Source organism: Dipodomys merriami, unplaced genomic scaffold, assembly GCF_024711535.1.
Source record: "Dipodomys merriami isolate MVZ:Mamm:240054 unplaced genomic scaffold, mDipMer1.0.p SCAF_85, whole genome shotgun sequence".
NCBI classification, from domain to species: domain Eukaryota; kingdom Metazoa; phylum Chordata; class Mammalia; order Rodentia; family Heteromyidae; genus Dipodomys; species Dipodomys merriami.
Window position 1 is genome coordinate 3,029,593 of NW_027206457.1, and position 71,472 is coordinate 3,101,064.

Sequence of the window (71,472 nt, forward strand, 5' to 3'; positions counted from 1 at the left end):
GGGGGAAGGCTGGGGAGTGGGGAGGAAGCTCAGGATGAGGAACCAGCGTTGTGAAATTGGTGTCTCTCACCAGGCTGATGAGCACCAGAGGCAGATCCTGGCAGGGCTGGCTGCCTCTTTGCTGCTGCCCATGACTGGATATGTTCTCAATGAAAGGCAAGCTCCTCATTTTTTTTTTTGACAGTCTTTGGTCCAGGCTCTTAGAAAGGCTGAGAAGGTACCATGTGTGGGTGAAGAAAAAATAGAACATCTGTAACTCTTCTGTGCAGCATCTTTACAAGAAAATTAAATTAAAAAAAAAGGAAAGTAGCAGAACTGGATTGCTTCTCTGAGGAAGTTGGGATGCTCCTCCCCTTCTCAGCTCATGTGCTCTACCACGTCCTGACCCAGGTAAGAGGAAAGAGCACCAGGCAGCCCCACACCTGGCTCCACAGAATCGGCTAGACATGGTGGTATCCTGTTCTGCTGTTCTCAGGAAGCCACAACACCCAGTCACTTCAGCCCTGAAGTCCCTCTGCAGGACTGAGCAGGCTGAAATAATGACAACTCTTTTTCTTTGGGCTTCAACTTTGGTTGTCTTTGGTGGGTGTCACCTAAGCAGGTGAAGGTGGCACCATCTAGCCATCCTCTTCCTCAGTAGATGCCAACATCCACTTGTTAATCAGGTGCCCCCTATTCCCCAGTGAGAATGGAAAGAGGGGCTCCCCTAGGATAATCCCTGGTGGCATGAGGCACTCCAACACTTCCAGAGACTTCTTCCTCATTATCTCTAATGTCAGCTTAGAGGATCGAGGTTCAAATCCAGCCTGTGCAGAAAGGTCTGGAAGACTCCATTCCCAAGTAACTGGCTCATGGGGCTTGTGATCAAATGGACTCGGAGCTAGAAACTTCCCTTCACAACCCAGAGGTCAAATCTAGGTATCAGGATAAAACGATGGGACAGGTCAGTGAAAATAACCAATCCATCTGTCCCTAAGTCCAAAGCTCATGCTCAGGTATGTGCCCAAGGGAAGTGGCAGAAGACCAGGCCTCTGGAGGCTGCCTTCCCTCCTGGGGCAGAATCCCAGTTCAACCTTTCAGAAGTGGTGTAACCTCAGGAAATGTATTAACCTTTCTGTGCTTGGCCTATGAAACAACTCAATTGTTTATTCAGGTGTAAAGCCCAGCATCATCATGATGGAGCATGATGGAGCACCAGTCTTGGTATGTGCGTGGAGTGGAGGGGACTGGGTGGGGGCAGGTAGAAGCTGGGAGGGCCTCCGTGGTGCTTGGCATGGAGTTTGTGCCATGTGCAGTGGAAACCTTGGCAGACACAGCATATCAATCTGGTCAGCTCCAATGTTGACTGTCCATTCTCACACCAATACCAAAATGAGCTGGTCTGGGTGGGTGGTAGAAGCTGTGGTTTGGGCTAGTGGTGGAAGGTAAAGGAGAGACAGACCAGATCCCGGTTGCCAGGGCCTATGGCTCTCAACCAGGGAGTAGTGGCTGGTGGTAGATGTAGAGGGAGAGGTGGGTGTTAGCATTTACCAAGAAAAAGGGTGACTTGGAGAGGACCCTGGAGGGCAGAGAAGGGCAGGCTTGAGGTCTTCATTGAAACACCCATTCAGAAATGTCTGTGTGTGTAACACAGAAGCTTGGGGACAGCTGGAGCTGCAGATCTCAACCTGGAAGCCATTGGGAAACAGTGAACCAGAGAGTAAGAACAGGGAGAGACAGAACGCTGGCCACAGCCTGGAGACCAGCATTTCTAGGATAATGGGAGCACAGGGCAGGGAGCATGAGGATGGGGACAGCCACCATGACAGATAAGAAGCCACAGGACTTCCAGCGTCACTGGCTTACAGAAACCACACCACTGCCTACGCATTAGCCTCTGCCTTCCACCAGGGCACCGATGGCCATGTGGCCACCAATTATGGTGTCACTAGTTTCATGGAAGAGGTCAAGGGTATATCATAACCACTTACCACTTCTGCTGACATTTCATTGACTGAAATGAAGCACTATCCAAGCCCTGGTCCAGACTGTAGGGAAATCTAATCCCTCCAGCCCATTGAACACAAAGGCTCCAGAAGGAAGGAGAGAGCCACGGCTGAGTAGTAAAGTCTGAGGGCTTTCCAGGCATCCATGGCTCATGCCTATAATCCTGGCAACTCAGGAGCTGAGATCTGAAGATCATGGTTTGAAGCCAGCCCAGGCAGAAAAAGCCATGCAATTCTTATCTCCATCACACTACACAATAAAAGCTGGAAGTGGCACAGTGGCTCAAGTGGTCAAGTGTTAGCTTTGAGCAAAATAAGCTCTGGCATAGCATCTAGGGCCTGAGTTCAAGCCCCAGGATATGTGGCACCAAAAAGAAAACAAAAGAGTGAGGGCTTGCCGAGAATCAGTGGCTCATGGTACTCAGGAGGCTGAGATCTGAGGACTGTGGTTCAAAGCTAGCCTTGGCAGAAAAGCCCATGAGATTTATCTCAAACTAACCAGCAAAGTGCCAGCAGTAGAAACATGACTCAAGAAGCAGAGCGCTGGTCTTGAGGGGAAAAGCCAAATGAGTGAAAGTCTCTGGAGTTCAAGCTCTCGTACTGCCCTCCTGCAAGATGGAGGGCTCCATTCATCAGTAGGTGGATTTCTATGGCCTCCACTGAGAACAGCCTGGGTGAAGTGCCATCCCTATCCCAGAAGGGGTAGACGAGCATCAAGACAAAGAGTGAGAGTGTCAATATAAAGGAGGAGGGAAGTAGATGGAAAGGAAGGAGAGTACACACATGTCAAGCCAGACACATGAATGTGCTAGTGTATCAGTCAGCTTTTGGTTACTATGATCGAATACCCTGAGTGGACTATTTTATAAATAAGAAAGGAGGATTATTACGACTTACAGTGTTGGAAGCTGAAAAATCCCAACAATGTGACACAGATTCTTGTGAATGTCCCACTGGCTGCACCTCATCATGGTGTGTGTGTGTGTGTGTGTGTGTGTGTGTGTGTGTGTGTGTGTGTGTGTGTGTGTGTGTGTGTGTGTGTGTGTGTGTGTGTGTGTGTGTGTGTGCCCTCCTTCTCCTGATGAATCTACTAGGTTTGATCATGAAGTCTCTGTTGTAGTGTCCTAATCTAATTTAATTACTTCTAAAACACCAGAATGGGATTGAGTCTATCTTCTCTTTTAACTGCAGGAACTGAGGGAACACCATATTCAAACTATGTAGACAGATGACAGAAGTGGCCACCAATTCCCCATCCATGATGCCCTCTGACCTCCTCTCTGGTGGGAACCACACCTCTGTGGTGCTGGCTGCTGGTACTGGGGGAGCCCTTTGGGGTAGAGCACAGGGACTATGGGACCTCTCTGTTGTACTGTCTGTTCATTTTTACTGAGAAACTAAAAATGCTCCTAAACAGCATAACACCCCAGAGCTCTCAGCTGAGTTCTGCAAGATGGACAAAGAAGTACTGCTTAGACAGATCGAGGCCCCAGTCTACTGTGCCTGGGCAAAGCCCCACTCACCCCAACATTTCTACCCGCTTCTTCACTTCCACCCAGTCCTGGGCAGGAGCACCGAGGTGGCCCACAGTCATGGTGACGAGGACAGAAATGAATATTTTATCTTCTTTTCTTTCTTGCTAAAACCTCTAATATTGCTTTCCATAAATCAATTTCATCCGAGCACTCTGTTCGGGGGGTGGCATGCCTTTATGCATTTAGTCTTTGATTTGGTCTCTGGCCTGCCTTGATGAACAGCCTGACTCTCAGAGACCCTTCAGGGCAGGACTTGTGCTGGTGAGCGGGCGGCTTCCTAACTTGGTGACTTCTCATCAACTTCATTGCTTTTACATTAAAATAATCATTTCAGCGGGGGCAGCCCAGGGCTGAGCATTAGCTGCTTAATTGTACCCACCTTTTAGCCTTCTTCTCAGAGATTGATTCCAGCGCTTTCTTAGCATAATACACGCCAGGGTCTGTGAAAGCGGCAGCCCTCTTAGCCGGAGCCGCACAGCCAATTGATGCGTTTCTCCTGTTAAATTTACTGGCTTTATTGAAAGGTCTTTGGGGAGTTGCTCACTCATTAAATACACCAAATACAAAAATCTCGCTTAATACAGTATCATCTTGGTAATATGGAAGACTTCCCCAACGTGAGCACAGAAACGGAATGAATTGTCAAGCCTTTAGAAGGCCATTCCTGCAAAGGCTCACCTCGCTTCCTAGGCTGCTGCCTCTGTGTCTGCCATGCTGAGTCTTACTCCATCTAATCCAGTCCAGTGGGTCACCCTTAAATCACCTCGCCCTGTTCCCCTATGGACCCGCACTTGATGTGACAGGTTGGCTATGTCTCTGCCAGTTTCTCTCTGAGTAAAATCAGGTTAGAAATGCCTTCCCTCTGTTACAAATTTGATGAGAGAGAGAGAGAGAGAGAGGGAGAGAGAGAGGGGGGGAGGGAGATTTCGTCACTTTCCTAAAACGATATGGGTCACTGAACAGCACAGGAAGTCTTGGATAATTTTAACAGAACAGAAATAGAAGGGAAAGCCCAGAGTGTAGGGAAGAGGGAGCCTGACATGTTCTGTTACAGAGAATGAGGAGCTCGAAAGGACATTATAAGCACAATGGCCAGAAGTGTCGATTTCATAGCATCTTTGGCATCCTCTTATTGCCAAGGTGGACACCTTTGTTCATCCAATTCCAGCATCCTTGTCTCCTTCCTATTCCATTCAAACCCTCATTTTAATCCAGGTTCATAAGGACAGATTTGCAGAGGCCACCAATTTGTGGAGCATCATTATATGTGATCTTCTCTCTTGTTCCTGGCCATCTGGACTAGGCCAGTGTTGTGAGCGCAGAACTTGAGTTATTTTGTTGTTCTTCCCTCTGTCCTCCATATCCCATCCATCTGCATGACCTGGACAGTTCAGTGATGTGGAAAAACAATCATGGCCCTGTCCTGAGTAGGGAATGCTATGCTGTCTTATTCTCTAGTGTTATTGGCTGCCACCTGATCAACAGAAAGTCTGTCTACTGGAATTTTGCTTGGGGTTTGCTATAGGAGGGTGAGGCTTCTCATTCCCCATGGCCCAGATCAGGAACTTCCTTTACCAATGGAATGTGGGCAGACGTCTGAGCTGTTTTATGAGGTCCTGCCCTTGCTCTCTGGGAGGATGGCATGTCTGGAAAGGTGATGAACATACTCATGAATGAAGTGTATGAATGCATGAAGCAAGAAAAAAGTCCTTGTGCATCAGTGAGATTTGAGGGTATTTGTTATCTCAGCACAACCTGGTTAGTGCTGACTGATGCACACTAAGACCAGAGTTATGTACTGTAAGGATGTTTAAATAAAAGCATGTGAAATGGAAAGGGCTCACATGGAGCACCCCTGATACTCTGACAGCATGTGCTCTCCAGCTTTTCATCACCCTGTGCACAATCATGATTCCTGATTACTCAGCTCACTCCTGAACAGAGCCTTCGCATGTACTGCTCCTTCTGCCTGACACACCTTCCCTACCTGTGGCATGTCCCAGCTCTTCTTGCCAATTAGTTCTGGGCTCCATGTTATCTCCTCACAGAAGCCCAGGCCTGGTCCACCCTGGCTTTGTACCATTGACCCCACTTCTATTTTCCTTCTGGTTCTCTTGGCTATCTGTAGTCATAGTGTTTAACTACTGTAGTTGGTTGTGATTTTCCTCTCTACCTGCCATGTATTCCATGAGAATAGGACCCTTCTCTCATTTTCTACCTTTGGTTAATTTCTAATGAACCTTGCACACACGCGCACACACACACACACACACACACACACACACACACACACACACACACACACACACACCACATTCCCTGAAAATATGTGTTCATGGTAAAAAGGCATTTTGGAGAGAATTAAGAGGAGTTGAACAAGAGCTGAGAAACAGATGACATGAACGAGTTGTTAATCTGGTTCAGCATGATAGTGGTATTGGGGACAGAATAGAGAAAATAGGTCATTACTGCTAGATGGAAGTTGAAGTATCAGTAAGTATGCATTATTTGTTGGTTTCTTACACTCTGAATTGATCAGGCATGGTTTAAAAAATTCAGGAATTACAAAAATTCAAAAAACCAAAAAAAAATAGTTCCTCGGTGGGCATTGTGCATCTCAGTTGATGTGGAGACGCCTCAGCCTGCGCTATCGATTGGGTTTAAGTTGTGTGTGGCCTGCTGAGTGTTTCCCTGTCCATAATCCTTTGAAAATATCCCCCAAAGCAAATGGTGCCCAGATAAGTAAGGTAAGAGTGAACATATTAACCAGGCACTGGTGCTGATGCCTGTAATCCTAGCTACTCAGGAGGCTGAGACTTGAGGATCACAGTTTGAAGCCAACCTGGGTAGGAAAGTCCTTACTCTTATCTTCAACTAACCAGCAGAAAGCTGGAAGTGGAGCTGTGGCTCAAGTGGTAGAGTACTAGCCATGAGCAAAAGAAAAAAAGATAAGGGACAGCAGCTAGGCCCTGAATTCAAGTCAGTATGGCACAACAATAAATAAATAAAAACAGTAAGTATAATATTCCAGTAGGGGAGAGGACACAGGATAGCCCACGTTAGAATTCGGAGATGAGTACATTTGGGTCATGGTATCTTATTCTGTCTCCTTTGGTAGATTTGAACCTTTGCATGGCAAAGGGTTCATGCAAGTGTGTGTGTGTGTGTGTGTGTGTGTGTGTGTGTGTGTGTGTGTGTGTGTGTGTGTGTGTATAGCTTGCTGATTTGTTATAAACAGCACACATATTGTACTTAGTTCAGAGTCTGTTCCATGCCACTCTCTCAGTAATCTACGCTGAATCTGCACAGTTCACATAGGTGAGGGAGCAGGAAAGGAAGAGCTTTGGAGCAGGCTGCGTGGGCTCAGAGCAGCGGTGGTGGGGTGATACTACTCTCCTTGGTGTTGTTGAGGAGCTAGCTGTCCATTGGTGGATGCCATTGCACTGGGATCTGGGTCAGCACTGTGTGCTGCATAGCTGACCACTTGGTGATTTGTGCTCACCCTGCTGCTGATCCTTATTAAGGGCCTGAGAACAGAGAGTTCAGGGGGTCAGGCCTGACTAGCAGCCCTCATCACCCCAAATCCATAAGTAGGGGTGTTAGCTACAAGTTACACGAGCTCTGCCCTCGGCAGGGCAGGGGATGACATGAGGCTCATGTTCATGCCCTTCTGAAAAGAGGAGATCTGGGGTGATAATTCACCCCAGGCCTGCTCAGCCCCCTGGGAGCACAGAGCAACTTCTGGAGGTGAGCAGAAGCTAGGACAGCTACTGTGCACCCACCTGGCTGTGGCCACTTTCTGTCTGGGGTTTGTGTTGGCATCAGTGCTCCAGTGGTGACAAATTTGGGGATGGAATCTCTGTGACCTTGGATCTCCTCTCTTTAACTATCAGGTTTCTAATCTGGAAAATAGGGCTAACAAGTGGTCTCTGCTGTGGGGACCAAGTGAGGTAGTGATGTGCAATGCCATTTTCCAGGAGCTCAGGAGGTGGCAGTCAGTCACTCTTGAAGGTGTAAGATGAGCCCTTTACAAATAGTTGCCAAGTAATGGGATTAGTTTCACCTGTAGCCCAGCAGTGTGCTGGCTCTATGGATGAACCTAGAGTGATCTTTCTCCCAGAAGGGACAAGGATGCTGGGTCACATTGCCTCTTCTTGCAGTGATGAGTAGTCAGGGGGAATTCTGTCATCTATGAATTTTTTTGAGTGCTAATACCTGTTGGCATGGGTCTAAGCACTTTCTATAAATGAACTTAGTTCTCCAGACATTGCTATAAACTAGAGATTTTTATCATTCTCATTTTGGAAGCAAGGAAACTGAGACTGCTGCAGAAAAGAACTCCATGGTAGAACCAATTAATTGTAGAGTCTGACCTGTGAGATACTGGTTCTCTGCTTTTTGGGTTAAGGTGCAGAAGAGATTAGGTCCATGTGAGTCAGTTCTCAAGGGGACGGAAGGCTGACAGCAACAAAGCAGCCAGCTCCTGGCCTGGGACACTGTGCCGTGACCTTGGAGGCCGAAAGAAGGACTATTTAGGACAAACACAAGAGCTTCTGTCTGAGCCCATGGGAAACAGCAATTGAAGGCATGGCTGTGAACATGGGGGAACATTGAACCATGCATTTATCTGGATGCCCAGTAGGAGCAGAAAGGTTGGTTTAGGGCTGGATGTATCCCGAGAGAGCCAGGGATTAGCAATCTAAACTCAAGCCCCAGTTGAGTCAAAGCAAATGGTTTGAAGAGAACCTTGTATTCAGAACCAAGCCAATGAGAACCATCAGGGGGTCTCAGTGACCAGAAAGCGGAGCTGAATTAGGAGCCAGAGAAGATAAATTGGGAGTGGTATGGCTATTCTATCAGCCAACGGGAGAACTTGTCAAAGAAGAAAATTTGCAAAGAAGAGCTTATCCCACAAAATGAAAAAAGTGAAGGAAAGTTGCTATTGTTGGGTGAGAATGTTGAAGGTGTGACATTGCTCAAGATGCATAGTATTTATAAACTGCTTGGTTGAATGGCCACTCCTTTGTGCAACTAGTTAAAGATAAGAAAAATAGTTTTTTTAAAGCAAGGAAGAAGAAGCCTGGTGTTGCTGGCTCATGCCTATAATCCTAGCTACTCAAGAGGCTGAGATCTGAGGATCAAGGTTCAAAGCCATCCCGGGCAGGAAAGTCTGTGAGACTCTTCCAATCAACTACTCAAAAAAGCCAGAAGTGGTGCTGTGGCTCAAGTGGTAGAGCTATCACCTCGAGCAAAAGAAACTCAGGGATAGTGGCCAGGCCCAGAGTTCAAGCACTGGGACCAGAAAAAAAAAAAAGGAAGATGATCTTAGAAAGAGAAAGAGATCCTCTGGGCCATGATGATATCATTAAGCTCCTGGATCAAGCTCTAGCTGATGACAGATTAGTTATAGACTGGTTGGTTTATAAGAGGTAACCCATTACCCTTTTGCATAGACATGTTGAATCACAGATTTGAACCTTGCCACTGAAGGAATTCTACAAGGTATCAACCACTTGGGACCTTGAAAGCCCATTCATGGGGAACTTCACATCACAGTGTGCAGCAGCTTTTCGTAAACAAAGCAGCCCTTCCCTTCCCTGCTGCCTTGCAAAGACAAGAAGCTCATTTAGCCAACTGTAAATTACCTCTCAGGGTCCTATGTTATCATTATAGGAAGGCTTTGAAGAGGGCCCGGCCAGGGAAGGGAAGCACAGTCCTCCATTACAATCAGCTGTCAAGGAACCCAGCCAAGGCCTGTCTGCTGGGGTGTTGGTGGGTGTGGTGAGGAGGTCTGCAGTGTGGCTAGGCCTTGGGCTACTTGGGCAAAGGCCTTTTGTGAGGGGCCCCAAATCCTCCTGGGTTCTATGAGCAAGCGAGGCTGTGGTCTCAAGGCCTTGGGCAGCCTGGCAGCTTCACACACTCACTTATAATCTATAAGCCACCTCCTCACAGTGGCACTATGAGGAACAGGTGGGAAACAGCCGTGTTGCTCTGGGACTGTCATCGATGCCTATCCATTCGCTGAGGCTGCGTGTTGGTTGCATTGTGGTACTGGGGCTGGTACTAGGCCTTGTACCATCTCCATGATAGATTAATGTGGATTGAGAATGCTATGAGGGACAGGAACGAGATGCCTCTCTCTGGTTGGCCCAGACACTCTCAGACATAGCAGTCCTAGAAGCTCAACATGGCAACCTTCACCACCACAATGGTCATGGTGACAGCCAAGCTTAGCCTTTGGGAGAGTGCTGGGGCTGAGCGAGCTTTGGGGAGGCGGTGAACACAGGCTGAGACGTTAGCCATGAGTGACCATCCCCGGCCTGTCACCCCTGTCCTTGGAGATCCTTTGTCCCATGGACTCCGTGGGCTCCTGAAATGTAAGGACTGTGGAACCTTTGGGAGTTGCTTCAGGCCTCCTCCTCACTTCTAGCTAAGGCTGACTCTGGGGATGCCAGGACTTGCCTTCCACGCACAGGGCTGAGCCCACAGAAACCCAGCCCTGAGGTTTCTGAACTTCCCACTCACCTAAGGAGAAGGCAGCCACAGCTCCCCTGTGGCAACTCCGCCCGTCTATGCTTTGTTCTGCAGCTCTAAGATCCACTCCTTTTTAAAATGTTTTTCTTCCTGGAGTATCTCTAGGTATGTATGCAAAAGGGTGTTAATTCGGTATGTTCACTCATGAGCACGCGGAATCTTGACCGATGCACCCCTTCCACTCCTTGCCTGGGCTGTGCTCCTTCCTTTGCTCCTGCTTGTGGCTCTCTAGTGGAGGAGAGTGAAGGGCCTTGGTAGTCTTACATCTCCGGTTTTAATTGCCCCTCATAGCCCTCTCAGGAGCCTCTCTACTGGCTTTTCCTGCCCCTCCTGCCTGGGTCCTGTGAGTTACAGAAAGTACAGAAAGTCGATCCCAACACTCCTCTCTTTTCGGCTACAAAACGTCTGCTGCACTCTCAGACTTTGCTGCTCAGGTTCCTGCTAGGCCCTTCCTCCCATGTGCTGCACTGCTGCCCTGGACCTCCACGTGCCATGTCTCTACTGCAACCCTGCTTCCCTCCCTCCCCTCCCCTCCTTCCCCCCACAGCTAGGCTGAAGCAAGGCCCCATAGCTGTCTTCAGCCCATCACCTCCTTCTTCCTTCCAGGTCACGTCTGCCCACTTCTGTCCCTCTCGGCTTGCTCCCACATGGGCTCTGCACTGCTCTCCTCGTATATCTGGCTTCCAGGACAGACTCCAATGTAGACAGCCATCCCCCTCCTGCACCCATTCTGACTGCCAGGTAACCCGGGAGATCCTTAGCTATGGTCTCACGGGCAGCTGGGTGAACCATTCCAGCTCGCCTGCAGCACACAATGGCAGCCTAATAATTAGTTCTCCAATTATAGTCCCATAATAGAGGCTTAATCTGGGGCTCGTTGGGAATGAGAGCGTTCACAGAGGGCCTTTCATCCCGGGGCCTGGCCGAGCACTGCTCAGAGAATCCCTCCTTGTCTGGGTGTCAGAGCCCATCCTCCGGTTCACCCAGGGCCTCTGCCTCTCACCCTATCCGGGCCTGCGCACCCTCTAGTCCCCACGGAAGGACAACACTTTAGGCCGAGTCTTCCTTTCAGGAATATCCCAATCTGCTTTGGGCCAGGGACAGGTTGCAGGCTGTCCAAGGTCAAAACCAGCCAGACGCTTCTCCAGGGCCGGGAGAGGCAGGCAGCTAGCTACTGGGCAAATGTGTGTGGACCAGGAGGCCTCTCATTATAGAGATGCACCAATTGGCGCAGCCCCTGAAAGCCTTCCGGTTTGCCAACGTGAAGACTTAATTGCCTTATGGACATTGGAAGAATAGAGGGCTTCTCCAGGGAGTGGTTACTCGTCTGCTCACTCGCTCTCTCCCACTGATAATGACAGGACTTGTGACTGATTAAAGGGGGAAGACAAACTCCCCTCTGGGGGGCCGGTGACAGGTTCCACCTACATTTAAAGCCTGTCCCCTCTCTGACTCTCCTCCTCCTCCCACCGACTTTTCAGAGGTGATTTTTTAATTGCGTTTTCCCAGGTGGAGAGAGGAATGGAGATGAGAGGGGGTGGGCCGGGAATTTCTTCGGTAGGGCCGGTGGCAGCCTTTCCCAGCATCCTCCTTCTACCAGGGCACGTTTTCCTGTGGGGCTTGGAGGCTCTGGGAATGTGCCGACCAAGGCAGCCCAGAGAATGAACAATAGCACAGGATTTGCCTTGCTCCACCCTGGGCTTTAGGGCTTCACACTGGCCTTCCCTGGCTGCACCTCCCTTTACCCAGTGCCTCAATTTCTGCTCTGGACTCAAGGGTCCCTGTTTCTTCCTCAGGGCCGTTGTCCTTGGAGGACTTTCCTTCCCAGGAAACACAGCTCCTAGATCTCCTAAAGACTTTTTCCTTCTGTCATTTGGGCATTATTTCAAGAAATCTTAAAGAGTCACCTATAGAATGTCAAGTACTGTCACTCCTGGATAAATACTGGCAATTGGTCCCAGAACCCATGCTGATCTCAAATGTGGGGATATTCAAACGCCACACACAAAACAATTCTGTTTGCATATATCCTATACTTATCTTCCTGTAGATTTTTCATCATCTCTAGATTACTTATGATCCTCAACACAATGTAAATGCTATGTAAATAACTGTGATACTGTGTTGTTTAGGAAATCAGGGCCAGAGAAGAAAGAGGATTGGCTAGGGGCTGGGGGCTTATACCTATAATCCTAGCTACTCAGGGGGCTGAGGTCTGAGGATTGCAGTTTGAAGTCAGCGTAAATAGACAAATCTGAGATGCTTATCTCCAATTAACCAGAAAAAAGCTGCAAGTGGAGGGGTGTGGCTCAAAAAAGTGGAGTGCCAGCCTTGAGTGAAAAGGTCAAGGGAGAGAGAGCTTGCGGCCCTGAATTCAAGCCCCAATACCAGTGTATGCACATGCACAACACATGCAGGCACACAAACACACACAAACACAAATCTACGTGGGTCTGGTACAGATACAATATTTTAAAAGTATTTTGACCCACAAAATTGGTTCAGTCTGTGGATACCCCATCTCCAGATATACAGGGCCAATTGTGTACCCTTCAGGGGTCATAGATGGCCATTTATCTTTAGGCTCTCAACATATTGCAGCTTGTAGTCCTATGCTGGAATGCAAGCACAGCAAGAGCAGACCCAGCTGGTTCCCTGTGGCTTTCCAGTGCCTAGGGCAGTGCCTGGTTGCCAATATGTGCAGGGAAAGTATGGACCTTCCTTTATGGCCTGCAATAGTCTCTTGGCCCTGCAGGCAAAGCTTTGCTTCGCCTCTTTGGGAGCAGGCCCCTCCGAGGACTTTGTCATTGACAATGGGGCCTTCTGGAAGTCACCTCCATTTCCAAGCTGGCCCAGTGGGGCCAGGATAACGAAGCGGCTTTAACATAAATAATTTGCTTCTGAGGTGTAAGAAATGGGGCATATTTTTAGAAGGCCTGCCCTCCTAGGGGAAGTAAATGACTTTTGAAAACGGGAATTTTTCAAAGTGGCCTTCAAGAGAAAAAGGAGCCGTGTGGGATGGCCAAAATGGAATTCTATGAATTAGTGTAACTCATTATTCTGGCCGTCCGCACACAGACACACACATACACACTCACTCGCTCACTCACTTTCCTCCTGCCTTCCATTTCATGGTCTTAGCTCGAATCTGAAATAAAACCACGGCAGCCCTCCTCCCTGGCCCTCAGCGGCGGTCTGTCTGATTGGATACCTCCCACAGCCCTGAAGACCAGAGCTTCAAGGAGGAAGCAGCCGGGGACACGCTGAGTCTTCGCTTCTTAAAGTGTGCACCGTAAGTTACCTTGAAATGTGTTTTTTTTTTTTTTTCAAAAAAAAAAAAGTATTTTAGGTTCAACAGACACTTGGTTCCTGTTAACAACTCATTTAAGGAGAAAGTGGGGGGAAGGCATTCAGATCAAGGCTTCTTTGACAACGTGAACCTCCTTACTTTGAACCCTTACAATGTCGATGGGATGAAAGATTTTGTGGCGACGCGATGGGTGAACGCACAGGTGAGAAAGGACAGATACGAGCTACAACGGAGACGCGGGGATCTTGGGATGGGCTTTGTCTGGCCAATAATGGAGAATAGCTACCAGAGGGAGGGGGGAGTGGAAAACCCAAAACCAAGATACAAAACCCATTTTTGTGACCATTGTGTTTGCACTGGAGTCTTGATCTAGCGAAGATGTGCTGTCTGGGGAAATAAGGCGACTGGCCTCTTTGATGAGATGCATTCTGAAAACCAAGATTCTACAGGAGTCACCCACAGCGGGTCCTCTGGGGGTGCTTTTCCCTCTGTCTGTAAAGTCTGGCTTCCCTGGGACATGGGTATGACTTTGCCTACCCGCAACTCCTGGGTTGCTTTTCTTGAAGGTTCATGCTAGCTTCCTGTCATCCATACCCTTAACTTGAAACTCCCTGTCTAGCTACACTGAGCTGCCTTTGGTTAAACTTTCCTTCCCAGTCTCCTTCCCTCCCCCAAGACCCTTACTCCCACCACACTCATCCTCTTCCCATCCTACCTTATTCTTACTCTGCCATGCAAGGCACCCCTCCCTGAAATTCTATTCTCCATGATCCAAGATCTACTTGTTCTGGCAGGCCTGAGTCCTATGCATCTCTGAGCCTCTTGGTCCTTATTGACCCCTTTGTGATTCTCCCTTGATGCCCCTGTATGCATTTGGCAAACCACATTGATTGTTCATCTAGTCTTCTGGGGCTCCCTAGGGCACAGGTCTTGCCCAGGACCATAGCCCAGGACCAACAGTAGGCAGAATTATCTGTCAGCTTGGAGGATGAGGGGCACAGAGGGTCTGGGGTTCATCACCTTCTACAGAAGCAGGACTCTGAGGGAAAAACAAACAAACAAAACTGCTCCCATATTGCTGTCACCCTGTCAACCACCAGGAAACCCAGAGAATGAGGGGTCCAGGAGACAAGGTCCAAAGATCCAGACTTTCAGCATTGTCCCAAATCTTTCTTCTCTGTAACAGTTCACTCAACCGATAACTGTTAGGTGACCCATCAAGTGCCAGGTACTGAGATGTGGATGTAAATATAGCAGACATAGTCATTGTTGTCTTAGAGCTGACAGATAAGCAATCAAGAGCCCCGGAAACATTGATGAGTGGTAAGTGCAGGTAAGTGAGTGGTGTGTGCAGGCTGCTCTTAGACAGGCCTAGCAGTGACTTTCTCAAGGACACCATGAGCTGGCTGCCCTGCAGGTGTGGTAATGGGGAGCCAGGAGTCTTTTTGGTAGGCTCCTTAATACTATACTAAGCACAGCTCGACTAATGTCAGAAAATCAGTCCTGTGGGGCAAAGACAGGACTGGTGCTCTAAGCATAGGTGGAGAGGCATCTCTAGGCAGAGATGCTGCCTAAACTCGTCATGGCTGTAGAAGTTCCAACCAAGACCCAGCTACCCTTCCATCGGAGGCCACAATCAAGATGTTCTCACTCCCTCCAATGAGGTAACTTCTATGTAAGATGAGAATCTTCCTTCCAACAAACTCCCAAATCCCCTGCTGGAAGCACTTCAGGGCCTGGCCCGCATTATCCAGCATTGTTACCCCTTCTTTAGTTCTCTTTCACTTCCTTGATTTTCCTACTAATGAAGTTGGTGAGCTGCATCCTACTGTGGTTTCTAGTCTTCGTGGTTGTCTATCTGTTCTACCTCATGATAAATTCCAGGACAAGTAGAATTATGTAAAGGTCTTCTTTGCCTAGGGAGGATTCTAGTAAAGGTATAAACCAAGTAAATAAATATTTGGCACGTGTGTGACCACTTTCAAACCCAGTGGCCATGGCAGACATTACCAGTCAATCCTCACACTCACTTCCGAACATGCTTTAAAAGTACCTGCTCAGAAGGTCTTCCCTGGTTATCCTCTGAAGGACACACCCTCCCCTGTTTCCTCAAGTCATCTTTTGTACTTATCTTTTATGTATTTTAAAAGCACTTATTCAAGACCTATTTCTTTCAACTAACCTGTAAGCTCCTTGAGGTGAGACTGTTTTCTTTTTTTCATTTCTGTGTCTCTAAGGGTTGAGCATAGTCATTGTCATGTAAAAAGAGCTCAATAAACAATTGCAGCAAATTGACCCAAGGCTGGGAATCACTGCTTTAAGGAAGAGAGCCTACTCACATTGCTGGTTTGATCCTGGCTCTGAAACTTCCTATCTACTTGGGCAAGTCTCTACCTACCTTTTCCACTTCCTCGGATGGAGTTAAAAGGAAAGTGAAAGCATTTTGTAGACCTGGATCCAAGGGCTGGCTGATATGATTATGGTACTGTTTCTCCCTTTCCTCTGCACCAGGGCTGGGGCTATATGAACACAGCTTTTGTTCTGGAGTTTTGGAGGGTTCAGGACAAAGCCTGCATGTGGAGGCCATGGGGGCATTTTATTTTGGACTTACAAACTGGTTTACTGTAGAGCTAGTGGGCTGGTGTTTGGTGCAGGTCCAGAGATGCCTGGAAGAGTTGCTCTGTTCTCCTATCCTGCTTCAGGGCAGTGGCAGCAGCTCTGGGACCCTGTGGTGAGGGGGCCATGGCTGCCGTCCATGCTCGCAGGAGGCATAGATGCGACGGTAGCTGATGACTGTTTAGGATGCTGCATTTTAATTTCTTCCTTCTCCTCCTCCCTGCTTCCAGGGGGAAGGAGGGAGAAGGCCCTGCGTAGCCTTTGTTGTTTTGACAGTTGGGGGATGGAGCCCTCCGGAGCCCTGTTTCTCTCTCTGGCCTACTCTGACCAGTGGAGCCTGCCTAATGCATCCTGGGGGAGGCTGCTTCTGCCTCGGGCAAAGCAGCTTGAGATGCCCTGCTGAGGCTGGGGACCCAGCCAGGCCCGTGGGAATGTGTGTGTGTGTGTGTGTGTGTGTGTGTGTGTGCGCGCGCGCACGCGCGCGCGCGTGGGCACACATGCGTGTGCACAGGGGAACGGCCACATGGGATGATAGGCTGTTTGTCACCAGTCCTAGTAAGGGATGTGTGTGGAGGCTGGTCGGTGTCTGGTAAGACACACTACCCTGCCCTTGATTCTCAGCTGGGTGGACAGTAGCTAGAGCACTTGAGCAGAGGAGGGCCTGGGAAGCAATCTCCCAACCCTGACAGGGCCTGGGCTATTTTAAAGGCTTGCTCTTGTCCATTTTTGGGGGGGTCTATCCCCATCAACTCAATCAATAGAGCCAAGTTCGAGCCTTTCCTCCCTCCCTCCTTCCTATTTCTCTACCCCTACCTGATCCAACTCAAATGTCACCATCTTCAGGATGCCTTTGCTGGACCCTCTAGAACAGGATGGCTTAGTCTGTCTCTTGAGGTCCCATCCTCTTTTTGCCCCCTCTCAATCTGTGGGTACTCTCTGCCGAGTAATTACTAATTACCTATAATTCTTACCTTGTGTTTTCCTCTTGACAATGAGAATCTCTAGTTGGTCATTGTACCCTATCTGTTATTCTTCCTGCCTTACCTTTACAACCCTTTAAGCTAGAATGGTACCCTTAGTAGCTAGTTGCCATGATGCCCCTCAAATGCCCGACTCTTGAGCTTCACCATGCCCTTCTCTTTCCTGCTGACCATGACTGAACTCTCTGATAAAGAAGACATAGCAAAGGCATCTGACTTCTGTGGTGAGTTCCTCAGGGAGCCTCAAGCTCTTATCTGCTCTCTTGTACTGCTTGCCCTGCAAGGCTACCATGTTGACAGGATACTCAAGCAGCCCTGTGGAGGCCTGTGCACCCACAGCTAGACCCAGTGAGCCTACAATGAGATCTAGCCACATCAGAAGTAGATTGTCCAGCCCGGCTGAGTCTTCCAATGGTGGCAGTTCTGGCAAAAGGCTGGACTGAGCCTCACAAGTGTCCTTGAACTAAAGCATCCCAGCTGCACTGTTCCTGAGTTCCTGACCCAGGAGAGAGGTTGACTGTTTCTTGTGGTTTGGGGAGACAGTAAGTGCCCCAGTGCTCTGGGGGGGGGATTTTTCCTGTGTGTGGCCTTGGTGGAACCAACTCCCAAAGAGCTCCCTATGTTCCAGGCCATAGACAGAAATCTCTGACCTCAAAGAGAACCACTTTTTACCCAAGTGGGGCATTATCCCTAGTACTGTGTTCACATGGCTCTTTGGTCACTCTACTCATCCAAAGCCCACTGTGTGCCTAGAATATGAGTCATTGTACGTATATAATTTTAGTTCCAGGGCAGGCTGGCTGTCCCTAGTCATCGTTTCCCATCTTTTCCTACTCCAGACATCTCCAGCTTTCTAAAGGGCCTGTACAGCGACATCCTTATTTTAAGTTGCACTTCTTACCCTATCTCTGGGCGAATTGGAAGCTCAGAAGAGGACATATCCAGAAGCCTTCTTCTGGTTTGTAAGTAGCTGGACATGTGCCTACCCAGTTATGATTCACGTAGAAGACCCAGCTGCCCCTCAGATGGACTGATCGTGGCTGCTACCAGGAGAGCAGTTTCTGCTGTGGTTGAGTGCCACCTGGTGGTGCAGAACAGGAACTTAACTACACTGGGGCGAAACCAGAACTTTGTTTTAGTAAAAACACTAAATACATTTCTTTTAAAAATATACTTTTCATATTGTTGGAGACACTATGTATCCCTGATTGTCGTGGCTTAAATTTACTATTTTGTTATTTGTTAATCTGTTTAATTTGTATTACTAGAGGTTAAACACAGAGCCTGGAGCTTGCTAGGCAGGTGCTTTATCACTTGATCCATGGCCCCAGCCAGTTTTGCTCCTGGTGTTTTTCAGATAGGGTCTCCTGCTGTTTGTTGCCCTTGTTTTTGAGATAGGGTCTCACTAAATTTTTTTTAAATCTCAAACCATAATCCTCCCATCTTCACTTCTCCTGTGGCTGGGATTATAAGATTGCACCACTATGCCCAGCCTAAAGTAATTGTATTGATATACCCATACAAAAGGCTTTAGTCCCAAGTGGATGGAGTCAAAAAGTTTGGCAAGCACACACCCCTCCAGGGAGCCCCTCCAACCCTACTTGCCTGCTGCCATCTGACTTCAAGCAGCATAGATCAATTGGGCCTGGACTGAAGGCCTAGTTAATGGGATGACACCAGCACTGTTGGTGTATGATTCATTCTCAGTTTTATTTTGCCACAGTCGGCTGCCGGTACTTGGGCCAGTTCTAGATTTTGGCTGCACTGAATAAAGCAACCATAAAGACTTAGCACATGTCTCTTGGAGTGCACGTGTGTGCTGTGCTACCTTTTCTGTGTGTGGCTAACTTGTAGGCCCGATGGCAGCGCAACACATTCGGCAACATCCAGTCTTGTCACTCCTCAGCCACTCTGGTGTGGGGTCCTGCGTCTGCATTGTGCTTTGTCAGTGACCAGCCCTGACAATGGAACATTCTTGTCCATTGGCCATTCCAGAAGTTCCCATCCTCTGATGCTTTCCTTCCTTCCTTCCTTCCTTCCTTCCTTCCTTCCTTCCTTCCTTCCTTCCTTCCTTCCTTCCTTTCTTTCTTTTCCTTCTTTCCTTCCTTTCCTTCCCTCACTCCCTTTCCCTTCCTTCCTTCCTTCCTTCCTTCCTTCCTTCCTTCCTTCCTTCCTTCCTTCCTTCCTTCCTTCCTTCCTTCCTTTCCTTCCCTCCCTCCCTCCCTTTCCCTTCCTTCCTTCCTTCCTTCCTTCCTCTCTTCCCTCCTTCTTTCCTCCTTCCCTCCCTCCCTCCCCCCCATGCCCATCTCTCTCTCTCTCTCTCTCTCTCTCTCTCTCTCTCTCTCTCTCTCTCTCTCTCTCTCTCTCTCTCTCTCTCTCGTTGGTCATATGGCTTGAACTCAGGGCCTGGGTGCTATTCATGAACTTTTTTTGCTCGAGCTTAGAGCTCTACCACTTTGAGCCACAGCACCAGTTTTCTGGTGGTTAATTGGAGATAAGAGTCTCATGAATTTTCTTGCTTGGGCTGACTCTGAACTGCGATCCACAGGCCTCAGTCTCCTGAGGGGCTAGGATTACAGGTGTGAGCCACCAAAGCCTGGCTTTTGTCCACTGGCCATGTGGGGACCCTTTTCCCAGAGGTTTCTGCTGTCTGTCCAAGACGTCTGCTGCTTTTCTATCACATGATCTGCCTTTTGCGTATTGATTTGTGGAAGTTAAAGCTGGATGGGAAGCTCAGGGCTTTACTATGGATAGGGTGTGATTCAACGTGGACACTCCTGTTGTGGGGTCCTTTCTGGGAAGTGAGCTCCTTATCCACTGGGAACTGGGGCAACAGCTCTCATTTTAACGGAGCTCTTAGGTATCAGAACTTGATTTCTGCCTGCCTGGTGCTAGCCTTAGCAGATAAGGAAAGGATAAAGAAGACCCAGAGAGGTTAAAGGGCTTAAAATCACACAACTAGTACATGGGGCTGGTGAGATTCAAATTTACTTGAAAGGCTGGTGAGAACTAGACTGCCCGGGGCTTGAAACCTCACTAGGCAGGGACCCGGGAAGACAGGATGGGCAAGGCTGCTGCTCTGAAAGGCCCTGTGGGATGGGCCTATCGGCTCTGTTTTACAAGGTGGCCAGCACTATCTCTCCCCAGTCTGTCATTTTGTGCCTCTGTGATTGAGGGAAAGTTGCTTGCCCACTCTGGTTGCTTCGCTTCAGGAAATAATGAATTCCTAGATTTTGGCCCTTGGAAAGGTCCCAGAGTGAGTGGGGAGCCTGTGGCTGTGAGCATCTAAGGGTGCCCTAGTTCTTAGGTGCTAACTCAGCCTTCCCCACACCCATGAAGGCTAGCTCCCCACAAAGCCTGGCTCCATGCAGGGGATGTGTGGGTCCCCAATCAGAGCTTTATAACCTTTGTCCTTCCTGAAACCCCTGTCAGGACTTAGAGGCCTGTTTTCTTCACTTCTTCCTAGGAAGAAGGGCTCTCCTCTTTTTGGTGAGGAGCACCCTGATTTCTCCAAAAGCTGCTTCCCAGGTGCAGAAGACAAAGCCTACACCAGCACAAGCACTCATGCAGTTAGGCGTGTTTTCCTGTCTACTGTCTAAAAGAGATGCACAGGGACATGCTAGAGGGTAGGCTGCAGCCACATGGGGACCATGGAGGAGCCCAGGGCAGAGGGAGCCTGGGGGTTCATTCAGAACCCCCCTAGAGGGCTATGCTGGGCCTCGTGTCGAACACCTTCTTGGCGTCTATCTCTGCCTCCACCATGTGGGGGTGGATGTCCACGTCCATTCCCACGTCTTTGCAGAGCTTTAGCAGGGTGCGAATGTTGTTCTTGGACAGCCGGAGGTATCTGCAGGACAGAAGGAAGGCAAAAGGCATCAGATAAAAGGGGGGGGCCTTCCCGGGGGCCCATTCTCTTGCCTTGGTGAGGCTGACAAGGGAGTTCTCCATAGAGGTGCTGGGTGTTTACTGACTGTGGTGACTCTGAGAAATCATTTTGCTGGCATTAGTAATACTCTTCTCCCCCTCTTTCCCACAGCTTCTGAATTTAGCGCAAGAACAGAAGTTGGCAGGAAACAAAGCAACACAATGAAAGGTATTTATCTGGGGATTATCAACTGTGGGTTGTGGGGGGTGGGGGGGAGGAAGAGCATCCTATTCTGAGGACTCTTAATTAAAATGCCACAATTCAAATGGCATTTAGAAGAAGCTGCCACAGGAAGCTGAGTGGGAGATTAGAACGTGCATTTCCCCCCCCCTCGAATCTCCCTGTCTCTCTTTTTTGGTGCTGGTCCTGGGGCCTGAACTCAGGGCCTGGGCTCTGGCCCTGAACTTTTTGCTTAAGGCTAGTGCTCTACCACTTGAGCTACACTTTCACTTCTAGCTTTTTTTTTTGTAGTTAATTGGATATATGAATCTCACAGGTGTTTTTTGCCCCTGTTGGCTTCCAACCATGATCCTCAGATCTCAGCTTCCTGAGTAGCTAGGATTACAGGTGTGAGCCACAGTGCCCAGCATCACTCATCTCTCTTTCTGTTGTTATGTGTAGATCCATAGAGGCCACTGGCCAGGTGATAGAAATTCACAACAGTGGACATAACACCCAGGCAGCTTTAGGTATAGATTTGTATACTTTGGGTTAATAATATTCAACCAAGTTGTTAGCACATTGATTCAAATGTTTTCTGAAGTCCCCCCCCCCCACACTTGTGATAGCCACAGTTGTGATATACACTGAGGGATGGAATTGGTTCCATCTCTCCTATAAGATCAGGAAAGTATCTGCTATGGTGGCCAGAGTTCCTGACTCCTTTGACCTCCATCCCAAGGTCAGGGGTGTGGAACCTTCCAGTATAAGCTGTTTATACATCAGAATCATTTGGTACATGACAGGACATTTGTTGTCCACGGCCAACTGCCTGTGATAACTTTATATGGCCTGTGAATGATGTTATAAATATCCAAATGGCCCATGGCAGAAGATAAAAAGTTCCACCCTCTTGATAAGGCCTCACAATTGTAGAGTCCTGACCTGGAACTCATGATCCTCCTGTTTCAGCCTCCCTGAGGACTGGGACTACAGGTATGTGCCACCAGGCTTGGCTGCTTGGTGTGATCATTAGTATGAGGGGTAAGGCCCTCTGTCAGGCTACTTGCTAGTTGGTTATTTTGTAACAGATGATAGGGGAGAAGCTGCAGGTTGGTATAACCTGCTTTTCTGCCCATTGGTAAAGACATTTTGCCTTCAAGGTCTTCCTGAGGTTCACCTGCTTTTATGGCCAACTCAGGTGCCTTCATGAGTCTCTCCTTTGTTTCCTGAGCTGCCAGCCTGGGACAGTTTTATGTATTTGTGCCTGCGGCAGGCTTTATGATCCCACCAAGCTCTATTCATCCCTTCCTTGCAGTTTCTGATGGCTTTGAAGATGCCGTCTCTTCAAATATTCTGCCTTCTTGGGGTGTAGGGTAGGAGTTCTGTCCAGATATCCTTTCTCACCACCATGAAGCCCAGGTAAGGCTGTCAGAGCCAATGAGAAGCACCTGGTCCATTTCAACACCATAGGCAAAGTTATCCTGGCAAGGGACCCCCAAGTAGGGCAGTCAATGGGACTCTCCCTGTCCACCTGTCAGCAGGCACTCATTTTGATCATCTGCCCTTACCAGTCAGGGAGCAGGGCACTGCAAGCCCACAGGTGAGTTTATTGATGAGTTTATTGCTATCAACTTCAGATTGATGACCATAGGTTTCTGTGGTCTGGATTTTGCCTCGGCTAAACAGTTCAACTAGGAGCTTTGTTCTTACAGAAAAGAATAATGCTAGGCTAAGGAGAGGAATCTTCGGATTTGTCTGTTTTTGTTGTGAGCAGTGGGAGCCAGGCTGTATGGTGTTACTAAAACCTAGTAAATCCTGAGAAATAGAACAATATGAGGTGCCAGTGGTTCATGCCTGAAATCCTAGCTACTCAGGAGGCTGAGTTCTAGGAATCACAGGTTAAAGTTAGCCAAGGCAGATATATCCTAGAGACTCTTATCCCCAATTAACCAGCAAATAGCTGGGAGTGGAGGCATGGCTCAAGTGGTAGAGCACCAACTCTGAGTGAAAAAGACAAGTGAAAGCTCCAGGCCTGAGTTCAAGCCCCAGTACTAACGCAGCAAACAAACAAACGAACAAACAAAAATAGAGAACAAGCAAGTGAGGGGAATCTCTGCTCAGACCAGCCAGCCCCAAATGGCTTTGTACCTTGTTCATGGTCACTGAGGAGACTAAAACCCCAAACACATAGCCGATGTGACGAGAGGTGGGGACCATTTAACGCTAGGCAACATGAGACCCTCTTCTCCTTTTGGAGTAATGCTCTGGTTTCTGGAGTGGAACAAATGGGTAGCTGGGAAGAGTCCTGTAAACACCAGAGCTGTGGTTTTAGAATGACAGCACCTATCACAGCAGGAGGCTGCTGGGAAAGTCAGGCCTTGAGCCTGGAGCGGTTCTTTGGGACCCAGGGTCACAGCTCAGGCATACTGAGCCCACCCCAAGGTTTCCAGCTGTCTGGATAGAGACAGCAGCGGCCAGCAACAAATCCCTAGGACCCTGGCACCACATGGGGCTGCTCACCGGCAGCTCAGCACCTCCTCTGGCTTCAGCATCTTCACATTCTCAATCTTGGGCTCCGTGCCCTTGTCCATGAGGCTTTTCAGCCTGCGCTCATAGGTGGTGTCCGGGGTCTTGGTGGCCCAGTCTCTCATGATGTTCACCCTGCGGCCACTAAATATGCCATCCTGCAATATGGGGTCCAAGGATGAGCTTTGCCGACGGTATGGCCGCTGAGTGGACTCCAGAGCAATTGCATCCTTGATGTCTAAGTCTGAAATTGGACATATGTCACCAGGGAGTTAGATCCTGGGAGAGTGAGAGGTGGGGTAGGTAGAAGGGCACCAAGACAAAGACATATTAAAAAAAATAGCTGGGCACTGGTGGCTCACAACGGTAACCCTAGCTACTCAGAAGATTGAATCTAAGGATTACTGCTCAAAGCCAGCCCAGTTAGGAAAGTCTGTGATACTCTTATCACCCATTAACCAGCAAAAAGCAAGAAGTAGAGGTATGGCTCAAGGGGTAGAAGCATCAGCCTTGAGTGAAAAAGTTAAGTGAAGTGGCACAGGCCCGGAAATCAAGCCCCAGTATTAGCACACACAATTTTTCGCACCCACATTGTTTTGAGGTTTGCCTAAGTTTTTATTACAATGTGCTCATATGGTGTGACAGTTTGTTAAATTCATGCAGAAATACCTGTTTTATGTGGTCTACAATAACGGAAGGAACAGTAAGATTGCTTGATTTCTAAATCCATTATTTCCTAATTTGATGCCTTTGTTCTCTTTTACAGCACTTTCTGCAGTTCACTTTTTATTTCTATTTTTGGTGGCACAGGGTTTGAGCTCAGTTCTTTGTGCTTACTAAGCAGGTACCTTGCCCCTGGAGTCACAACCTCAGTGCTTTCCTTTGCTCTGTTTATTTTTTAGATAAGGTTTTGCTTTTTGCCTGGGCTGGCCTGGACAGTAATCCTTCTATTTATGCTTTCTGTCATAGCTGATGACAAGTGCAGGCCATTATGCCTAACTATTGGCTGACTTGGAGTTTCACAAACTTCTTTTTTTTTTTTTTTGTCCAAGCTAGCCTGGAACCTTAGCCTGCATCTTAGTCTCTCGCATAGTTGGGATGATAGGCGTACATGCCACCACACTCCGGTGTTTATTGATTGAGATAGGGACTCATGGTCCTTTTTGCAGGCCAGAACTCAAACTATGATCCTCCTTCTCCCTAGGATTACAAGCGTGAGCCCCCACTTTTGCTATGTTCTTACTTTTATGTCTGAAAAATATCATTCATTCATCAGCAATGACTTAACTGTGGGTTGGGGTAGGATTTATGGGGTATAGTCTTTACTCTCAGTAGTCTAAGTACCACTTTAGGGTTGATGCTAGTCTAATTCTTTTTCCTTTGTAAGGTAGTTGTTCATTCTCTGAGAACTTGCAGAAATCTTCTCAGCTAAGTTTAAGGATCTTAGCAGGATATGCCTAAGGGGATGAGTGTAGACTTCCTACACTTATACAAATGGATAGACAGTGGTCTTGAGACAGTATGATCTGCCCAAAGTCTCACAATGGGAAAGCTGCAGAATCAGGACACTTTATGCCTGCTATGGTACTCTGGTCTGGCAGTTGGTCCTTCACAAGGTAATAGGGTCCCTATTCATGCATACTGAGAACTGGTGCCATGTCCTGGGAAAATCATGGTCTAAATGTCCTTTTTGACTCAAATGGGACTCTTGGAGATAAGATCATGAACTTTCCTGGGATGTCTGATCCTCTTCTGGACCCAGAGGCACCTATGTTGGAAAGAACAGAAATAGTATTAAAGGTAGTGACAATTCATGGTCTTTCTAGTAGAGGAGGGCACTGGAACCTCCACACATCATCTCCATTTACTGAATGAGAAAGCTGGTGAAGGTTAGGTCATGTGCCCAAGACTCCATGGCAAGGGGTGGCCCAGGGATGAACTCACACTGACAACATTCTTTTTTGTCTGGAGACTTAACATGATCCCCATTCTTGATCTATGCCTGAACAGACAGGTTAGGTTTCTAGTGGACCAATTTTGGCACCAGGGGCTGTACACTCGTGGACAGTAAGGGCTGTGGTTCTCCAGCCCTCTGCGGTGAAAATATCTCTTGACCTGGATTAGACATGGGCTCGTGGCAGCACACCCCAGTGAATTCCCAGCTTCTTGGAGTTGGCCATTTGCTAAGATTTGTGTTAGAAATGGGCTCTGATTGTTTCCCCAGAATCTTTTACCAGAATCTTTCACCTGACATCCAAAATGATCTTTCTGAAATTCAAATCCAACTTGAAAACTTCCTCTTAAAACTTTTAATGATCTGCCATTGTAATTCAGTGAGGTTTATTCTTAGAAAAGCCATGCAGAAACTTATGCTTTCAGCCAATGTGAGGTCTTAGGAACTGAATATCTAGCTTCTAAGCATTTTTTTAATGGGCATGTTGTAGGAACTGTAGTTTTCAGACATTGGGAAACAGAAAACACAGGGAAGTGAGCCTTGATTAAGCTTAGGCATAGAAATGAGGTGAGCTCTGTGAGGGCCCTAGTTAGCAGCAGGAGGTTATAGCATATGGAAGGGGGCAGAGGACTCAGCAGTTCCCTAAGCTGGGGAGACAATCCATAACCCAGGTAGAGCAGGTAAGAATGACGCAGACGACTTCAGAGTGAGGGGAAGGCTCTTCTCAGGTGAGTCCGGATCAGCCCAGACAGGACACTAGGCCAGCAATTTCTGTGTATCTGTTCTATTCACCAAGGCCCGAGTATTTCAAGGAGAGATGCAGAAGGTTAAAAGTCACCCAAATCCCAGTTCTAGGGAAGAAGATGACAATGTGTGAAATCAAGGATACACAGAACAGGATTAACAACAGATAAGATTGCAAAAGGAAATATTAGTAAAATTGAAAACATGGTGATAAGAGACTATACAAGAAAAATCACAAGGAGAAAAGACTGAAAGGTAAAGCTAGTGACTTGCAGAGCTTTAAGTATGTATAATTAGAACTGGGATACTTGAAAGAGAGGGAAGAGAAAAATAAAACCCAGTGGCCAGAAATTCCCCAAATTTGATGAAGTCTATAACCATTTGATGAAGTCTATAACAAACCCAGAACAAAACATAAGAAACATGAAGCAAATGACCTTCAGGCTCATCATTTTTCAGATGCTTAAAGGTAAAAATCTTAAAAAGAAGGCAAAGGAAAGGGTAAGTTATCAAGAAATAGATTAGAATGACAGCCAATTTCCCACTGGAGACAAAGGCACACGTCATCATTAAAGAAAGAAGAAACATGGTCAGTCTAGAACTCCACACTCAGCCAACGTTAACGTTCAAAAACGAAAGTGAAATAAATACCTTTAATGAAAACATAAAATGACATGAACTTATGTTCTTATTTAGGTTCATTAAGGGACACCTTTGGGTGACAGACAATGCTTGGGGCCAGATACTTAGATCTATGCAGAGAGATGGAAAAAACTAGAAATGCAGATAAACACATATGTCTCCTTTTAAATGACTCTTGAAAATATTTAAAATTAAAAAAAAATTATGTATATACTTTTGTAATTCTTGTGTTTGAACTCAGAGCCTTGTGCTTGCTAGGCAGGTGCTCTATTAAAAACATGCCCTCAGACCTGTTTGTTCTTGCTATATTTGAATAGCAATTTCTCACATTTATGAAAAGATCTGGACTATGATCCTCATATTTATTCTTTTCATGTAGCTGGGACAACAGGTATGCATCACTGTACCCAGCTTACTATTGGTTGTAATGGAATCTTGTGAACTTTTTGCTTGGGCTGGGCTTGAATGACCATCCTCTGACTTATGCTTCCCAAGTAGCCAAGATTACAGGTGTGAGCCACCTGTGCCTGACTAAAAATATAGTCTTAATTTTTTTTAAATTTTATTGCTGGGTGCTGATGGCTCATGCCTATAAATTAGCTACTCAAGAGGCTGAGATCTGAGGATCATGGTTCAAAGCCAGCCCAGGCTGGAATATCCATGAGACTCTTATCTCCAATAAACCACTCAGAAAACTGGACGTGGTAGAGTGCTAGCCTTGAGCTGAAGAGCTAAGGGACAGCGCTCAGGCCCTGAGTTCAATCTCCATGACTGACAGAGAGGTTACAGTTACATGAGTAAGGTAATGAGTACATTTCTTGTCAAGCATTGTTATCCCCTCCTTTGTTGTTCTCCCACTATTCCTTCCTTCCCCGACCTCCCTTATTCCCCCCCTCCTTCCCCCCCTGCCCACTGAAGTTGTAAAGTTCATTTCCAACATAGTGTCTTGTGAGTATCATTGTTGCAATGGGTCATCCTATGTCCATGTTTCAGTGTTTTGTTATTCCCCTTCCCCTCCCCAAATTAGATAAATGTGTATACAAGATGCAGGATACCAAAACCAAGTACAGTGACAACAGGGGATATACCATAGGGGGAAGAACATACAAAAGAAACAAAAAATCATGTGGTATATTAAAAACAACAACAACAAAGAAAGACCTCTTGTGTCTATATCTTGAGGTTCATTTCGCTTAGCATCATCTTATATGGTCATATGTACATAGCTTTTGAGCTTTTCTGCTCATCTGATAAAATTATCCTAGACATATACTAATTATTGCAAATGAGGGAAACCATAGGACCTCTACTTCTTTGGGTCTGGCTTACTTCACTTAATATGATTTTTTCCCAAGTCTTTCCATTTCCTAACAAATGGGGTGGTGTCATCCTTTCTGATGGAAGAATAGAATTCCATTAGTTAGAATGGCTATAATCAAGAAATCTAATAACAACAGATGCTAGAGAGGATGTGGCCAAGAGGGAACACTACTGTACTGTTGATGGGAGTGTAAACTTGTTCAACCACTCTGGAAAGAAGTATGGAGGCTCTCAAAAGACTCCATATAGAGTTTCCTATGACACAGCAATCCCACTTCTGGGCATTTACCCAAATGATCACAAACAAGGCTATACTAAAGCTACCAGCAAAACTATGTTTGTCACAGCATTATTCACCATAGCTAAAATGTGGAACCAACCCAGATGTCCCTCAGTAGATGAATGGATCAAGAAAATATGGTCTCTCTCTCTCTCTCTCTCTCTCTCTCTCTCTCTCTCTCTATATATATATATATATATATATATACACATATATATGTATATATATAAATAGTCTTTTGAAGCAAAACATTTACAACATATGGAAAAATATAATGTGTGACATTAAAGCACAAAACCTGTGAGAAGAATAATGCAAACATATTATTGGAAATTCTTTTTATGCTTTCCATGAAGTGAAGTTAGACTGAGATAAATTAAAGGTGTATGTTATCATCTCTAAATCAATCACCAAGATTGTGCAACAGAGTTATAGCTTACAAGCTAAAAAAGAGAAAAAAGAAGCAAAAATAGTACAAAAGATATGGGGGGGTGGGGAAGAAGTAACAAATAGATGAATAAATACCAAAATGTTAAATTAAAACCCAGTGCTATCAAAAGCTTTATCCAGAGTAAGTAACTTCTCTGATTGGAAGGCTGAGAGGTAGATTGAAAAATATGTTCAGTTTTTCTAGCTGTACTGAGGGTCGAATAACACAAATGTTTGTATTTAGGCTGTACACATACACATGTATTAGGAATGACTGTGACAGGCTGTTTGGTAATCGTACATCACCTTGCTTAGTTATCTTTTGTGTGTGCATATTTGGACAGTGTGTTTACCCTCCCTTAGCAAATTATAAGTACTGTATTTTAAACTATTATCCCATGAACATGCAATGACCTTAAACTAGACCTCCAGAATCTACTCATAACTGACAGTTTGTACCCTTTACCACCATCCCAGCACTGGTAACCACTATTCTGCTTTGAATAGATGCTGCATACTGGTGCAGCCAGTGACCTCTTGCTTGTTCTACACGGGGCTTGCTTCTCTTTGTGGCTGAATGGCCTTCCATTGTATGTATGTGCTGCTTCTTTGTAATCCATTGATCTGTTGCTGGGCAGTTAGCTTATTCCATTTCTTGGCAGTGCTGAGATGAATATAGAGGTATAGATGCTGCCAAAATATTGACTTTACTTCCTATGGCAGATATTCTCAAGTGGGATTGCTACATCATATGGTAGCTCTGTTTTTTGTTTTTAACCTTTACAAGGAATTTTGTTTTTTGGGTCCGGTCATGGGGCCTAAACTCTGGGCCTGGGCGCTGTCCCTCAGCTCTTCAGCTCAAGGCTAGCGCTCTACCACTTGAGCCACAGCGCCACTTCTGGCTTTTTTTCTTTTTGCTTATGTGGTGTTGAGGAATCGAACCCAGGGCCTCATGCACGCAAGGCAAGCGCTCTTCCACTGAGCCACCTTCCCAGCCCCCTACAAGGAATTTTTTTTGTTGGTTGTGGGGCTTGAACTCTGGGCCTGGGTGCTGACCCTGAGCTCTTCAGCTTAAGGCAAGTGCTCTACCACTTGAGCCACAGTGCCACTTTTGTTTTCTGGTAGTTAATGGGAGATGAGAGTCTCACAGTCTTTCCTGCCTGGGCTGGCTTTGAACCAAGATCCTCAGATCTCAGCCTCCTGAGTAGCTAGGATTACAGGTATGAGCCACATACATCTGGCTCCAAGGAAATTTATAGCGTTTTCTAAAAGTCTGTGCCAATTTATATTCTCATGAACAGCATACTAGGATTTCCTTCTCTCTACACCTTCTCTAACACTTCTTTGTTTTTCCCTGCTTTGGTGGGAAAGCCCAGGGCCTTGGGCTTACTAATTAGGTACTCTATCATTCGAGATACACCCCCAGCCCTTTGTGGCTTGGTTATTGCTTGTTTGTGTGGGGTTTGAACTCAAGGTGTTGTTCTTCCTTAGCAGACGTTCCTCCTTTTCAGCCACATCCCCAGTCCCTTTTACTTTAGTTATTTTAAAAATAGAGTCTCCTGTGTATACCTGGGCCTGCCTGAATCATGATCCTCCTATTTACACTTCTCACCCAGCTGGGATTACAGGCAGGTGCCACCACATCCCACTTTTTAATGGTTGAGGTGGGGGTGTCTCACAAAGCTTTTGCTCAGGCTGGCCCAGATATGCAATCAAAAACAAGCTCTTGTCATTGACATGAGCCACCCTAAGAGGTGAGAGGTAGCATCTTCTTTTAGCTTCTATTGCAGTTCTTTGGTTAGTGATGCAGAGCACATTTTCATGTACCTGTTTTCATTTGCATATCACCTTTGATATGTAAATTTCAGGCCATTTTATCCAGGTTGGTTTGTTAGTTTTTCATATTGAGTTGTATGAGCTCCTTATACATTTTGGATATTAAGTCAATCTTTCTATCGCTGTAACCAATACTTGAGGAAATCAATGTGAGAGAGTTAGCATGTATTCTGTCTCAGAGTTTCAGAGGTTGCAACCTTTGGGCAGGTGACTCCATTATTTCTGGGCCTGTGGTAAGGCAGAGCATCCTTGTGGAAAGGCAGGTGGGCAGAGCTGTTCATCTCATGGTGGCCAGGAAGCAGCTGATTAGGAAGGGCTGGGGACAAGGTACCTTTCCAAGGCATACTCCTAGTGGTCTACTTCTTCCAACTAGAGCCCTCCTTCCTAACAGGCCAGCTAAAAATGAGTCAATCAAGAGATCAATTTATAAGGCAGAGGTCCTGCCTGCTGGAGACTAAGTCTTTCACACACAAGCCTTTCAGGAACACTTCACAGACAAACCGAGAGCGGAACAAGAGCCTGGTTGTGCAATTAGTCCCCACCCATAAAGATTCTGTCATTCACCATGGCTTCGAGCAGTCCCATAGACATCAATCACCAAACCTGGAAAAGTTGCACATGACATCCTTGGGCATCACATTGAAGCCTATTGGACTGATTGGTGTGTGCAGAACAGGGCACCCAGTCAGAGAGGCTAAATGATAACACAGGGGGATGCACAGAGAGCTCATGCAGGCTTCATGAAGCCTGTGATCCGGTCTGGGGATTGCTGTAGTCCTCAGGCTGTCCAATGATCTTGAGAGTCATGTAGCTCTCTCCTAGAGACGCCTTCTTAACCCCTGCAAAACACAGCTCAGGCAGGGCCTTCCCTTGGGACCCCCTCTTGTCTACTGGGAGCTCTGCTTGTGTTCTTATTCAATAAATCTTTGCTGTTTTACTTTTACCGCTATGTCCATGGACTCATTGTTTTGAAACCATAGAGACAAAGAGTTGCAGTTTTTCAGTAACAAAATTATAATACAAACGAATCCATTATCAGAGTTGATATTAGGGAGTGCTTTGTAAAATACGTTTGGAAATGTTCTCTCCTCTTGAATTTTTTGGGAGTTTGAGAAGGATTTTTGTTAATTCATATTAAAATGTTTGGTAGAATTCACTAGGCTTTTTCTTTTTGTTGACAGATTTTTGAGTGCTGATTTAATCTTCTTGTTATTGGTCTGTTTTTTTTTTTTTTTTTTGCTTGTCAGGTTTTATTTTCTAGGAATGTATTCTTTTTCCTTTCTTTTTTTTTTTGGCAGTACTGAAATTTTTGATCTCCTTATGTTAAACTTGCTAAGCAGATAATCTACCACTTGAGCTCTAGTTTTAGCTCATTTTGTTTGTTATTTATTTTTGCTGGCATCAGGGTTTGAACTCAGGACCCTGTGTTTATTTGGCTTACTGGCTTGACTGACACTCTATCACTTGAGCCACACACCTTCAGCCCTGCTCTTTTGCAGGTTATTTGGGACTATCACAGACTTTCTTGCCCAGTCTGGCCTTGAAAAGAGATTCTCTGTATCTAAACGTCTTGAGTAGCTAGGATTACAGACACGAGCCACCAGCACTCAGCTTTTGTTCTTTTTCTGAGGGTCTCAAATGTGTGCCAGGCCAACCTGAACTGTGATTGTCCTTTTTACCTTTTCCAAATAGCCAGGGTGACAGTGCCTACCATCGTGTTGTAGCTATCATTGGTTGACATGGGATCTTGCAAACCTTTTGTTCCTGGGTGGTGGTGAACTATGACCCTCCTGAGTAGCTAGGATAATGGATGTGAGTCACCAATTCTGGCTTCTATTACTTTTAGGTACCAATATATTGCTGTACTATTATTTGTGATAATCTCTTATGATCTTTTCTGTTTTTGTTGTGGCAGTCATCATGTATACTTTCATTTCTGGTTTATTCATGTCTTTCCCCTCTTGATTAGTTTACCTAAGGACTCCTTAATTTTACTTATCTCTTAATTTCATTAATCTTGTTTGATACCCTTTATTTCTGCTTTAAAGTTTACTATTTCCTTCCTTCTGTTAACTTTGGGCTTACTTTGCTCTTTTTTTCCATTATTTATTTATTTTTATTGTGAAAATACCATATAGAGGGGTTACAATTACATGAGCAAGGTAATGAGTACATTTCTTATCAAGCATTGTTGCCTCCTCCTTTGTTTTCCCTTCCCATCCCTTCCCATCTCCCTCCCTCCCCCCATTCCCTTTCCCCCCTCCCCCCCATGCCACATCCCCCCCCCCCCCCCCGCCTTCACCAAAGTTGTAAAGTTTGTTTTTCGACCTAACACCTTGTACATCTCATTGTTGCAATGGGTCCATCTGTATTCTTATTTAAACAATTTGTGTTTTCGCTCTTAAGGCATAAAGTTGGCTTCTTTATTTGGGATATCTCTCTCTTTTATTATTATTTTTCTTACTGTAGGTATTTACAGCTGCAACTCACTTTAGAACTGACCTTGAAGCCATGCTCAGTTTTGATATGTGGTGTTTCTGTTTCCATTTTTCAGGAATTTTAAAATGTACTTTTGATTGCTTCCTTGATCTCTCAGTTATCTAGGTGTGTAGTTTAATTTCCATGTATTTAAGGAAAAATCCCATTTTTCCTCTGCTACTGATTTGATTCCTCACTACTACGCTCAGAAAAGATATTTGAAATGATGTAAATTTTCTTGGATTTGTTAAAATGTCTAACATAGGACCTACCATGGATATATTGGGTGAACTTGGAAAAATGTGCATTCTGTGGCTGGTGAATAGAGTGTTCTGCAGGCATCTGTTAGGTCCATTTGTCCATAGTGTTTTCTAATTCTGCTGTTTCTGTATTGATTTTTCTGTCAACTTGATCTAGCTCTCCTTTTATGTTTAGGATATTAAATTCTCTTCCTATTATTGTATTGCTATTTATTTCTCCTCTCTGTTCTGTTACTATTTGTTTTATCTATTCAGGTGATCTGGTGTTGGATGCATACGTATTTACAACTACTACGTCTTTCTGATGAATTGATCTTTTCATGGTTATTTAATAACCTTCTTGGGGCCATGTTATCTTTTGTTGTTGTTTTTCTGGTCCTGGGGCTTGAACTAAGGGCCTGGATGCTGTGCCGGAACCGTTTTGCTCAAGGTTAGAACTCTACCACTTTGAGCCACAGTTCTACTTCTGGCTTTTTTGGTAGTTAATTGGAGATACAAGTCTCATGAACTTTCCCACCTGGAGTTGGCTCAGAACTGCAATCCTGAGATTTCAGCCTCCTAAGTAGCTAGGATTACAGGCGTAAGCCTCTGGTGTCCTGCTTCACGTGACCATTTTTAACTTAAAGTCTGTTGCGTGATATCAGTTTAACTACCTCCTTTTCTCTTTGGGCTTCCTTTTGCACAGAATATCTTTTGCCATTCTTGATGACCAACCAGCTTATATGTGTGATTAAAGTTAAAATGAGCCTCTGGAGTGCAGCATATGGGTGGATTTCTTTCAGTGCCTTCATTCACTGTACTTTCGTCAGAGAATGCTCTAGTTTAGATATATTCCCCAAATTCTTGCATTGGAAACTTGATTTCCAATGCAATGGGGTTGGATGGTGAGGGTTAATGTCTGCATCAGAGGAGCGTGTTGAGATGAAGCAAGTCTGTCCCTCTGGCTTCCTTCCTGCATCTTCAGCTTTCCCTTCCCCTTCAGACATGTTATGATGCCACACCTAATCCCTCTTAGGTTCTATCAACATGCCTGGCACTTCCATCACCAGCACCGGTAGCCATACTGCCCACTCCGGAGGGTTATTTTATAACAGTGTAGAATGGGCTGAGCTGCAGACTAATCCTCTTACACTTAAAGTAATAACTGACAAGTAAGGAGTTACATTGTCATTCTGTCATTTTCAGATTGTTTACAGTTCCTTCCTTCCTGTCTCCCTGTCCTGCTCTCCTTGTGCTAGGTTCGACTCTATTATTGGGCTTTCCTCTGTGGTCATTACAAAACAGCTTAAAACTCCCAAAATCCTACTCTAACCTCCTAACAGTTAAACTTTCACCAAAGGCATAGAGTATGATTTTATTTTTTTATGATATGATTTTTATTTTTTCTCTATTTTATGCCCCCAATGGTATGATTATGTATTTTTTTCTTGTGTGTTCATGAACACAGTACTATAACTAGAGTTTTTCTCTAGAGTTTTTCTCTAAACATAGGAATTGATCAGACTTTGTGGAAACAATATCAACTGCTACCCATACTACAAGAACTTGATTTTGATGTACTTATGCTTTAAATGCTTGAGGTAGACAATGAAAATTGTCCAAGTTAAAAGAAGAGCTTTTCCAGATGCAGGAAGCTCACAACTGTAATTGTAGCTATTCTGGAGGCTGAGATCTGAGAATGATAGTTTAAAGCAGCTAAGGCAGAAAAGTTTGTGATATTCTTATCACCAGCATAAAGCTGGTGGAACTACAGCTCAAGTGGTAAAGCACCAGCCCTGAGTGATAAAGCCAGTGAGAACATGAAGCCCTGAGTTCAAGCCCCCATTTTTCCTCTCCCCCCCCTCTCTCTCTCTCACACACACACACACACTGTGGGAGTGAGAGAGAGAAGGATGGAAAGAGGCTAGCAAGAACTAGATCTGGTATTTTCTAGCATACTGGGTAATCATAATTCTATAACAATCTATGAGACTTTTTAAAATAAGGAGAAAACAAGGGTTTAGAATTTGTAAAGATAGGAATGCTAATTTCCTTGATTGGATAATTAGACATTATATACATGTATCAAATCACTGTACTCTACCTACACTTTAGAATTATGAGTAACTACCACCATAACAATTTGTTAGTGGCTACATAAAAAATATGTAAACCTCATTATCAACTGGAGAAGAAGCCAATAGTTTGATACATGCATGGAGTTTAGTGTAGTAATATTATAAGACAGTTACCAGAAGGTGAAAAGCAAGTTTGATAGTACTCATTGTAGCTAGTTTTCCATGTAGTTTAAAATATTTAATTTTTATTTATATTTACTTTTATATTAAAATACAATAGTTTTTTGCCTGGGAAGATCTCAAACCTCAAAATTTCTGATCTCTGGCTCCCAAGTAGTTAGGGTTACAGATGTGAGCTGTTGCACCAGACTTCAATGGTGTCTTTGAATTCAATGATTCTTTTGATCAACTTGATTGTTAAAATGCTTTATTGCATGCTTATGTTTCAAAGAAGACACTGTATTCTTTATCTCTTGGACTTCTTTTTCTTTCTTTGTACTGAAGATTGAAATCAAGACATTCCTTTGTCTTGCAAGTGCTCTGGCACCTGAACTATGCCCACAATCCTTTTGCCTTCCAGATAGCTCCTTGATCATCTATCTTTGCCCAGGTTGGCCTTGGGCCATGATCCTTCCTCTGGGAGGTACCTGGGATTACAGGTGTGAACCACTATGTGTCGCTTGTCTTTGAGTTAGGGTCTTATAAACTTTTTGCCTGTGCTGGCCTCAAGTCACATGTCTCCTGTCTCTGTCATCCTGAGCATCTGGGATTACAGGACTATGCCACCATTCTTGGTCCTGCTTTTTAATTTTTAAAATAAAGTGATTCTATTTCTGTGTTGCTTAAGTATTATTTTCCTAATTTCACTAGTTTTTTTTGGTTAGTTCATTGAGAATGTTTTTGTAGTTTAAGAGAATTATTCTGAATTAATTTCCAATCAACTTGTAAATATTAATTTTTTGGTGGTCTACTAGAACTTTATTAGTTTTCTTTGATGGTATTATAAAGAAACTCACTTTCAGTCTAAAGACACAAATTTAAGTTTATTTTGTTGTTGTTGTTGTTGGGGCTTGCACTCAGGGATTGGGCAATGTCTCTGAGCTCTTTTGCTCAAGGCTAGTGCTCTACCACTTTGAGCCACAGCTCCACTTCCAGTTTTCTGGTAGTTAATTGGAGATCAGAGTCTCATGGACTTTCCTGCCTGGGCTGGCTTCGGACTTCAATCCTCAGATCCCAGCCCCCTCAGTAGCTAGAGTTACAGGTCTGAACCATTGGCATTGGCTCAAATTTAAGTGCAAAATGTAAATGTGGCAGCCATGAAGTCTAAAATCGGGAAGAGATTTTCATAGAGGAAGAGAACCAAAATTAAACTAAGATACTGGTAGTGAAAATGGAGAGGAAGTGAACTAGATGAAGGTAATCTGACTGGTACCTGTTCATGGAAACTGGTCATGTAGGTGAGAGAGGTTATGAAGCAGAACAGAATTTCTGACTGTGCCTAGGTGGTGCCATGTTCTGAAACAGAGGGCGCAGTGGAGCCATGTTGAGTTTCCAAACTAACATTGGGAATGGGCATGCACTGTTTATGGGCTGCTTTGTCTTGAACTCATCTCCCTAGCCAGATCATGCCTGCTTGATTTAGGCTATAGTCAGTGTGCACACGGAACGTCCCTTGGTGTGTCCGGGCTCAGCCCCGAGTCCTAGATTCTACATCTCCATCCCAGTCCTTAGATGTTTCTGAATACCTGCTGTTGCTCTTGGATGGACCCATTTACTGCCCTCCAGTGGCCACTAGTTGCATTTCACCAGGAGAGAGAGAAGACCTCCATTTGCCCTCATTAAAGGGGAATTTGTCAAATCAGCTTGCTTGCTGTGTATGTGGGCACTAAGATGGAAATACTTATTTAGTTAGCTGGTATAAGATTCTTTTTTTTAAGGAAATTTTTATTTTTGAGGAAAATATCCCTCCTACTTTGGGACTAAGACAAATGGAACAAAAATCTTTCCAATTCCAAATTATAATGGGAATACATGGGGTGAGAAATGGCAGAGAAACAAGAGTTTGGGGAGGGAAAGAAGGGGAAGGACAATAGCTATCAAGGACAGGGAAGAGAGGAGACAAGGGTGGGTGCTGGGGAATTTAAGCAGATTCTCATTCTTTAGTTTAGTTTTGTGCCCTGGGTGACTGAGCTTACCTTACTCGAATCCCAGCATGATACTGCAAAAATATCAGGAACTTTCCCTGTAGGAAAACGTATCCAGGAACAACATGGGGCAGGAGATAGGAGACTATGAAGAATAAGAGGTACCTGGTGCTGGTGGCTCAAACCTATAATCCTAGCTTCTCAGAAGGCTGAGATCTGAGGATTATAGTTTGAAATCAGCCTGGGCAGAGAAGTCCAACAGACTCTTCTCTCTAGTCAACTGGCTAGCAGCCAGAAGGCACAGCTCAAGTGGTAGAATACCAGCCTTGGGTAAAAAGAATAAAAAAAAACTAACAAGAGCACTGAGTCCTGGGTTCAAGCCCCAATACTGGGGAATAAAAAGAACTCACCACCAATTTCTGATTTGCTGGCTACACAATTCTGTACATGGGCCCTCTGATGCTGCTTCCATCTCAAAGCTTCACGCAAAAGTTTTGGGGAGGAATAAAGGCTCTTTTCATCCTATCTGGAAAGGAGTGGAGGAAATCTACCCCCACTGAAAGGAAGATCCAAGGAAACTCTTGAAGGCCACAAACAGGACCAGGATGCTGGAACAAGACAACACGGGGGGTCACAGAATACTTGGCTGAAGTGTGAAGTTTCACCTAAGGTTTAGGCCAATTTGGTGTTACTTTAAAAATACTCTTTTTATTTTGGTGTAAGTATGGGGTTACAGAATATTTACAAAGAAATCAAAGAGGGTGTCACTTTTTCTGAATGCTAACATCTCGCATAACCATGGCACGTGTCTCATAAGCCGCAAGCTCCCCTTGGCCCCTTTTTGGAATTTGATGAGTTTCTCCACTAATGTACTGTTCTGGGATTCAACCCAGGATCCTGTACTGGATAGTCACATTGACATATGAGAGAAAACAACTACAGTTTGCTCACAATGGCTTTGGCATACTAAATTTAAAACAACAACAACAAGAAAACAGATTTTCTTTTGTTGGGCACAATCAAGGCACTCTTGCATAGAAGGACTGTCAGGCTCCGCCCAGATGTTCTGCCCACTTTCCCCGTGGGGTGGGTTGCCCTATGGGCTGGTTGGAATTCTTTCCTGATTCCTCTTTCCCTATATCCCTTAAAGAAGCCAAAGGGCTGGTCCAGGGCTGGGCCTCCTTTCAGTGAGCTTTTGATCACAGATAGCCAGCCATGTTCTTAAGCACCTTCAGTGTTGGGCCAGGTGGTCTGCATGTGTTACTGCTAAGCCATACCACAAGGCATGTTGTTGTCCTGTGTTTTATACAGGAGGAATGTAGACCCCAGAGGTGGAGGGACATGTCCAGGATTCTCCAGCTTTGATTCATGAACCAGATTTGAATCTAATGGCATGGATTTCTGGTCCCTTGGAGAGAACAATTATGATGTTCTGGAGACAAGTCTACTCCCTTACCAGACTTCCTCTGGCCATCTTTGCTCAGGTTTATATTCAGTTGCTTGCCCAGCTGTTCCACTCCGAGCGTCTTGGAGTACTTGGACTCTCTTCTCTTGGTGGGTTTTTGCTTTGTGTCCTTGTAGGGAGTAGGAGAAGGTACCCAGTTACAGAAGCTGACCCAAACAGCCATTTTCAGAGTTTGCTGAAAAAATGGGCAAAGGTGACAGGGGGAGGCCTGCTCTGGGTCCTAGGGAGGTCTGAGTGGGAGGGTGGGCTCTTGATGCTGGCTTAGTAATATTCCTCACTTGGAGGGAGGCTAGTAGGCACCCTGGAACCCCACAACCCTTGCTGATAAAGAGATCTGCAGCTGCCCTTTTGTCCCCATGACTTGGGGCTCCCACATTTCCTGAGCTGTGTGGGGGAGAAGAGTGGAGGGAGGAAGCTATGGCACTTGGGAATAGACTACAGGACTGCCGTGATTTGTTGGGTGATGCTGGATAGGAGTGGGGAGCATGTAAGGGATTTTCTTTTGGCTCCAGTTGTGGTACGGGGATGTGTTTCAGAGCCTTCAGTGAGAGTTGAAGCCATATCCCATGCAGGAAAGGAGTGAAGTGGAAGGCAGCACATTACCTCTCCCTGGAATGACACCCTTTGGGCCTCTTTCTTCTTCTGGCTGGCTTTGATTTTCTTATCTTCCTTATCTACTCTAAAGAATTCCTCATTGGCCTTTTGCCTCTGAAAAGACAGAGAAAGGGCCTTGAGCTGCCTTTCCAAGACTCCCCACTGTGTCACATGAAAGGCTTCTTTTTTTATTATTCTTATTTTTTTTATTGTGAAAATACTGTACAGAGGAGTTACAATTACATGGGCAAGATAATGAGTACATTTCTTATCAAGCATTGTAGCCTCCTCTTTTGTTTCCCCTTCCCATCCCTTCCCATCCCCCCCCAATCCTCTTCCCCCCAGTCCTTCCCCCCCCCACAAGTTGTAAAGTTCATTTTTGACATAACGACTAGTACATCTCATTGTTGCAATGGGTCCACCTGTATCCCTAGTTAAACGATTTGTTTTTTCCCTTCCCCTCCACAAATTATACCAACATCAAATACAAAAAAAGCAGGGGTTATACTGTGGGGGAGGGACATACAAAGAAACAAAGAAATAATCTTATAAATGTGTTAGAAACAATTGCATGAAAGAAAAAAAACATTTGAATACGTATCTTAGGGTTCATTTCCCTAACATCAACTTATCTGACCTTTTCTGCTTGACTCAGACATATACTAGTTATTGCAAATAAGGGAAACCATGGGACCTATGTTTCTTTGGGCCTGGTTTACTTCACTTAATATAATTTTTTTCCAAGTCTTTCCGTTTCTTAACAAATGGGGCAATGTCATTCTTTCTGATGGAGGCATAGAATTCCATTGTGTATATGTACCACATTTTCTTGGTCCATTCATCTACTGAGGGGCATCTGGGTTGGTTCCATATCCTAGCTATGGTAAATAATGCTGCAATAAACATAGTTGTGCTGGTAGCTTTAGTGTGGTCTTGTTTGTGAACATTTGGGTAAATGCCCAAAAGTGGGATTGCTGGGTCATAGGGGAGCTCTATGTGGAGTCTTTTGAGGAACCTCCATACTGCTTTCCAAAGTGTTTGAACAACTTTACACTCCCACCAACAATGCAATATGGTTTGCTTTTGGCCACATCCTCTCCAGCATCTGTTGTTATTAGATTTCATGATTATGGCCATTCTAATGGGGTGAGGTGGTATCTCAATGTTGTTTTGATTTGCATTTCTTTTATGGCTAGAGAGGTTGAGCATTTCCTCTTGTATCTATTAGCCATCCTACTTTCCTCTTCAGAGAAGTTTCTCTTTAAATTTTTAGCCCACTTGTTGATGGGATGGTTGTTTCTTTGAGGATTTGTTGTTGGGAGATTTAGTTTTTTGGGTTCTAAGTATATTTTAGATATGAGACCCTTGTCCTTTATATGGCTAGTGAAGATCTTCTCCCAATCCATGGGCTTTCTATTGATCTTGCTAGCTATGTCCTTTGCCATGCAGAAGCTCTGCAATTTCATGCCAAAGCTAAACCAACATTAGTTAAGCCATCTTAACAGGCCCATCTCAAGCACTGAAATAGAAACAGCAATAAGAGACCTCCCATCTAAGAAAAGCCCAGGACCAGATGGTTTTACAGCAGAATTCTACAAGGCCTTCAAAGCAGAGCTCACACCAATACTTCTCCAACTCTTCAATGAAATTGAAAGAGAAAGCTCACTACCGAACACATTCTATAAGCCATCATAACGCACATGCCAAAACCAGGCAAGGACTCATCAAAGAAAGAGAACTATAGACCCATTTCTTTGATGAACATTGATGCAAAACTTCTCAACACAATGTTGGCCAATCGACTTCAACAATTCATCCAAAAAATCATACACCACGATCAAACAGGATTCATTTCAGGGATGCAAAGTTGGTTCAATATATGCAAATCAATTAATATAATTCATCACATCAACAGGAGCAAGGATAAGAACCACATGGTTATCTCAATAGATGCAGAAAAAGCATTTGACAAGATCCAACACCCCTTTATGATGAAGGTTCTGGAAAAATTAGGAACATTTCTCAATACAATAAAAGCTGTATATGACAAACCTACAGCCAGCATTATACTTAATGGTGAAAAACTAAAGCCATTTCCCCTTAACTCAGGAATGAGACAAGGATGTCCACTCTCTCCACTTCTCTTCAATCTAGTATTAGAATGTCTAGCTACAGCAATAAGATGATGCAAACATAAAGGGGATCCAAATAGGGAAAGAAGTAAAACTCTCCTTCTTTGTAGATGACATGATCTTGTATTTAAAGAATCCCACGGACTCCACTCCCAAATTACTCAAGCTGATTCAAAACTTTGGCAAAGTAGCAGGGTATAAAATTAACCCTCAAAAATCAATGGCTTTTCTGTATGCTAACAATGAGAAAAGTGTGGCTGAAATTAGGAAAATAACTCCATTCATAATAGCCCCACAAAAAATAAAATACCTAGGAATTAACTTAACCAAATTAGTGAAGGATCTCTATGATAAAAACTACAAAAGCTTGAAAAAGGAAATCAAAAAAGAACTTAGAAAGTGGAAAAAACTCCCATGCTCCTGGATTGGAAAGATCAACATCGTGAAAATGGCAATACTTCCCAAGGCTATCTACAAATTCAATGCGGTACCTATCAATATTCCAACTTCATTCTTCAAGGAAATAGAAGAGGCAATCCAAAAATTCATATGGAACAATAAAAGACCCCGAATAGCAAAAATGAGCCTCAACAAAAAGAACAGTGCTGGAGGGATATCAATACCAAATTTCAAACTCTACTACAAAGCCATAGTAGTCAAAACAGCTTGGTACTGGCACAAGAACAGACCTCAGGACCAATGGAATAGAATTGAAAACCCAGAAATGAACCTACAGACCTATAGCCATCTAATCTTCAATAAGGGAGCTAAAAAAATAGAATGGAAGAAAGACAGCCTCTTCAGTAAATGGTGCTGGCAAAATTGGTTAACTACTTGTAGAAAACTAAAGCTAGATCCTTATATATCACCCTGCACCAGAATCAACTCCAAATGGATCAAAGATCTCAGCATCAAAGCAGATACTCTGAAAACATTACAGGATGGAAAAGGAGAAACCCTAGGACTCCTTGGCACAGGCCAAAATTTTCTTAATAGAGACCCAGAAACACAACAAATCAAAGAAAGGTTTGACACATGTGAAAGGCTTCTGTGAACACTCTACCACCTCAGGTAGCTGCTCTCCGGAACTCTCATCCACTCTGTCCTTTGGCCTCTAATCACATCATGGTGTCCAACCGTGGTTGTTCAGTGTTACGGAATGACCAGTTCTAGATGTCAAGTCTGGCTTTGTCCCTCACTCCTTTAGTACACATTGGTATCTCCCTACCCCTTCTCTATGGAAGTTCTGCTCCTCAGACCTAGCTGGGCTCCTTGGCTGTGGTCTGAGCCTTGCCTCACAGCTCCCACTGCTGGGGCAGGAGGAAGGCTTGCTAGGAGTCTCCAGTGTCCTCTGGGTGGGAATCCAGCAGCGTGCATGAAGGAAAAGTCATCCAGAAAGCACCATACCCAGCCTCTCAGTGGAGCGGAGAGGATGCTGATTTATTATGGGAAGGGTGAACTTGGCTGTCTGTCCCTGAAACCCTGCCATTGTGGTTACAGGGACAGTGGCCAGGCTGTGGGTGCCAAGTGAGACTGCAGGATGTAAGCCTGGTCCACTGTACTACCTTGGGGGAAATGGCTGCTTTTTTGAGGACTCAATTTCTCTGTTTGAAGAGTGGGCTAATAGCAGGACCTCCACTGGGAGAAGGTGGCTCTAAATGATGTATGTGGGGGGGGGTAGATGGGGGGACCACCATGCAGATGCAAAGAAAGTTCCCATGAGCCAGAAGGGTAAGTGGAAAGGAGCTGGCCCAGAGTCTGCTTGGAATGGGAGCTGTGATTTCACTGCAGGGTTTTGCTAGGCTTAGTGAGGAAGGGCAATTGTCTTGGGGTCAGGGCCAGGGATTGTGGTGGAAATGAGGGGTAGTGAGGACAAGGTCATGTCCTCCAGGGCGGTCTACCTCCTGTAGAGGATCTACCTCCCTGGAGGATCTACTGTTGTTCACCACCCCCAGCCCCATCTTCTGGGCAGAGTTGAAGCCTTACACTGGAAGCCACCATCACTGTCCCTAACTCAGAAATATATGTGGTTGAGACTCAGGAGTCTGGAATCCTCTCTGATGTGGTCTGGGGTAGGAGCAAAGCCCAGTGGCCAGGCCTGATGTAAAAAAGTAGAGGAGGCCAAAGGGGCCTTGACAGTCATTACCAACATGTCCCCTTACCACCGGCCACCGCCTGAGACCTGCCCTGTAAGATTTGTCATGGGGAAGTTCAGTGTTTCTGCAAAGAATAATGATGAAGGCAGGCAAGCAGATTTGTCAGTGTGAGTTTGCTCCCCCTTAGGTCCACAGTCTCTTCAATGAAAGCCACAGATGAGGTCAAGCTGTTAAAACATGTTAGACATTCAAATGGCTGTCATTTCTTGTCATTTCTGTATGTGACAGGGATCCAGCATTCAAATGGCAGGGGGTGAGGGTGCAGGGGTATCAATAAGTCACCGGCACATTGGAGGGGGCTGTTAGCTGGTGGCTGATGATCTTTCTCTGGGATTGGCACTCAGGGCCTTACTGAGTATAGGAGAGAAGGAAGCTGGGCAGCAGAGTCACCACTTTCCTGAGAGGTGGGGTGCTGAACTTTGGAGAACAGAGAAAATGGAGGCAGGTACGAAGTACTGGCCTAGGGAACTTGAGGACTGAGTTGGAAGCCTCTGCATTTCATGAAGGGCAGCTTCCTCAAAGGAAATGCCTTTCTTTCATGTCAGCTTTTGACCTCAGATAGTGGCCAAGTGCTGCTGAGAAGACAAGCCACATACAAGGCTGTGCACCGGGAAGGCTGTGTTCATCACAGCTCAAGCACCGCCATTAGTGACGCGGTGCACACCCATTCTGCTCTGGGGCTGGCTGTGGCAGGGCTAATGGCATCCTGACCCAGTATATGATCTCCAAGCCCATAGATCATTTCTCCACTGAAGATGAGCTGGAGATAGGGAACACTGGGGAAAACTAGGGCAAAATTGGTAGCTGTAGTTCCTATCGAGGGGAAGGGCACGTGAGGATGGCTTCTGAGTCATGCAGATACGAGGAGTCCCATGGAGAACAATGGCTGTGGAATGAGTGCCCTTCAACATGGAGCCACCCGGAGGAGGGACATGACAGGGGACAGTGGGAGAGGATCCTGTCCTGTCTGCACAAAGATCCTCGAAGGCACTGTCCTTTTGTACTTTGTTCTCCCTTCGTTCCTTCCTTCCTATCTTCCTTCCTATTTTCCTTCCTTCCTTCCTTCCTTCCTTCCTTCCTTCCTTCCTTCCTTCCTTCCTTCCTTCCTTCCTTCCTGCCTTCCTTTTCTTCCTTCCTCCTTTCCTTCCTTCTTCATCCCTTCTTCTCTCCCTTCCTCCCTCCCTTCCTCTCTTTCTGTCTACTGGTACTGAGGCTTGAACTCAGGGCCTAAGCACTGTCCCTTAGCTCTTTCTCTCTTTCTCTACCATTTGAGCCACAGCTCTACTTCCAGCTTTATTTTGCTGGCTAATTGGAGATAAGAGTCTCATGGACTTTTCGGTACTGGCTGGCTTCAAATAATGATGCTCAGATGTCAGCCTCCTGAGTAGCTAGGATTACAGGCATGTAATCCTGTGCCTGGCTCCTTTGGTGCTTTTCAGACACTGAAGGATAGTGACATTTCCCCACAGTACAGTTTCCTGCTGGCATTGGATGAAGGACTGCCTTTTTCTTAGAGTATCTACTTTAGAAACTTGTATTGGGAAAGTCTGTCCCCTTGAGAGGTAAACCTCCCAGCTTCCTGACACGTTTCTAGAACTGTCCAGCCTTTCTCATGGCCCTGAGAGCTGGGCCTATAAATCTAATCAAGACTCATGCACTCCTGTCAGTTTTGATGGGAGGGGAGGAGCCTAGTTTTGAACACAAATCCATAAACACAAATGCCTGACACATGAACTCACCTTCCCTCTAACATCTATCAGTACTTTTCCACTAGCTCATCCTAGTGCCTGTGGCTTTGGGGTGTCAAGATCTCAGTCTCTCCCCTATTCCAGTGAACTGGACCAAAGCCTTCAACTGCACCGCACGCACCTGCATGGCTCGCTTCTTCTTTCCCCACCTCCGCTCCATCCACTCTAGCACACGGGTGAGATCAGACATCCGCCTCTCCTCTGCTGTCCTCCACATAGACTTCCTCTCCGTGGGCATCATGCTCTTGATGTCCACTGGGGCCTGGGACGTGAAGTCTCTGCTAAGCCTTGGAACTTTCTCCTGCCCTTTTGCTCCCTGCATCTCGTCTTGATGTTGTGACTGTGTTGGAAGGTAGCACCCAGCCTTGAGATGGGACCTTAAGAGGTAGAATTGGGTGAGCTGCTGGAATATTGCCTTGGGAAGTGATTGTGAGGTCACTGTTGGCCTTGGCAGGTGGCCCTTGGGGACGTAGAGGAGAAAGGATGCTAGCCGCCTCCTCACTGGCCCTCCTCATTCCACTTCTATTAAACAAAACCAAATTGGGTTGAGACAAAGGCTAGTTTAGGTGTTTCCTTTTCTCAAAAATCTTCATGGACCCTGTTGTGTAATCTAAATTCCTTAGATTGGCATTGCAGTGTACTGTAAATAGAATGACACTTTTTTGGTGAGTTCTTTTCCTCTCTGTCCATTTATCCATTAAAGTGGATAATTAGCAGACATCTGTGTATGGGGTTTGGTGCTTAGGGTACAAAGCAGGGGAAAGCCTAGTCACACCTCCTAAATTTGGTGAGTCAATGGGGCAGATCAAGGCTTGCTTTGATCCTAAGCAGGCTCACCAGGGCTACTGTTACCTGAATGTTTTGTGCCCCAAATTCGAATTCCTATGTTGAAGCTTTAACCCCTGAGGTAATAGGCTTTCCTTTGGGAAGCCGACATGGGACAGTGCTCCTCTAAAAAGAGATGGCTGAGGGCAATCCCAACTCTTCTCTCCTGTGAAGGAGATGCCATCAGTGAACCTGGAAGCAGCCCTCACTTGACACTGAATTAGCTGGCATCAGCTGCTGAACTTCCCAGACTCCAGAACTAGGTGAAACAAATGCTTGTTGTTTAAAGTTGCTCTGTCTATGGCATTTTCTAATCATAGCTGTACAAGAGAGCTATGGAGCAGAGGAATGTACATGTGTATGGTCCATGTGGCAGAGTAGGGGACATGACCTACCTGAATAACTGAAGACGAGGGTGGCTGGAATAGCAGGTGGGATAAAATGATGCTAGGTAGGGACAAGGGCAGAGGCCAGACAATACTGGACTTTGGTGGGCATAGAATCAGAATGGAAAAAAAGAAGGATAGAAGAAACCATAAGGCATTTGGATGAAGGAGGAGGGAAGGACTGTGGGAGAGAGAGAGAATGGAGGAAGAAAGGGGCACTATGCTTGTGTGTGTGTGTGTGTGTGTGTGTGTGTGTGTGTGTGTGTGTGTGTGTGTGTGTACATGCACATCAGTAATGGGAATTAAACATAAGACCTCTGTGTTTTTGCTCTACCACTTGAGCCATGCCTCCAGTTTTAGCTTTTTGCTGGTTAATTGGAGACAAGGATCTCTAAGATTCATGTGCCCTGGCTGCCTTTGAACCTTTATCCTCAGATCTCAGCCTCCTGACTGGCTAGGACTATAGGCGTGAGCCACTGGCCACACACTTAACTAGAGTCCCAGAATCCCCTCCCTTATCCCTGATAGTCACCACTCCATTTAAGAGAAAACATCATCATAACTTCTAATGTCAGATTTACAGATTTTTGAGTTTTATTCAAATGGAATCACGCACAGGTAGCCTTCATATTCAGATGATTTTGGCAGTGCACTGCTTTGTCATATATTCCTTGCTGGAGCAGAACCTTGGCTAAGAGCCACTGCTCCTTCGCCTACCTTCCACCTTTGGGTGCAGAAAGTCGGCTGCTCACTGTTATTGATTCCTGTGCTTGGCTGGGAGTCCCTTTCCTCTCACTGACTTCTGCTTTGTCTTTGTCTTTGTCTCTGATGTCTAGGTGTCAATATGAATATTTGTCCCACTGTAGGTTTGTTGAACTTAGAAGTGTGCTTCTATTCATTTTGGTTGCTGTGATAAATACTTAGGAGGAATAACTTAAAGGAGGATTTGTTTTGGCTCAGAAATTTCACTTCATAATCCTTTTGCTGGTTAACTGGAGATAAGAGTCCCACAGTTCTGCCTGGGCTGGCTTCAAACTGTGATCCTCGGGTCTCAGCCTCCTGAATAGATGGGGTGATAGATGTGAGGAACCAAAGCCTACAAAGTAATTTCACACTTGGTTATGATGGAAACTGAACACCTCACATGTCCTTCAGGGAGTGGTACAATCCCCACTAAAAACAAGCTATCATCCATACTCTCTAGACTTCCTTCATGCAGTTCCATTTGGGAGATTGCTGTGGCAGAAAGTTTGGCTCCTCATATCCTGGTAAAGGTTGTTAGTGTGGGGCTGGGAATGTGGCTTAGTGGTAGAGTGTTGCCTAGCATGCACGAAGCCTGGGTTCAATTCCTCAGTACCACATAAACAGAAAAAGCCAGAAATGGTGCTGTGGCTCAAGTGGTAGAACACTAGCCTTGGGCAAAGGAAGCTCAGAGATAATGTCTAGTGCCTGAGTACAAGTCCCAGGACTGGCAACAAAAAGTTGCTAATGCTTCTATCCCAGAAAATCAAGTCACATTTTTTCTTTCCCTTTTTCTCCTTCATTGAGGGTCCATTTTGTTTAGTTGCACAGAGAAGATGTGGAAATGGAATTCCCTCTTCCACAGATTCCTGCTGATCATTTGGGCAAACTAGCTACCCCTGATGCCCGATTTTCTCAAGGCATGGGATGAAATGTGGCCTGATGTCTTTTATTTTTTATTTATTTATTTTTAAAGTTTTATTGTTATTGTGAAAGTGACAAACAGAGGGGTTACAGTTATATAAGTCGGGTAATGTGTACATTTCCTTTTGAACAGTGTCACCTCTTTTTTCCTATTTTTTCCCTTCCGACTTCCATTCTCCACAGTTGTATAGTTCATTTTCAACCTAGTGTCTAGTGAGTATCACTGTCTTACCATCTCTTCTAACTGTAGCAGCCCAGAGACTCCTATGGCAGACGGAGTACAGAGTTTAAGGAGATGTGTGTGAGTGTGTGTGTGTGTGTGTGTGTGTGTGTGTATGTGTGTGTGTGTGTGTGTGTGTGTGTCTCCAAGGGCTTGAACTCAGGGCCTGAGCACTGTCTCTAAGCTCTTTTTGCTCAAAGCTAGTGTTCTACCACTTGAGCCACATCTCCATTTTGAGCTTTCTGGTGGTTAATTGGAGATAAATCAGACACTTTCCTGCCCCAGCTGACTTTAAACTGTGATCCTCAGATCCCAGCCTTCAGAGTAGGAATATAGGCATGAGCCACTGGCTCCTGGATTCCTAAGATTTTTTTCCAGTGGGAAAGAGAGAGGGCCCTGCTGGCCCAGAGAAGAGTTTTGTGGGTGGTTTTAGGGGACTTTGAAGCTCCCCAGGAAAAGGTGTTTTTAGAAGGCATCAAAGTCAATTCATGACTGCTGCTGTTATTCCAAGAATGGAAGCTGTCCTTTAGTACAGACCTGTTTCTGATACAACTATGACTTGCAACATTCTCAGAGCTTTTTTGCTTTCACTTTTTACTTTCTAGTTTCCCAAATTCAAGCTCTCTTAATTGAGGGGTGTGTGTGTGTGTGTGTGTGTGTGTGTGTGTGTGTGTGTGTGTGTGTGTGTGTGTGTGTGTGTGTGTGTGTGTGTGTGTGTGTGTGTGTGTGTGTGTGTGGTGGTACTGGGTACTGAGTTTGAACTCAGCCTCATGCTGTTGCTCAGCCTTTTCTACTAATGGCTGGTGGTCTACCACTTGAGCCACGCCTCCAATATGGAATATTGCTAGTAAAAAGAAATATCCGAGATGGGTCTCTGGGACATTTTCCCTGTAGCCAGCTTCCAACCATGATCCTCTAAATCTCAGCCTCCTGACTAGCTTCAAGCTTTCTTATTCTTTTAAGGCCTATTCTAGTCAAGAAAATGTAAACCCCAAGTCTTTCCTTCTTCCCTTCTTCCCTCACTCCCTTCTTTCCTACTTTCCTGCCTGCCTTTTTATTTAAGTAGTTGTACAAAGAGATTTTAATTTGACAAATCTGCTAAGTTATTTTTTTTTACTGAATACATAATACACATCTATCTTGTGCTTAATGCAGCTATTATTTCTGTATTACATTCCTGGGGCCTTTGAAGGTATGGACTTCACCGTTTGGGTGTCAAGCACAGGCTGCCTGGCCCTAGGATGCTGGACAGCTATTTTGAAATAGTTAACAAGAAGCAAATCCATGTGACTGGATTGCTCAAAGACAATACCAAGTAGGTGGCAGAGTGCATGGGTCCAGAGGGATCATGGACTGGCATTTGCAGGGCTCTGAGTGGCGTGTTCTGTGCTGCTCTGAGAACAGAAACCCACTCAGACAAGCTTAGGTAGGAACAAGACTCAGACAAGGCAGACAGGCTTTTGCCTGGTGGTTGGTAAAGAGGAGGTACCTCCAATAGCAATGGAAGAGACAGTGTTAAATGGTCCAGGCTGGGAGCTGCCTCTAAGGGCATCCACTAGAAAGTTAGTGGTTCTGGTATCTCAGAAGCAGACATGGAAAAGATGGGAACCAAGGCTGGGGCTACACATCCCTGACTGTTAGGCCTTCCCCTCTGCTTTTCTTATGGCCATCTGCCTGTCTGTATCTCTATCACAAACATTGTCTTCCATACAGCTTTGTCCTGGCCTCATTTTTTTTTGGGGGGTCCAGTCGTGGGGCCTGAACTCTGGGCCTGGGCGCTGTCCCTCAGCTCTTCAGCTCAAGGCTAGCGCTCTACCACTTGAGCCACAGCGCCACTTCTGGCTTTTTTCTTTTTGCTTATGTGGTGTTGAGGAATCTAACCCAGGGCCTCGAGCATGCAAGGCAAGCGCTCTACCACTGAGCCACCTTCCCAGCCCCCCTGGCCTCATTTTTATGGGACATTTCAACTGAACACTACAATTGCATGTTTCTTGGTTCACAACAAAACAAAACAAAATGGAAACCTGAGACTACTACCTACTCCCTCTTGGAGCAGCCGTTAGTGGGTTCTCTTCTGAGGGGGTGTGGTGAGCAAGGCCCATCCCCGTTTGTTTGGTGGGTGATGTGGGTGACAGCTGGGACAGCAGGGAGAGCTGTGATGAACGAGGACAGTTCCTGCATGAGACTCATCTCAGGGTCTCCAGCCAGGGCTTCTCTTCTCCAAACTGGCAGAAGAGACAGCAGCTACACACTTCTGGAAGCCTTACCCCACTCTCCACAGATGCCAGCTCGGGGGCTCTGTCAGGCTGGAGTAGGAACTGGGCTACCAGAACTCTATCAGAACGGTAGGCATTAGCTGTCTCTGTCAGTGGACAGCCACTACTGTCATTTTGAGGAGACCAAGCATCAGGCCTTTTAGGCCCTAGGGAACACGTGGAGGGACAGTGGGGACTTGGATTTGAGGAGAATGTCTGGGCTCCTGTTTTGTGCCAGGTACGGTGCCAGGCACTGAGGAGGAGGGTACAGAGATTGTGTGGCATCATCCTGACCTGCAGTTTATTCCTCTTTTGGAGAAACTCGCACCAACTCTAACGAGTTATGTGGTGTGTCTCTGGATCCCTCTACTAATCCCTGTTGTAGTATGGGTGAGTAAATGCCACTCTAATTTGAGGGGTGGGTCCTGATTGTTCTAAGCCAATCAGCACGTGGCTTTAACCCTAAATGCTGGAATCCATGGCTAGTTTGACCCAGGAGCATAGTTAATAGGGAAGATACTGAAAGCTTGGCTTGTTGGGTCCAATTCTGTCTGTGAAAAGTGTGCCACTTGCAGGGAACATATGCAGTCATCTGCCTTGAAGTTGTACAGCAGAGAATGAACCAGAGAATGGACTCCACACTGGAGGCCTTGTGGACCCTTGAGGGGTGACACCTGTGTGAGCCCTGATGTTCAGACTTTTCTCTCCTGGACCTCCATGGGCTGGAGTCAGAACTGGGCTGCCTCTATCTGTGTGACTCAATGTCTTCTTCTGACCCTGGCCCAGGCTGGAGAGTGAAAGCCACTAGGGTTTTCCACCTTATGCTGTGTAGCCTTGAAGAACTAACTGACTGCTGGTGTTTATTTTATTCCATTTTTCTGGCTTATTACTATTTAGTATTAGTGAAACACCAAGGATCGTTACAGAGATTTGTTCTCTCTAGGTGCAGGTGGCTTGCCTGTAATCCTAACTATTAAGGAGGCTGAGAATTGAGGATTGAGATTTTGAAGCCCAGGCCAGAAAGTCTGTAAGTCTTATCTCCAATAAACTACCAAAAAGCTGTAAGTGGAGCTATGGCTTAAGGGGAAAGCCATCCTGGAATGAAAAAGCTAAGGGAAAGTGCTCAGGCCCTACATTCAATCCCCTGCCTGGGCACACATACAAGAAAATGTGTTATTAGCAAAAACTGACTTGCCTGTGGCTGGTCCAAATTCCAAATAGAAGGCAACAACTCACCCCAGCCAGGCAGCAGTGCAGGAGGCTGTGACTCTGAGACCCACATCTGCTCTAATTTCCAAGGATGTTCTAAACAAATGTGTCAAGTAGGCCCTAGGGCCATGTGCTGTGGAATGGACATTTGTGTATTCAGATCCCAGCATTCGGCACCCTAGAAATATCCTTTCTTTGCTCTGTAGAACCCCAAGGAGGCCACTGGCTTGCCAGGGGAATGCAATCTTGGGGCTGGGTGACCTCAAGGGTGATGTGAAATACCAGGAAAATAGCAGCAGGGAATTGTGGGATTTAAGCAGATGGGGAGCCAGGGATCTGGCATGGGGCCCACATGGCTGTCTGACTTTCTGGATGACCTTGGGCCCCTTTCATCTTGGCTTTCAGCCATGAAGTAAGAAGGACCAGATTAGTGGTTGTAAATTGGTGCCAGTGAGATTAGGCTGACCTGCAGTTTTTTGTTTGTTCGTTTTACATGTGTAGAACTTTAGAAATCAAAGCATTTCACATAGAGAAAATTTCAGAGTTGTCACCTGTTTAAATAGATTAATGGCTGAGTATGACTGGGTCTCAGTAGGTTTTGTTCCCTTGGGAGATAAGACACCTCTACACCCATCTGTGTAAACTGCTTGTGCCCTGAAGACCTCTGAGTTTTGGACTCTCTGGATTAGGTAGTGATTCTAACTGCTATGAATTACAATTGTTTCTTCTCATCTTTGATCTTGATCCCATTTTATAGGTTTGGAGCCCAGGGCTGGAACACATGCAGTCCTCCTGGCCTTTAGCTATCTAGTTGTTGTGTGGTGAAGCTGGGCACATATCTGCCCAACCCCAGCCTGCCTCCTTCCAGACTTGTATTAAATAGGAGACTTATCTTGGGGCATACCTGGGGATATCTTTATGTTACAACTGGGGAAATCGAGTTCTGAAGAGCTCATTGGGGTCCCAGCCCTGCTGGTAGTGAAGGCCACAGTCACCCTGCTTCCTGCAAAAATGGATATTGCTTCTGGTGTGCAGGCAAGGAGTCCAAGGAGGGGAAGGAGAGGTTGCACAGCACAGTGGCAGCAGCAAGAGTTTCAATAGAAAGACAATACCATGTGATCAGGCTCTTCACAAATACCATGTGATCTGGTTTTCATCACAGAAGCTGACTCGTGATGTGGTCAGTAGAATGGAGTTTTTCAAGGATTGGTAGGGGAGGGCAGGGAGATATGCTAATTACCATGGTTTATTAGTATGTAATACATAAATGTATCAAAACATCACACTGTTGAGTCAGGCTGTGATGGCTCATCCTGTAATTCTAGCTACCCAAAAGGCTGATATTTGAGGATCACAGTTTGAAGCCAGCCCAAGCAGAAAAATCTTATAAGACTTGTATTTCTAATTAACCAGGAAAAAAAGCTGAAAGCATAAGGTATGTCTCAAGTGGTAGAGCACCCATTGAAGTGAAAAAGTCAAGCAAAAGTGAGAGGTCTGAATTCAAGTCCCAGTACCTGTACAAAAATATTAACAACAACCACCACCCCAAACCTCCAAAATCACATTCAAAAAATAAATATGCATAAATTATATGTCAACTAAGGCAATTCAAAAATTTAAAAATATTTAAATAAGTCTATGTGACCAGGCTGAAAGAGATCTTCTGGGTTTGTACAATACTGAGAAGAATGATGGCTACCAGAGGTGGACCCTCACTTTTGCTGGGCATCTTTGGTAAGCCAAAGGAACACAGGAGGAATAAGATTTAGTTGGTCTATTGAGCAGCACAGCAGGGGACCATAATACATAATAAGTAATAATACACAATATTTTCAATTGTTTTTGGTGCTGTTCCAGGGCTTGAACTCAGGGCCAGGGTGCCATCCCTTAGTTTTTTGCTCAAAGCTAATGCTCTACCACTTGAGCCACCACTCTACTTCCAGCTTTTTGGTAAGTTATTGGAGTTTTGGTAAGTTATAAGAGTCTCATAGACTGTCCAGATTGGGCTAGCTTCAAATCAGGATCCTCAGAGCTCAGCCTCCTAAGTAGCTAATAGGCATGAACCACCAGAGCCCAAATTCAAGTGCTTTTAAAAGAGAAAAGCAAAGCTTGCTGCGGGTCTTCTTCCACTTCTTGCTCCTGGAGGTGCTCCACACAGCCCTGCACAGGTGAGGACAGCGTGGGAGCGTCCCTGCCCTCTGGCAGTAGGCAGTAGGCTGTTACGGACTGGAGTTGCTGCTCTGCTGCTTGGTGTCTTTGGTAAGCCAACACCATCACCCTTTCTTGCCTTGTCTGTGAAACAGGACATGTGACTTGGTGTGGCTTGTGCATTATTGTGAGGAGTCATCATTCGGCCATGGGGGTGGCATTGCCTAGCAAATCCGGCCACCAGCCGCCCTTATTGTGGTGAACTGTGTGTGTCAGCAGAGATCCTGTCCCAATCCCTGTTCATCTTATGGTCTGAGTTTCTTCTCCTTCGCTTAGCTCTTTAGCACCTACTCACCTCAGCCCTGATCTAGGGTATTGGTGGGTCATGGCTGATTGCCATGGCTTGGATGTTAAGTGTCCACCCAAAGTCCCTGTGTAAAGACTTAGTCCCCAGGGCGGTGGTATTGGGAGGCCATGGACCTTAAAGAAATGGACCTAATAGAGGTCTTTAGGCGATAGGGTGTGCACTCTTGGAGGGGATCAGGCCCCATCTCTCTGGTTTGAAGTGTGACCACTGGCTCCTACACATGTTCCTGCCATGATGTGTCACCATCTGCCACCATTGCTACAGGCCAAACGAATAGTTCTGCCTGATCTTCGACTTTGAACATCTAAAACCTTTTTTTTCTTTTGTTTTTAATGTTTTTTTAATTGTAAAAATAGTGTACAGAGGGGTTACCGTTACATGAGTAAGGTAATGAATACATTTCCTATGGAGCGTTGTTACCTCCTCCTTTGTTTTTCCCCTACCATCCCTTCCCTCCCCACTTCCCCAATTCCTCCCTCTCCCCCCCACCCCAAGTTGTAAGGTTCGTTTTCGACATAGTGTCTTGTACGTCTCATTGTTACAATGGGTCAACCTGTATCCTTATTTCAGCATTTTGTTATTTCCCTTCACCTCCCCGAATTAGAAAAATGTATATATAAGATGCAGGGCACCAACATCAAATACAGTGAAAACAGGGGTTATACCATGGGGGAAGCACATCCAAAAAACATCCAAAAAAATCATAGTACAATTTAAAGATGTTAAAAACAATAGCAAGAAAGAAAAAAAACAGTTCTGTCCCTATCTTGGGGTTCATTTTGCCTAACATCATCTTATATGGTCATATGTACATAGTTTTTTTAAACTTTTCTGCTTGTCCTATACTTATACTAGTTATTGAAAATAAGGGAAACCATGGGCCTGGCTTACTTCACTTAATATAATTTTTCTCAAGTCTTTCCATTTCCTAACAAATGGGCAGTGTCATTCTTTCTGATGAAGGCATAGAATTCCATTGTGTATATATACCACATTTTCTTGATCCATTCATCTACTGAGGGGCATCTGGGATGGTTCCATATCTTCGATATGGTGACTAATGCTGTGATAAACATAGTTGTGCTGGTAGCTTTAGTGTGGTCTTGTTTGTGAATATTTGGGTAAATGCCCAAAAGTGGGATTGCTGGGTCATAGGGGAGCTCTATGTGGAATCTTTTGAGGAACCTCCATACTGCTTTCCAAAGTGGTTGAACAACTTTACACTCCCACCAACAATGCAATATGGTTTGCTTTTGGCCACATCCTCTCCAGCATCTGTTGTTATTAGATTTCTTGATTATAGCCATTCTAATGGGGTGAGGTGGAATCTCAATGTTGTTTTGATTTGCATTTCTTTTATGGCTAGAGAGGTTGAGCATTTCCTCTTTTATCTATTGGCCATCCTACTTTCCTCTTCAGAGAAGTTTCTCTTTAAATTTTTAGCCCACTTGTTGATGGGATGGTTGTTTCTTTGAGGATTTGTTGTTGGGAGATTTAATTTTTTGGGTTCTAAGTATATTTTAGATATGAGACCCTTGTCCTTTATATGGCTAGTGAAGATCTTCTCCCAATCCATGGGCTTTCTATTGATCTTGCTAGCTATGTCCTTTGCCATGCAGAAGCTCTGCAATTTCATGCAATCCCATTTGTCCAACCTTTCTTTGACTTGTTGTGTTTCTGGGTTTTTATTAAGAAAATTTCGGCCTGTGCCAAGGAACCCTAGAGTTTCTCTTATTCCTTCCTGTAATGTTTTCAGGGTGACTGCTTTGACTTCGAGGTCTTTGATCCATTTGGAGTTGGTTCTGGTACAGGATGCTATATAAGGATCTAGTTTTAGTTTTCCACAGATGTTTGACCAGTTTTACCAGCATCATTTACTAAAGAGGCTGTCTTTCTTCCATTCTATTTTTTTAAGCTCCCTTATCGAAGATTAGAGGGCTATAGGTCTGTGGGTTCATTTCTGGGTCTTCCAGGTCTGTTTATGTGCCAGTACCAAGCTGTTTTGATTACTATGGCTTTGTAGTAGAGTTTGAAATTCAGTATTAATATTCCTCCAGCGCTGTTGTTTATGCTAAGGATTGTTTTTGACATTTGGGGTCTTTTATTGTTCCATATGAATTTTTGGGTTGCTTCTATTTCATTGAAGAATGAGGTTGGAATATTGGTAGGTATTGCATTGAATTTGTAGATAGCCTTTGGAAGTATTGCCATTCACCTAAAACCTGTTTCCTTCATAAGTTAGCTGCCTCCCATACTTTATGACAGTAACACACAGCTCAGAGTGACCCAGCTTCCATCATCCCTTCACTCAAAGGCACACAAGACACAAGTCTCCCTCCCAGGTCAGGAATGTTCTCATAGCTATGTTCTCATAGCTGCACCTAGTCTTACCTCCTCCCTCTGGCTCTGTCCTCAGAGCACCACTGCATTGCCCTCCTCCAGGGACCAGGCCCTGCCCATGCTTCTGTGTTGAGGTGAGTTCACCTGCTCAGCAATTAGCAGTGTCTGGAGACATTTGGTGTGGCAGCTTGTCTGGTAGGTGCTGCTGATGGTGGTATGGGGGGAGTGTTGGGGAAGGTTGCTAAACTTCCTGAATTATACAGGATGGCCTTGTAGCAACAAGTTATCAAGTCTAAGATGTCATCGTTACTGACCTGGAATATCCTGGTCTATTGGATACCAGAGATGTGTGCCTGGATGGCACATGAATTATTTGGAGGTTTGGGGAAGGGTGGGCACAGCCCCTTCAGAGGGAAGCGAAGGAAGTTCTTGTGGAGAAACTGACAGCTTCACTATGTCATCTATGTCCTGTGTAGTTGAGTTGTTGGGGACATTAGGTTAGCTTTCTGAGAGTTCAAACCCCATCTGTTCTGTAATATTTGTACTACTGGATCCAACCATGCCTGAAGTCTTACTTGGTTACATGCTATCTCTAGGCTTCTTTATTCTTTCTACTTGTTTGAGTTGATGAATTCCAATGTAAAGAAGAACCCAATCCACACTCACCCATTGTGTGCTGGCTTCCCCAGCCTCCCACATCTATCCCCCACCCGATGGTCCCCAGCGGCAGCCCTGCCATCTTCCTTACTCCTGGCCCATGGCTTCCTTTGGGCTTTCAGTAACGACAGCTGCCATTTCTGCAACATCACCATCTCCAGGCATCAACTGCAGGATTGCACGACCAGATGTGGCTGTGGAACAGCTGCCCACGCTGGGCTGGCAGTTAATTAAAAGCCCCACGCACTTAGTGATTAACTAATCACAGCATGAGAGCAGTCAGGGATGGTGCGGGCAAGTTCTCTACTGAAGTCTGAGAAGCAGAATGGCTGCCTCGGGCTGCCTGCCACAGCAGGGGACCTGGGAGGCTCCAGCTGAGATGTCCCAAGCTGGGGAGACTCCCAGCTGTCTCTGCTGCTTACACTCACCGGAGGAAGGAAGAGTGGCCTGGTGCCACATGGAGGTCTGGCCTTCCTGCTGGGACCTGAGAGGCCGGGATTGAGCAGGACACTGAGCTGAGCTCAGGCTGTGGGGACACCACCTCTCTAGCTCCGTTTTCTTATTTTTAAAATAATATTTCACTTCTAGGGTTCTGGCAAAGATGAATCCAGTGTGAACTCAGTGCCATATGGGCAATATTAAGAGGCACCGTCAGTGGCAGAGCAGAGGGAGAGGCATGCAGGGCCTCCATTCTTCAAGGCTCCCTGTTCCTGTGTCCTCACCGCCGTGGGCTGTGACAGGTGACTGCAATTACTGGCAGGCTGCACTCGCATCCAGTCTTCCCATCAGCGGAGTTCTGTGAGCAGCTTCAGGGGTGCCCTGGGGCTGGCACCCCAAGTGTGTGATGCCCCTCTAGCACCTCAGTTCTGCCCTTGTGCCCAGCTCTCTGGTTCCTAATGCTGACGATGCCTGTCAGGGGACCTCATATCCCCCCATATCCCATGGCAGCTGCCACTGGTTACTCATTGTTGCCCTTGATCCCCATTTCCATGCTGCCTTACCTGGGCAGGCTCCACTTTTTGGTTTGACAGAACCCAGACCCCTAGTGGGATCTCTGAGCCGCCACACCCTCCACTGGGTCTTACTGTCTGGGCTGCGGCTTCTCTGGTCCACAAAGGCCCCTTTCCTACCACTCCCCTCTCTCTGGGGGTGTAGCCTTCAGGAAGAAGGACCTGAGCTGACACTTCCCGATGGAGAGGGGATGTCTTATGTGTATGAACTCAGCAACTGTAGATGTCCTGAGATGGACAGACAGAAGGCAATGTGGCTGGAGTGGGGTGCAGTAAGGAGATGGGCCAGGGAAGGGCAGGAATGACCAGCAGGAGGTGTGGTCACTAGTGTGGGTGCCTCACCTGCCCCAGGCCTGACTGTGGAAGGAGAGGGGTGTGTGTGTGTGTGTGTGTGTGTGTGTGTGTGTGTGTTGTGTGCCCGCGCGCCAGTACTGGGGCTGGAATATAAGGCCTGGGTGCAGTCCCATAGTTTTTGTTTTTCTTTTTTGGCCCGAGGCTGGTTTGCTGCCACTTGAGCCATAATAACACTTCTAGAAGAGGAAGGCTTGCATGAAAGTGATTGTTTTGATGTTCCAGCAAAACAATATGAGGGATTGGGGTGGAATAGCAGGGAGGGAGAGACAGAGACAGAGAGAAAGAGAGACAGAGAGAGACAGGCAGACAAAACGGAGGCAGAAGCAGGGGAGAATGGACCAGGGCAACTCTGCTCAGGACTGTGGTCTCATGTCCTGCTGGGCCAATAAGAATCTTGCACTGCTGGCAAGGTGGATTGCCAGCCCCAGCAGGAGGCCCTGGCCATGAGGGACATTTGGGGAAGGAGCTGGAGACTCACTCAGCTCAGAGAAGCCAAGAAGGTGGGGCTTGGGAGGCCCAAGGCAGGGCAGCGACACAGGCTGTCTGCCTCCTGGGGCTTTGCCATCTGCCTGGCCCTCTGCTTCACACTCCAGGGGGAACAGAACCAACTGGCTGAGCTGCTGTCATAGAACCCTCTCTGTCAGAGTGTGGACATGGGTGGGGTGGCTCCTAAAGCCATGTGGGAGTGCTGGGAGGGGTGTGGACACACGGTGGCCCCTCTCTGAGCCAGGCTCGGATGTCTGGGGGGCCATGTGGCAACCATATGTCTGTGTGGGGCAGATAGATGGCCGCTCTCTACCCTAACACCTATGCCAGCCCTTCCCAGGAGGTAGGCCTCAGCAGGGAACAGTCAGCAGGCGAAAATCCTGGCCCGTACTCTCAAGTCCACCCCACAGGGTCCAGGCGTTTGGGATAGTTTCCAAGTCCTGAGAAATGCTGGAGGTGGCTGCACACGGGATGCTGGAAACCTGGGGGTGAGCAATGAGATCCGTACGATGCCTCCCCCTGCTGAATGACCTCGGGCAAGGCCACTGAGGTCCCTGAATCTTTCTCTCCTCGCTGGGAATAAGAGGACATTGCAGACAGAGTGATTTGAAAACTGACATGTTGGTTTTATCATGAAGTGCCATGTCCCCTCCCCCCATAAACTAGCTTATTGCCCTTGGGGCCAGGGCCATTTCTCTGCCATCTTACTGAAGCCACTGCTTTGGGGACCATCCCAGCATCTTGTCTGGATGACATGTCTGTGCAGCTAGCAAAATGAACCAGAGGCCCTGGGCCAAAGTCTCTGCTTCAGACAAGCCTGACACACCTTGGTGCCAAACAGTGAACACTCGGGTCACCTTCCCTGCAGAGCAATCTGAGGAGTAAATCCTGAGCTAGAACTTGAAATGAAGGTCCATGGCTGGGGGAGCTTCCTTGTTTTGGGGGGAACTTTTGGTTTTAACAGGATTGGCCACCCATCAGATGACACATGGGCTAAGGCCTTGTCTTAGTTTGGGCTGACACACAAAAATATTCAAGGCTGATTGCTTGCGGGGTGCCAGTGACTCACATATAATCCTAGCTACTCAGGAGGCTGAGTAATTAAGATAGGGTAATTAAGAGACAGTAATTAAGATACGAAATATCTTTTTTTGGGGGTCAGTCCTGGGGCTTGAACTCTGGGCCTGGGTGCTGTCCCTAAGCTCTTTAGGTCAAGGCAAGTGCTCTACCACTTGAGCCACAGTGCCACTTCTGGTTTTCTGGGGTTAATTCTCCAATTAAGAGTCTCGCAGATTGTCCTGCTCAGGCTGGCTTTGAACTACAATCTTCAGATCTCAGCCTTCTGAGTAGCTAGGATTACAGGTGCAAGCCACCAGTGCCTGGCTCACAATATCTTAATGGAGTAGTTTTTTTTTGGCCCAGTTCTGGGGCTTGAACTTAGGGCTTGGGTGCTGTCCCTGAGCTTTTTCACACAAGACTAGCCACAGCTTCACTTCTAGCTTTTTGGTGTTTAATTGGAGATAAGTCTGTCTGGGCTGACTTTGAACTGCGATTTTCAGATCTCAGTCTTTTGATTAGCCTGAGTCACTCACTGGTCACTGGTGCCAGGCTTGAAGTAGATTTTTGTTGTCGTTGTTTGTTTTTTCAATCTTGGGCTTGAACTCTGAGCCTGGGCACTGTCTCTGGGCTCCTTTGAGCCTGGGTGCTATCTCTGAGCTCCATTGGCTCAAGGCTAGCACTCTACCATTTGAGCCACAGTGCCACTTCCACTTAAGTGTAGATAAGAGTCTCACAGACTTCAAATTTCAGTCCTCAGATCTCAGTCTCTTGAGTAGCTAGGATTATAAGTATGAGCCACCGGTGACTGGCTTGGAGTAGTTTGTGTGTGTGTGTATGTGTGTGTGTGTGTGTGTGTGTGTGTGTGTGTGTGTGTGTGTATGTGTGTTGTGTATGTGTAAATATATATAAATATGTATATAAATATATGAATATAAATATGTATATAAATATGTATATATATATATATATATATAGAACATCACGTTGCTTTCATAATTTTTTTGTGCTGGTACTGGGCCTTGAACTCAGGGCCTGGTACTGTCCTTGTAGCTTTTGTGCTCAGGGCTAGTGCTCTACCACTTGAGCCACAGATCCACTTTTGGCTTTTTGGGGATAGTTAATTGGAGATAAGTCTCACAGACTGCCGGGGCTGGCTTTGAACTACAATCCTCAGATCACGGCCTCCTGAGTAACTAGGATTACAGGCATGACTCACCGATGTCTGGCTGCTTTTATAATGTTAAGAGTACAGTTCAGTTCAGCACCGATGGCTTTCATATTGTCAGACGGCTGTCATCATGCTCCATCTGCTTACTCCTTTCATCTTTCCCAGCCCAACTCTGTCTCCATGGACATTCACCCCCTCAAGGTTCCACCTCCCACAAGCACCAAGAGTTGGTGGTCAGCCCTTTAACAGTGGACCTCTGGGGACCCTCCAGATCAAAGCCATTGCAGGTGACATCATACTGTATTCGTTCTTTTGTGCCTGGCTTATTTCACACAACATAATGCCTTCAAAGTTCACAGTCATTGCAGCAGGTGCCAAAATTCCTTTTTTTGAGGGCTGAATAATACTCCATGGTGGTCTAGCATAGTCTGATTTTCTATCATCCTGGAATAGATCTGGTTTCCTTCCATCTTCTATTTTGTCAAATATTGTTGTGAACCTGGATGCTTCATCTATTTGAGTCCCTGGTATCTTAAGGAAATGTTGTATAGATGAAAATCAGTTCAAGGAGTCCAGGCTCCCTAAATGATCAGAATTTCAAATAAAAAAGGCTGAGCAAGGGGCTAGAGTCACACAGGAGCATGAAGCTGAGGCAGGATGGAAAATGCTCACCCTGCCTGTGTTTGGCATCCTCTCTTTAAATGTGGCCACACCTGGCCATGAGGAGCAGAAAATGAGCAGTGCTGTGTGAGGGGCTCCAAGCCTCAGGTCCTGGGTGACTTAGGAAATGGGGTGATAGTGGAGCCTCCAAGATGGAAAGAAGAAGCTGGGATCTTTCCCTTCGAGCACATTCATCTCTATTAATCCTATCAGGATAACAATGCCTCGAAAGGCCCAGGTAGCTGAATCATGGGGATAGGCACCGTATCTTCCTTCCCTTCGAGTTGCTTAGTCAGATGACAAAGCAAGAGATACATAGCCCAGCTCTGAGCAGGGCTGCTGAACTAAGCTGGGAGACATTTCATGAGATGGGGATGGGATCTTGATGGGTCACCTTAGCCCAGCTGGAAGGGCAGCCTGACACTGTGATTAACACTCCAGCAGTGAAGTGTGGTCCCTTAGTCATTCCATGAGCATAGTGAGTTCTTAGTGCGTCCAGTGTTCCAGATTCTGAGTGGGTTGGTGACAGTGAGAGTCGAGGAGGAGATGGATCAGTGGTGCCCCTGACTTTAAGAAGTTTATGCCTAAAAATGTGTTCATATTTAAGAATTGCTTTATGTTGAGATATCTAGTATGAGGGAGGGTGAATTAAGGAATTCGAGAGACATTTCAAGGCTCATCCATGCATGAGTGTCATTCATATGAGTGAGCACATGAATGTACTTGTGTGCACATATGCATGTGTGTGCCTGTGTGCATGTGTGTGTGGGTAGGACTGGGAGGGGGAGTTGCCCTGGCTCTCCTTGTGTAGACCTTGCCTGCTATTCTGACTCTGACCAGCAGATGGTGTGAGCACAGCAGGAAAGCCAGGGCTGCAGGTGCAGGGTGGTGGGTACAGGCAAAGGAGCCAGGAGCAGAAGAACAGGAGTATTAGTCCCTGGAGCTGTCACACACACACACACACACACACACACAGATGGGGGGGAGAGGGAGAGGGAGAGGGAGAGGGAGAGGGAGAGAGATTGAATGACTTAAACAATAGAAAGTATTCACAGTTCTCCAGGCTGGAAGTCCAGCACTGGCTGGCAGGGCAGGTTTATACTGAAGCCTCTTCTGGGGAGGGGGAGGTGGCCTGGCTTGGCTGGTGGGGCTTTTCCTGGAGGGCAGGTGTCTCTCTGGCCCTGTCTGGCCCTGTTGGACTAGGGATATTCTTACAGCCTCACTTAAGATGAATTCTCTTGTAAGAGCCTTTCTCCTAACACACTCTCTTCTCACACTGGGGATTAGGACTTTGTATGTGAGTTACTGGGAAGTGAGGGGGGAGGAAATGTGGGGGAAGGAGGGCCCAGGAGAGCAAGGCAGATGCTGGGGAGGGGTGAGCTTTGGGCCTAGGTTGGAAGAGGACTCTGCCATGACTTTATTGTGGCTTTGAGAACTGGCTTCTCCCCCCTGAGCTGCCAGTGAGAGGTATGTAGCTCCTGAAGGCTTGGCTGTTCCCTCTCAGTGGTGGGCCATCACCTTGGGAATGATATATCTCCTAGCTGCTCCACTAGAGGCTGCGACCAAGCTTGGGACTCCCAGCCTGTAGAACTGTGAGCCGAGTAAACTTTTACTTACCTCAGCCCATAGAACTGTGAGCTGAGTAAACCTTTACTTATTGATCTTCTAGTTTGTGGTAGTTTATTAAAGCAGCAGCAAACTGGGGCCTGGGTACTATGTCTGGGCTTCTTTGGGCCTGGGTGCTCGGAGCTAGTGCTCTACCACTTGAGCCACAGATCATATCTCCTTCTAGCTTCCTGCTCAGTGACAGACACTGCAACCAGAGGTTACACAGCAAGACCAAAATCAACTCCTATCACCCTGTGATCCAGGCAGAATGTCCAGAAGGGTGGTCAGATGGGGGGACCCCAATGAGATTGGGAAGGTGGCCTCTCTTTGAGGTCTTTCTGAAGCCCCCTGCAACTCTGGAGAAAGGAAAGGTTTGATGGAGGCCCTTGCAGGAAACACAGGCTCCTGGATGAAGGGCCTAGAAGCTTCCAAGAAATGGAACCAAGAAAACCACTCGCAGTCACAGAGTTACCAAACACACTGTGTCCCCGGTGCCTTCGTCCAGCCTCGGCTGGCTGGTGGCGAGGCCTGCTCAGCTAACTTCCTCTTATTGGTGAGCTGGGTCATGTGCAGAATGAGACCGCCCCTCTTTTCTCTTGGAGCCACATGAGGACACCTAAATCTAATAAGTCAATCTGGGCTCCCAGAAACTAGATGAAATTTTCAAATAAAGGCAGGCTCAGCCAGCTCAGACATAAATCTTTTATTTAAAATAGAGCCTACGCCATTCAAATGCAATCTGCAGTGACAGATGCAGATAGAAATGAGCTCTGATTGAGCAGACATGTGAGGATTTATTTGCTCTTGGTGGTGACCTATCACGGAGGGTGGCATCAAGGACAGTTGGAATGTCCACAAACAGTGGCCCGAAAGGAGCCTGGAGTGAGAAAACCCAAAGGAGAGGCAGAAGATGTTGCTGCATGGGTCTGAAGGAGCCAGGCTGGCCGGCGTGTTCCTGTACCACCATCTTTGCTGCCACAAGAGGGCAGGGGAGGGCAAGGTGCCCTGGAAGAGGGTAGAGAGGGCAGGAGAGCCAAGTACTAGCACCCTCTGAGTCTGCGAGGCACAGGTTGAAGTTCCAGATCAAGTTCAAATCAAGGCTGCCCCAGTGGCTGGGTGGGTTCTTCTCCCTGCCTGGTCTCACGCCATCCCCACGAGAAACCCTCTGCACAGATGGCAGGCAGAGCCTCAGACAGAACGAGGTGCCAGGCCCAGGCTTACCCTGCTCCTGAGTGAGTGGCAGAGCTGAGACTCAGCCCAAGGCCTGCTCACCCCAGGGCCCCTTCTGTCTGACACTCCTTGGCTCACAGACACCTAGAGATGCCAGTGACCTTGTGAAAAATACTGTCATCTTGTTTGTTCTAATTTAGGCAGAGAAAATGTTTTCTCCTAAATATCATCTCCTGTGGATGCTTGCTACCCAAGGCTTCATAGCCTCGTGAACTCAGTGACCATCACTAACACACATTCCCCAAGACAATGATTCCCAGATGAGCAACTCACAACACTATGTTCTGGGAAAAGTTTAATAGGATGCTGAAAACAAGACAAGAACCCATGGAAAGCAATGCTTTTGTTAATAATGTTAAGAGATCCTTTCTGCTTGAACTACTTTCAGAAAGTCACAAAGCAGAATGGGGTTAGGTTATGAAAGGCTCTGACAAGTCCTGCAGAGAAGAGTCCTGCTCAGACTTGCATTCCTCAACTCATTTAAACACAAAATGTGCTGCGTGCAGGTGGCTCATGCCTGAAATCCTAGCTACTTAGGAGGCTACTGAGGATCATGATTCAAAGCCAGCCCGGGCAGGAAAGTCTGTGAGACTCTTATCTCCAATAAACCACCAGAAAACTTGAAATGGCTCTGTGCTCAAGTGGTAGAGCACTAGCCTTGAGCTGAAGAGCTGAGGGACAGCGCCCAGGCCCAGAGTTTAAGCCCCACGACCAACAAAAACCCCCACAGCAACACAACATGTGCGTGCTTTCCTTCCTTGGGTGTCATGTCACATCAGCAAGTGCTGTGGTTCAGATGTGGTTTGTCTCCAGGGATTTGTGTGTTGGAAGTTTGGTCCTCAGGATGGTGACAGGAAGAGGTGGAGGCCCTTCCAGAGGAGGAGGCTAGTAGAGGTCAGTGGGTCAAGGGAGTGCTCCCCTGGAGCATCTCAAGTTCTTATGAGAGCAAGTCAGGGGCTAAGCAAGTGCTCTACCGTGGAGATGTAGCCTCAGCCTGGCAAGTTTCTCTAAAAGAGTCAGCTTCCCTCCCCCCCCCACTTCTGATCTTGCCTTGTGAGCTCTCTCTTTTGCACATTCCCACCTCAAAGCTGGGGCCTTGACAGAGCTGGGTCTTCAGTATCCACAATAGTAAGCCAAAGAAACCTCTTTTCTTTCTAGCATCCACCACCTCAACTATCTCCTTCTAGCAATGGAAAACTGACTAATTCAAATCTGTGGGCCAAAGAATTCCCTTTGGAAAACATGGACCTAACATGATCATCTCAAGCTTCCTGAGTCTCCAGAATATAAGATATGGTGCAGGAAATTTCACCATGGAATTCTTGAAGTCTTCAAGCAGATGTATGGAGAAACCATATCTGACTTTAGCTGTTGTGTCCCTGGGTAATTAGAGGAATGCGGTGACTGTTTTCGTGGGTTGAGAGAAGACACACTCATGTGCATTTGTGAGTGCTGAATTCAGATGCAGGGGCATCTCCAGGTGGTGTCATGAGTTACCACCAGCCTGAGTCTGTGGGGCCATTGCAATAAAGCACTGTGCACAGCAGGATGGGCAGAGTGTCATGGGGGCTGGTGGAGCCTTAGGTTGTGGGTATCCTGGAGAGCTGAGCTACTTCACTTGTTCAGTGGAGGGGTACGGGGCAAGGCGAGCAGAGTGGCAAAGGCCCCTCTGCAGGTGTAGAAGCCACCCTTCCCCTGTCTCTGTGGAGAGCCTTCAGAGCCGCCCCCCCATCTCCAAGCCCCCACAGCACAGCGGGTCAAGGAATGTGTGACAGATGTCGGTCCAGTCATTTCTGCTGGGGAGAATACCCAGCCCTCTCTGATTTGATGTCAGTGACCAGCTTGTGTGCATTGCTGGATTTTCCCTATGCTATTTGGGCTTTTCGGACTGGACCTGCCACTCAGAGGTGGACCACAGAGGGACTGTCATTTGGTCACGTGATTGGCTCAGGGGTGGGCACTGGACCCAGTCCAGGCCATTGGACAGAGATAGAGTCTGCTATTCTGTGCCTGGAGGCGGATCTGCCTCACACTTACATGAGCTCAGTTACTTTTCTTTCTTGCTTAAGATCATGTTAGCTACATTTTGCAACTAAGAGTCTTAAGTACCCTGAGTGGAAGCACATCCCAGAGCTGGGCCTATATTTAAGTTTCTCCCTCTTTCTCATATATATGCATATATATGTATATTTATACAAATATAGGTGCATTTCCTCTATTGCTCCTGTGTCTCTTTTTAAATATTTTTTATTGTAAAAATACTGTACAGAGGGGTTACAGTTACATGAGCAAGGTAATGAGCACGTTTCCTATCAAGCATTGTTACCTCCTCCTTTGTTTTTCCCCCAACCATCCCTTCCCTCCTACCTCCTCTTGTTCCTCTGTTTCTCTGTCTTTCTGTCTCTATTTCTCCCTCTGTTTCCTTCCTTCTGTCTTTGTCTGTCTCCTGTCTCTTTTCTGTCTCTGTCTGCATTTCTCCCTCTGTTTGTCTGTCTCTGTCTCCTGTGTGTCTCTGTCTCTATCTCTTCCTGTCTACTTGCTGTCTCTCTGTCTGTATCTTTGTCTCTGTATACCTCTCTTCTAAATACCTTTCTCATGTATTTATTCGTTCATCTGTGCCTTATACAAACTCTGGGTGGCAGCCTAGGTGATCATCCTTTCACACAGGTGGCAGGAGGAGAGAAATGATTCTACAGTTGAACACAGAGTGGTGTGGACATAGAGATTATTCTGATGCATTTTCCCTCCCCAACCCTCTTTCCATGCAGTTAGATATTTCTGTAGATTCGTCTTCCCAGAGACTCAGCCCCTTCCTTTCCACTGTCCCTGGTGCAGACCCCAGGGTGGTTGCAGGAGGGCTCTGTCTCTGTCCACAGTGCTGAACATTAGGAGTAGACAGAGCAGTCATGGAATGAACAAAACGAGGGGACAGAGTTGGATTCTACCTCTGAGCATCTGTTCCATTGGTGGATCTTTTAACTTCTCTAAATGTTAATTTCCTCATGTGTAGAAGGGAAAATAATGCCTTCACCATGGGATTGTTGCAAAGGCCAAAGTATACAGAGAGACTGCTGATGCAATTGAGGCATACAAACCTTCTTCCTTCCTTCCCCTCCTTACCGAGATTTGCAAGTGAACTGATGGAAATTGCAACCCATGTATCATATCATCTCCAATTGTGTCCCTTGGCTTCTTCTTTTTCAAAGTGGTGGGGGATGGTAAGGTAATAATTAGAGGCGGGTAACAAGGCAAGGCTGATAGTTAGAGGCTGGTAGGTAGGCAGGGGCTGATAAGTAGGGGTTGGTAGCTCAGTGGTTCCCAGCCCATGTTGAACAAAGACATCTTTCAATATCCTCACCACTCACTGACCCCCATCTTCATAAAGATTTTGTCTATGAAGCACACTGCACTTATTAAGGAATAACAAATTCATTTCCCCACATTTATTAATACAAGACATTTAGAAGTGATTTGTAATAACAGTATTAAGCTTCCTGGTTTAATGAGGTGGCCATGCTCTAGTTGGTCTGTGTGGCCTCATTATCAGCTAATGTGTGGATTCCCTTAGGTTTTCTGAGTTTCCCAAGCATGCACAGACCCTTGTGCTACTCTGCAGACCTGGGGCAGAAGCCATTACTTTCCATGGTTGTCAGGACCCTTCCAGCTCTGTCCTCATTCTACTGAGCTCCACTGGAAGGGGCTGAGTGCAAACACAGCTTATGGTTTCAGTCCATACCCTGGAGTTGGGGTCCATAATCCACAGATTCCCTTCATGGTGGATTCAGGGCAAAAGCAGCAAGTGGAATCGTGTGTGTGTGTGTGTGTGTGTGTGTGTGTGTGTGTGTGTGTGTGTGTGTGTAATTGGGAAGTTAATTTGTTAATAAAAACTTGACTACTGAAAAAAAGTTTGTGTTAACACACCGCCTCTTGTTGCCCATGATGACATGAGACACCGATCTGAAACCAGAGGGAGGTCTGGTAAGCATCAAAGTTGCGTGAAGGGTGAACTGGGTAGTCACAATGACAGAGACATCTCACGATGGTGGCTACAGAGTCTTCCAGAGGGTTTTGTGGGTTTTTTGGTGGTGATACTTGGGCTTGTGCTCAGAGCCTCTACACTCTTGTTCAGCTTTCCTTGCTCATGGATCCACACTCCCAGTTCTGGTTTTCCCTGTCTGGTTAACTGAGGAGTCATACACTTTCCTCCCTGGGTTGGCTTTGATGCGACGGTCTCAGATCTCAGCCTCCTGAGTAGATAGGATGATAGGCCTGAGCCATCCACACCAGCTTTCCAGAGGTTTTAAGACCAGATGGTGTCAGAAGTAACCCTCTGTCCCTCTGCCTTTGGGCTGTTCCTCCATTCCCTCACATACTTGACCACTTCTCACCTGCTTGGGAATTTATGGCAGTGTACCTCTTTGGCGTGGTGGAGATCTTGGACTGGTCCTGTATCATTGTCTCAGGGGACAGTGGACCCCTCAGTCACGCTGCTGTCCTTTCTTTCAGAATAGCTTGCTGCTCTGTTTCACTCTCAAGTTTGAACCCCTGACCAGACCTAGGGGGCTCAGAGAAGACAGTGACACCACAGGGACCAGGAAAGAGACTCTGGGACAGGGTTTCTTGGCATGGAGGACCTGGCCTTTCCTGGGCTGGGAAGAGAGGGCCATGTGAGGCCAGTGGACATGGGCCATTGAAGAGTGGCCACTTCGCTGAGAAGTGTTCAGAATGAGAATTGTCTTCATTATCTGCTAAGACCTAACAATCCAGCCCACACTGCAGAGATGGATGCAAACCTGGATGCCCTCACAGCATCTTCCTGGCGTGGAGCTCAGGAGCTGCTGGGCAGGGCGTCTCTGGCCTACACTTTCAGGAACTTTCAGACACTCTGTTGGCTGAGCCTCTATCATTTAGGGTCTGACAGGGGCTGGATGATCCACTCTCACCTTGACAAGTCAGTGCTGGCTGTTGGCAGGACACCTCATCCTTTCTATGTGAATGAACTCCACCTCAGGGTGGCAAGCAGAGGCTCATGACAAGAGACCAGGTGGCAGTCACAATGCTTGTATGACCCAGCCAGGGAAGCCATTGTTGTTATACCCAGATCAAAACCCTATCCATTATGGAAGGGACACAGGGGGTCTTCTGGGGGCTTATAAATATCAACAGCAATGTTAATAATATAGATGATAAAAGAACTGCCCCGGCCGGAGAGCCAAGGAGGGGCTGAACTTTTTGTCATCCTCACTGACTTTCTATTGCATTGGTGTGGGGTGGGCACTGTCCCCAGCCTTACAGTGCAGACGGGGACACTGGTTTCTCTAGGTGGTGGGAGGGGACCATGGTTGCTCAGCAAAGGAGCAGTGGAGTCAATATGTGAACTGATGTCTTCACGGACCCATAGCCCATTCTCAGGAGGACAGCCCTGACATACCTCTCTTAGGCATCTTCCCACTCTTAAGCATGTTCCGACTTCAGCTCTGTTCAGAGAGCTAAGCCAGAGCCTTGAGGCTGACAGGTGAGTTGCTCCTGCAGGGTGGGCACGGTGAGGACTTGCTCTCCCCCTAAGGAAAGCTGGGGCTTCTGCTCCTCCCTGACTTAGGGGCTGAGTGAATGAAAGGCACATCTGACCTTTCTAGTTCCCTCTTCCAATGCATTGTTGTTGCTGCTGCAGAGTTGGACTTGCTTCATGTTCGTCCACCTGCCAGCAAGTGCAGCGGCTGCAGGATGAGGTATGTGTTTTCAGAAAGCCTGGGATCTCGCCTTTCTGCAAGCTGATGGCCACCACAGCCCCAAGGCTCAGTGGAGGCATGGGAGGCAGCCCAGGACTCAGGCCTGAGCGCGTCAGGATCTCCGAAGTGGAGTGCCCATGCACTAGTAAATCTCCTGTCACTATCACACAATACTACCTGAGATAAACAACATACAAAGAGAAAAAGGTTATTTGGATGACAATTTGGGAAGTTTGGGCCCATGATTAATGGGTCCAGTTGCTTTGGGCATGTAAGGAGGCAGC

The 71,472-nt window shown here is 46.3% G+C and overlaps 1 protein-coding gene across 1 annotated transcript; it reads right to left on the bottom strand.

The window, feature by feature from the left end:
* Positions 1-19,965: 19,965 nt before the first annotated feature.
* On the bottom strand, positions 19,966-46,180 carry CUNH16orf78 (chromosome unknown C16orf78 homolog). Its single transcript, XM_070011878.1, has 6 exons — positions 45,934-46,180; positions 39,786-39,890; positions 39,174-39,291; positions 25,306-25,341; positions 23,568-23,817; positions 19,966-20,807 (listed from the first exon to the last, which is right to left on the bottom strand). Exons 1-6 carry the CDS (start codon positions 46,132-46,134, stop codon positions 20,660-20,662), a joined length of 858 nt encoding a protein of 285 aa, XP_069867979.1. The 5' UTR covers positions 46,135-46,180; the 3' UTR covers positions 19,966-20,659.
* Positions 46,181-71,472: the final 25,292 nt, after the last annotated feature.

Bases quoted from the DNA above. Each gene is read 5' to 3' on its own strand.
- CUNH16orf78 (XM_070011878.1), bottom strand. From the start codon at position 46,134: ATGCAGGGAGCAAAAGGGCAGGAGAAAGTTCCAAGGCTTAGCAGAGAC. The intron at 25,342-39,173 runs GTAAGGGAGTAG...TTTCCAACATAG, and splicing joins AGATGGCCAGAGGAAGTCTG to GTGCCTCTGGGTCCAGAAGA. The intron at 23,818-25,305 runs GAAAGTTCATGA...GTCCAATTTCAG, and splicing joins AAGAGGATCAGACATCCCAG to ACTTAGACATCAAGGATGCA.